The following is a 72,089-nucleotide window of genomic DNA, read 5'->3' on the forward strand; positions in this document are numbered from 1 at the left end:
GAAGAAGAGTATGCCGAGGGGGATAAGGACATATTTATAGCCAAAAGTTACTGTTGGCGCGAGAGTTTCGGACCAAACAGCCCCTTCCTCTACGTCTCCGCAGGACACGTGTAGCTCCCGTACGATGCGGTGGAGATAGTGGAGATCATGGTTATCCGATCGTGGGAAGTGGGGTTCAGTTACTGTGTCTTAAAGAAACAATTTTTGAAGATTTGAGGATTTTCGTTACAAAATCATCAGCTGACAAGGACGCAGTGAGGTTTTTGAACAAAGTTTCAAGTAGAACGCATATAAAGAATTGAATAGACTGGATGAGTATAGCATAGAGGGAAAGTAGGGTCCGATCACATTCACTTAGCAGAAATATCAACTTGAAGAAATAACAATAAGTGAATGATGTTGAGGACTTGAAATCACAATCTATCTAGTCAAACGAAAGTCATCAAGTGTTTTTGAAGATTTTGTGATAAATCATCACAATGAAGAACAGCTGTTTTGAAGAAAAACACATTTTGAGGAAATAGAACATTTGAAGAAAATCAACTTGAGGAATTTCACTTTGGGCGGTGGCGTGACCCACCATATAAGAATGTTGATTACACACGCCGCATACAATTGTCGTAGGGCCCTGAGAATCAATTTCTTCGTTAATTTCTTCACATTCAGAGTGACATTCTTCGTTAGTTGAAGAAAATCGATTCATCATGTGTTGCACATCTAAGTCATCAACTTTGCATAAGTGTTAGGATGTGTGCATGTTTTTACAAAACAATTGAAGACTCTAAGATATTTAGCTCACACCGCAACTTGCAAAACCTTTTCTCATCCAAGGGCTTAGTGAAGATATCTGCCAGTTGATCATCAGTCTTCACATGGTCGATGAGGATATTGCCCTTGAGGACATGGTGCCGAAGAAAATGATGACGAATCTGGATGTGCTTGGTCTTCGAGTGTTGTACTGGGTTGTATGCAATCTTGATAGCACTCTCATTGTCACAGTAGAGAGGCACATTCTTCATGTTGATGCTATAGTCCTTGAGGGTTTGCTTCATCCATAGCAATTGAGCACAGCAAGAACCAGCAGCAATGTACTCAGCTTCGGCAGTGGAGAGTGATACGCAGTTCTGCTTCTTTGAGGACCAACAAACTAGTGATCTTCCGAGGAAGTGGCATGTGCCAGAAGTTGACTTGCTATCCACACGGTCACCAACATAGTCTGAATCAGAATACCCTACCAGATGAAGATTGGAGCCCTTGGGATACCATAATCCTAGTGTTGGTGTGTGAGCTAAGTATCGAAGAATATGTTTCACAGCCTTATGGTGTGATTCCTTCGGTTTTGCTTGAAAACGTGCACACATGCAAACACTAAGCATTATATCTAGCCTAGATGCACATAGATACAATAAAGAGCCAATCATAGAACGATATACCTGTTGATCGAAGTCTTTACCATTTTCATCAGTGCCGAGGTGGCCGTTGGTAGGCATTCGAGTCTTGGCACCTTTGCATTCATGCATGTCGAATTTCCTCAGAACATCCTTGAGGTATTTCTCCTGTGATATGAAGATTCCATTGCTTTGTTGACGAATTTGAAGACCTAAGAAGAATTTCAGCTCCCCCATCATAGACATATGATATTCTTCACTCATCATGTAGGCAAATTCATCACTGTATTGTTTGTCAATACAGCCAAATATGATATCATCGACATATATTTGACATACAAATAGCTCATTATCATAGGATTTTGTGAAAAGAGTTGGATGGAGTGAACCAGGTTTGAAGCCTTTCTTCATGAGGAATTACTTCAATGTATCGTACCATGCCCGAGGGGCTTGCTTGAGACCATAAAGAGCCTTTTTGAGTCTGAAGACTTTGTTTGGATTCTTTGGATCCTCAAAACCTGGGGGCTGAGCAACATATACTTCTTCCTCAAGATTACCATTGAGGAATGCACTTTTCACATCCATTTGATATAAGATGATGTTATGATGATTAGCATAAGCAAGTAATATTCGAATGGCTTCAAGTCTAGCAACAGGTGCAAACGTTTCATCAAAATCTATTCCTTCAACCTAGGTGTAGCCTTGGGCTACAAGTCGTGCCTTGTTCCTCACCACTTGACCATCCTCATCTTGCTTGTTTCGGAAAATCCACTTGGTGCCGATGATGTTGTGCTTGCGAGGATCTGGTCGTTTGACGAGTTCCCATACGTCATTCAGCTTGAATTGAAGAAGTTTGTCTTGCATAGCTTGGATCCACTCCGGTTCCAGAAAAGCCTCAGCAACCTTTGAGGGTTCTGCAATGGATACAATGGAAAAAATGCCCACAAAAGTTAACTAAGTGTGAAGCTTTTGAGCGAGTGAGAGGACCTCGCGCATTGATGTCGTTGAGGATTTTGTCAAGTTCTACTTTGTTTGCAATCCTTGGATGAGCTGGTTGAGGATTTTGTCTAGGCTGAGGAAGTGGTGCTGGTGCAATTTCCTCAGGAGCATCTTCTTGATTTTTATCAGTGATGGGGATCGTTTCTTCACCAATTTCCTCAGTGGGGACAATGTCTTTAGTAGGCTTGAGCTTTATTGCTTCCTCAGGAGACAGCTTATCTGGATCAGAAGGCAATTGCTCTCTTTGCGAGCCATTAGTTTCATCGAACCGCACATCTACAGTCTCAACAAGTTTGTTGTGATAGTTGATGAAGACTCTGTAAGTGTGCGAGTCCTTTCCATAATCGAGCATAAAACCTTCATGTGCCTTAGGTGCAAATTTTGAGCTATGGTGAGGATCTCTAATCCAGCATTTTGCACCGAAGACTTTGAAATAACTTACACTGGGTTTCTTGTCAGTGAGGAGTTCATATGAGGTTTTCTTGAGGAATTTGTGAAGATATACCCTGTTGATGATATGGCATGCAGTGTTCATTGCTTCAGGCCAAAAGCGACGAGGAGTCTGATATTCTTCAAGCATAGTTCTTGCCATTTCAACCAGAGTCCTGTTCTTCCTTTCGACGACACCATTCTGCTGAGGAGTATAAGGAGCAGATAATTCATGAGTAATACCAAGTTCATCAAGATAATCATCAGGACCAGTGTTTTTGAACTCAGTTCCATTATCACTCCTGATATGTTTGATCTTGATGCCAAAGTTCGTCGAGGCCCTTGAAGAAAATCGTTTGAAGATTTCCTGCACTTCAGTTTTATACACTATGATATGCACCCAAGTATATCTGGAATAATCATCAACTATTACGAAGCCATATAATGATGCTGCATTGGTTAGTGTGGCATAGTGAGTAGGTCCAAATAAATCCATGTGAAGCAATTCGAATGGACGTGTAGTGGTCATGATCGTTTTTGAGGGATGCTTGGATCTGGTCATTTTCCCAGATTCACAAGCACCGCAGAGATGATCCTTGACGAATTTGACCGATTCGATGCCGATGACATGCTTCTTCTTCGCGAGCGTGTGCAAATTTCTCATGCCTGCATGACCTAGTCTTCGGTGCCACAGCCATCCTTCTGAGGTTTTTCCTAGTAAGCAAGTGGCTGGTTGAGAACCTGTAGAGAAATCAACAATGTACAAATCCCCTCTTCTTACACCTTCGAATACTTTGGATCTGTCAGATTCCATGATGACTACACATCTATATCTACCAAAGATAACAATCATATCAAGATCACAATGCATCGAGACTGACATAAGGTTAAAACCAAGGGATTCAACAAGCATCACTTTGTCCATATGCCTATCCTTGGAAATAGCCACTTTGCCAAGTCCCAATACCTTGCTTTTACCTTTGTTAGCATATGTGATTTGCTTCAGAGGTGATGGAGTTAGTGGCATATTCATCAGTAAGCTTTTATCACCAGTCATGTGATGTGTGCAGCCACTATCGAGAACCCACTCAGTATTCTTGGGTTTGTCATCCTGCAGATGAATTAGTACAGCTTACCATCTCATATGCTTCAGATTTCAAGAATATGATACTAATTTCATCAGATCGGTAATTTCATCATAACAGAAATGTAAGGACGTGTGAAATATTTCTATTTCATCAATCATTAGCTTGCGTCCTATCAAGCATTTTCCTCAGGTCTCCAGCAAATTCTTCAGATGATGATTTTCATCTGGAGACCTGACCTGCAGAAGTGATTAGTTCGATTTCTTCACCACCCACATCTGAAGGGGTGGAAAAGCATTCATCATCCTACGAGCACCATATGAGGAAGGTGGCATTGAAGCCAATGCACTTCTCTTAACAGTAGGGGGGTTAAAGTACTCATATGAATATGCAGAGAACTGGTTAGAGGATTTATGAACATAATGATTTGAGGAGTAGCGCTCATATTCATATTCCTTGTAGTTTCCCTGCATGTTAGACGCGTTAGCATGGGTACGAGCATAGTTTTGACCAGTTGAGGATTTTGATCCTCTTGAAGACTTTGGTCCTCCTGAGGGATTTGATCTGGGGTTCAGATTCTTCGGTGGTGGTGTCATGAGGACATTCACCTGAAGATTTTCAAGACAGCTTTTGGGAACCCAGATTTTCCTCAAGGGAGGGCCATTCCTGCAGTTAGTTCCAACATATCGAGCAAATACTTCACCAGATTGGTTTTTGAACAGTTTATAGTTGGAGTCAAATGACTCATCTGAGGAATAGGATAATTCACATGAAAAGCCAGTTAGATTAGATGGATCAAAAGGAGGCCCAGTAGCACCAACCCATGATGTTTTGGGATACTGCTCAGGTTTCCAATAAGATCCATCAGCATTTAATTTTCTCTCAAAGGCAATTCCTTCTTTCCTTGGGTTCTTGTTCAAGATCTGCTTTTTGAGTACATCACATAGGGTTTGATGTCCTTTGAGACTTTTGTATATGCCTTTCACGTACAATTCCTTCAACCCTGCATTTTCATCACTAACATTTGTGTTTTCCTCAAGTGAGGAAATAGACACAACAGGTGCAGCTGAAGAATTTGTAGCAATAGTAGCATTTGATGATTCTGGTGAGGAATTAGCAGTTTCGCGTTCAATGCATTTAAGACATGGAGGAATAAATTCAACTTGACCAGCGTTGATCTGTTGAGCTAGTAATGAATCATTTTCCATACGAAGATCATCATGAGACATCCTCAGCTTCTCAAGATCAAGCTTCCTTTGAAGAAATTCATAGGAAAGCTTCTCATGATCAGTGAGGAGTGTATCATAACGATCCTGAAGATTATCAAATCTAGACTGAAGACTTTTCACATCATCAGTAAGGATTTGGGTAAGGTTCATTTCATCATTCAACAGATCATCACTTTTATCTAGCAGTTTCTGAAGCTTTTCCAAAGCAGTTTGTTGTTTAGTGGCAATGATAGCAAGTTCACTGTAACTGGGTTTCTTATAATCATTAGGTTCACAGTCACTTGAATCAGAGGAGGAGGCATTATTTGGTACCTTTGGACCTTTTGCCATGAAGCAATAGGTTGGAGCAAAGTCATCAGCATAGTCATCAGTATGGATGGTGCAATCATTTTCCTCAAGATTGAAGATTGACTTGCTGACGAAAGTGGTTGCCAGTGCAAGACTAGCCTGTCCGGATTATGAGTCTTCATCAGAACCCTCTTCTTCATCACATTCCTCTGATTCTGCCTCGGAGTCCATTTCCTTGTTAATAAGTGCCCGAGCCTTTCTGAAACTAGTCTTCTTGTGTGATGAGGGCTTTGAAGATGAGGATTTTGAAGATTTCTTCTTCTTCTTCGAGTCATCAGAACTGTCATCCTTGCATTTCTTCTTCTTTGATTCCCTTCCCCAACGGGGACAATCAGCAATGTAATGACCTGATTTCTTGCACTTGTGACAGGTTCGTTTCTTGTAGTCCTCAGATGAAGATTCTGATTTCCTCATGTCTCTTCTTGAAGATTTACCGAACTGGCCACGTCGTGTAAATCTCTGGAATTTCCTCACGAGCATTGCAAGCTCCTGTCCAAATTCTTCAGGGTCACAAATGCTGTCATCTGTGTCTTCTTCTTCAGATGAGGAAATTGCCCTAGCCTTCAGTGCACGTGGTCTGGAATAGCTTGGTCCATATAGATCTCTCTTTTCTTCTAGCTAGAATTCATGAGTATTTAGCCTTTCAAGTATATCAGCTGGATCAAGCATCTTGTAGTCTGGTCTTTCTTGAATCATCAGAACTAAAGTATCAAATGAAGAATCCAAAGATCTCAGCAGTTTCTTCACAACTTCGTGATAAGTGATGTCTCGAGCTCCTAGTGCTTGCAGTTCATTTGATATGTCAGTGAGGCGATCAAAGGTGTCTTGGCAGCTTTCATTATCATGTATCTTGAAGCGATTGAAAAGATTGCGAAGAATATCAACACGAGAGTCACGCTGGGTTGATACTCCTTCATTTACCTTGCACAGTCTCTCCCAGATCAGTGTTGCAGAGCCCAAGGCACTTACTCTTCCAAACTGGCCTGGGCTCAGATGGCCACAGATGATGTTCTTCGCTTGAGAATCGAGTTGCTTGAATTTCTTCACATCAGCCGCAGTGACACTGGCAGAGATGATGGGGACGCCATTTTCCACAATATACCAGAGATCATTATCAATAGCTTGTAGATGCATTTGCATTTTGTTCTTCCAGAAGGGAAAGTTCTTTCCTTCATAGGTAGGACATGCTGCAGTCACCTTAAACATGTCTGCAGTCGACATAACTAAAACTCCAGGTGGTTAAACCAAAATCACACACAACAAGGGGGTACCTTGCTCTGATACCAATTGAAAGTGCGTTATATCGACTAGAGGGGGTGAATAGGAGATTTTTAGAATTTCATCACTGAGGAAATTCCTTTTGAGGAAATTCCTCACTGATGACTAACTTACAACGGAAACAGTAAAGGATCAGAAGTGCAAAGTTTCACAACAACAGTTTTTCAGAGTGAAGAATGTGAAAACAGATTGCACTGTGAGCAGGCACGCAGAATACAGATGAGGATTAACTGACGTGAAGAATTTGGGGTTGAGGAAATTCAGAGAAAGTCTTCAACAAATTCTTCAAACAGTCGCAGTGAAAGTCATCAACACATAATACGAGGAAAGTAAGGAGTTGAGGAATTAGAACTCGTTTCTCAGTGAAGACAGTCGTCGATGACCCAGTTCCAACTGTTGTGACAGTCGTACATCTCGTTTGGAACGGCTTGGTATTGAAACCAAAAGACACACAGTCCTGGGACACACAGTCCCTACCGTATTCTCCTTGAGCTAAGGACACACAGTCCTCGCCCAACACTCGTGGTAAGTCTTCAGGCAGACTTCCAAACCCTCACAAACTTGGTCACCCGGCGATCCACAATTGACTGCTGGAAAGCTCTAGACCATGACGCCTAACCGTCTGGAGGATGCACAGTCCTCAAAGGTAAAAGGCTTCAGTCCCACACAGGAACAACTTCTTCAGTGATGCTCAATCACTAGGTTTGGTTTGTGGTTTCGGTGTATGGTGTATTTCCTCAATGATTAATTACTCTCGAAGGCTTTGAGGAATTGGGTTGCTCTTATGACAAGTGTCAGTTTCTAACGGAGCAGCCAACCAGCTAGTGGTTGTGGGGGTGGCTATTTATAGCCTGGGAGCATCCCGACATGATTTGACACTAATGCCCTTAAGTAATATGATCGTTGGAGTGGATAAGACCAGTGACTTGGCGTGGCTATCGAAACGGTCGGAACCCTCAACTGTGAGAGTCCTCATGTCACTCATATTCCTCACTTTGAGGCTTTTGGTAGGATTAGGCTTGGGTTGAGCATCATGAGGAAATTCATTCCATAGTGTAACCTTGACCCCCTTTAACAGTACGGTGTTCCTATTACTCGAATGCGGAGAAGGTAAAACAGAAAGTGTATATCTTCATGCTTCAAATTCTTCAGAGTGATTTTCTTCATGAACCACCGAACTTCTCAATATCAGTATCTTCATGAGGAATACCAATTTCATCATAGATTCCTCGCGATCCATTTCTTCAGCTGAAGACATATATTTTTAGGGGTCGATATTCTTCAAATATCTCAAACTCCTCAATGACTTATAGATCCTGTGTACACTCACAAACACATTAGATACTTAACCTATAAGTCTTCAAACCACCAAAATCACTAAGGGGCACTAGATGCACTTACAGAAGTTTTTTCGATAGCATTGATGCAATGTACTCGATATTGTTTCTTCGGAAAGTGCATCGTATGCTCATTACCGTTGACATGGAAAGTGACATTGCCTTTGTTGCAATCTATAACAGCCCCTGCGGTGTTTAAAAAGGGTCTTCCGAGGATGACCGCCATGGCATCGTCCTCGGGAATATCCAGAATAACAAAGTCTGTTAAGATAGTGACGTTTGCAACCACAACAGTCACATCCTCGCAAATGACGATAGGGAAAGCAGTTGATTTGCCGGCCATTTGCAGAGAGATTTCAGTGGGTGTCAACTTATCCAGTTCAAGTCTACGATAAAGAGAGAGAGGCATGATGTCAGTTGTGCTTCCCCGGCAACGGCACCAGAAATAGTCGTGTCGACGGCACCAAGAATCCTTCTGTTGTGGCTACGCCTTAAGGGACTTCCTAGGCAAATATGCAAAGGATTTCCCCCGTGGCCTTGGAGCCTTGCGTTGGTGTTCCATCGAAGCGGAAAGGGTGATGTAGCACAGCGGTGGTAAGTATTTCCCTCAGTTTGAGAACCAAGGTATCAATCCAGCGGAGGAGTATCACAAGATCCTGCACAAACACAAAGAACCTGCTCCCAGCGCTATGAAGGGGTTGTCAATCCCTTATAGATTGTTTGCCAAGTGAGAACTGAAGGCAACAAAGTAACAAAGCAAAGTAAAAGCGGAGATGTAAACGATGGATGTTCATAGACTCGGGGGCATAGTGTTTACTAGTGGCTTCTCTCATGAAAGCAAGTAGACGGTGGGTGAACAAATTACTGTCGAGCAATTGATAGAATCGCGCAAAGTCGTGACGATATCTATGGCAATGATTATATCTATAGGCATCACGTCCAAAACAAGTAGACCGATACTTTCTGCATCTACTACTATTACTCCACACGTCGACCGCTATCCAGCATGCATCTAGTGTATTAAGTCCAAAAGAACAGAGTAACGCCTTAAGAAAGATGACATGATGTAGATGGACAATCTCATATCAACGACAGAGCCCATCTTGTTACCCTTGATGGCAACTACTTAATGTGTGCCTTGCTGCCCCTACTGTCACTGGGAAAGGTCACCACATGGTAGAACCCAAAAACAAGCACTTCTCCCATTGCAAGAATCATAGATCTAGTTGTCCAAACAAAACCCAAGACTCGGAGAGACTTACAAGGATATCAAATCATGCATATAAGAAATCAGCAAAGACTCAAATATATATCATAGATAATCTGATCACAAATCCACAATTCATCGGATCTCGACAAACACACCACCAAAGAATATTGCATCGCATAGATCTCCATGAAGATCATGGAGAACTTTGTATGGAAGATCCAAGAGAGAGAAAAAGGCATCTAGCTACTAACTATGGACCCGTAGGTCTGAAGTGAACTACTCACGAGTCATTGGAGGAGCGATGATGATGATGAAGAAGCCCTCCAACTCCAAAGTCCCCTCTCGCACGGTGTCGGGAATGGTCTCCAGATGAGATCTCGCGGAAACGGAAGCTTGCGGCGACGGAAAAGTATTTTCGAGGCTCCCCTGATTTTTTGCTGTATTTTAGGGAATATATAGGCCAAAGGTCTAGGTCAGGGGCGGCCAGGGAGGCCACAAGCCCTGCCACCGCCGCCTCCCCCCTGGTGGCGGAGTGGGGGCTTGTGGGCTCCCAGGAGCTGTCCTGGCTTGGCCCACAGGCCCCCTGATCTTCTTCCGTTCGGGAAAAAATTATTTCGTGGATTTTATTCCGTTTGGACTCCGTTCCAAAATCAGATCTGAAAAGAGCCAAAAACACAGAAAAAACAGGAACTGGCACTTGGCACTGAATTAATAAGTTAGTCCCAAAAAAGATATAAAAGGCACATAAAACATCCAAAGATGACAAGATAACAGCGTGAAACCATCAAAAATTATAGATACGTTTGAGACGTATCAAGGCATAACACTAACGCCGGCTCCAAGGTCGCATAACGCAGTTCTAACGTAGTTGCCATTAATGGAGCAAGGTATAGTGGGCACACCGGGATCACCTAGTTTCTTAGGAGTTCCACCCTTGAAGGTATAATTAGCCAGCATGGTGGAAATCTCAACCTCGGCTATCCTCTTACTAGTCACAATATCCTTCATGTACTTAGCATACGGAGACATTTTGAGCATATGTGTCAAACGCATTTGCAGAAAGACAGGTCTGATCATTTCAACAAATCGCTCAAAATCCTCATCATCCTTTTTCTTGGATGGTTTGGGAGGAAAGGGCATGGGTTTATGAACCCATGGCTCCCTTTCTTTACCATGCTTCCTAGCAGCGAAGTCATTCTTATCGTATCTCTGATTCTTAGGTTGTGGGTTATCAAGATCAACAGGTTCAATCTCCACATCCTTATCATTGCTAGGTTGAGCATCATCATGAACATCACTATTGATATTATCATTAGGCTCATGTTCATCACCAGATTGTGTTTCAGCATCAGAGACACAGACATCGTTTGGACTCTCAGGGGTAGCAGCAACAGGGTTGCTAGCGTGCAGGTTCCTATCATCTTTCTTCTTTCTAGGATGACTAGGTGCATCAGTGCTAACTCTTGAGAATCTTGTTCAATCCTCTTCGGATGACCCTTAGGATACAAAGGTTCCCGAGTTATTCTACCGCCTCTAGTAACGACTCTGACAGAATTGTCATTCAACTCATTGAGCAAGTCATTTTGAGCTTTAAGTACTTGTTCTACCTGAGTGGTAACCATAGAGGCATGTTTACTCAGAAGCTTAAGATCATTGACGTTTCTGTCCACACAAGCACTTAAATGACTAAGCGTACATTGTCTGCTAACATAATCATTGAAACTCTGTTGTTTGGCAACAAAGTTATCAAATTCATCCAGGCATAAGCTAGGAGGTTTATCAAAAGGAATGTCACTCTCATCAAACCTACGCAGAGAATTTACTTCTGCTACCTGTATCAGGTTATCGAGACCATGGATCTCTTCGATAGGTGGTAGATTTTTGACATCTTCAGATTTAATGCCTTTCTCTCGCATAGATTTCTTGGCTTCTTGCATATCTTCAGGACTGAGGAATAGAATACCTCTTTTCTTTGGAGTTGGCTTAGGAGGTGGTTCGGGAATAGTCCAAGCATTCTCATTGCATAAGATGTTATTCAGTAGAATCTCAGCTTGTTCTACGGTTCGTTCCCGAAAAACACAACCGGCACAACTATCTAGGTGGTCTTTGGAAGCATCGGTAAGTCCATTATAGTAGATATCAAGTATTTCATTCTTCTCAAGAGGGTGATCAGGCAAAGCATTCGGTAGCTGGATGAGCCTCCCCCAAGCTTGTGGGAGACTCTCTTCTTCAGCTTGAGCAAAGTTGTATATTTCCTGCAAGGCAGCTTGCTTCTTATGGGCAGGGATATATATTTCAGAGAAGTAGTAGACCACATCCTGGGGGCTACGCACACAACCAGGAGCAAGAGAAGTGAACCAGGTCTTAGCATCATCCTTTAGCGAGAAAGTAAACAGCTTGAGGATATAGTAGTGGTGGATCTTTTCCTCACTAGTGAATAGGGTGGCTATATCGTGCAGTTTGGTAAGATGGGCTACAACCGTTTCAAACTCATAACCGTGAAAAGGATCAGATTCGACTAGAGTGATTAACTCAGGGTCGACAGAGAATTCATAATCCTTATCGGTCACAAAGATAGGCGAAGTGGCAAACTTCGGGTCGTATTTCATCCTAGCTTTCAGAGATTTTTCTTTCCACTTGAGCAGTAGTTTCTCAACATCATAGCTATCCTTACACGCAAGAAAGTCCTTAGCTATCTCTCCCTCCATAACATAGCGTTCAGGCATAACATGCAATTCACGCATAGTAGCAGGTTCTACTTCAATAGTATCAGCAGTTTCAGAGGTATCATCACATCTAGCAGCAATTCTAGCAATTTGTGCATCAAGGAATGCACCTCGTGGCAAAGCAGTATCAAGCATAGCATTATCAGGCATAGTATCATGCATAGCATCATCAGGCATAGCAGTAGTAGCATCATAAGGCAAAGCAGTATCAAGCATAGCATCATAAGGCATAGTATCAAGCATAGCATCATCAGGCATAGTATCAAGCATAGCATCATGGGCAGCAGAAGTAGCATCATCAAGCACACGCGACATATCAAGATTTCTAGCAGGAGTTGATGTCGCAAACTTACTCATAACTGAAGGCGAATCAAGTGCAGAGCTAGATGGCAGATCCTTACCTATACTCGTACTGGAAGGCAAGACTTTAGTTCTTGGATCTATCGGATTCCTCATAGTGATCAGCAGACGAAAATCCTAAGTGACTCAGAGATTATAGTTGTGCCTCCCCGGCAACGGCGCTAGAAAATAGTCTTGATAACCCACAAGTGTAGGGGATCGCAACAGTTTTCTAGGGTAGAGTATTCAACCCAAATTTATTGATTCGACACAAGGGGAAGCGAAAGAATATTCTCAAGTATTAGTAGCTGAGTTTGTCAATTTCAACCACACTTGAAAGATTAGTGTCTGCAAGCAACGTATCAGTAGCAAAGTGGTATGATAGCAACTATTCCTAACTTGTTGTATCAATGGCGCCAGTAAATGGCACGTTGACGGCGGACTATTCTTGCCTGGCAACAGCTCCAGAAAAGTCTTGCAACAAGTAACAACAAAGTAGCAAGTAACAGCAGTAGTGACAGGAGGAGCAAGTAACAGCAGTAGTGACCGGAGGAGCAAGTAACAGCAGTAGTGACAGCAGTAGCAAGGAACAACAGTAGTGCCAGCAGCAGCAGAGTAACAGCAGTAGCAAAAGTAGTAGCGACAAAGTAACGTAGCAAGGACCAGTAGTAAAAGACTTGTAGGCAGTGGATCGGTGATGGATGAGTATGCCGGATGTGATTCATCATGTAACAGCTATAACACGGAGAGATATGTAACTAGCTCCCGTTCATCAATCTAATGTAGGCATGTATTCCGTATGTAGTCAGACGTGCTTAGGGAAAAGAACTTGCATGAAATCTATTGTCCATCCCTCCCGTGGCAGCGGGGTCTTAATGGAAACTACGGGATATTAAGGTTCTCCTTTTAATAAAGAACTGGACCAACGCATTAACACTTGGTGAATACATGAACTCCTCATACTATGGTCATCTCCGCGAGTGGTTCCGGCTATTGTCACTCCGGGGTTGCCGGGTCATAACACATAGTAGGTGACTACAACTTGCAAGATAGGATCTAAAACACACATATATTGGTGACAACATAATAGGTTCAAATTTGAAATCATGGCACTCAGGCCCTCGTGACAAGCATTAAGCATCGCAAAGTAGTAGCAACATCAATCTCAGAACATAGTGGATACTAGCGATCAATCCCCGTCAAAACTAACTCGATTACATGATAGATCCCATCCAACTCATCACCGTCCAGCAAACCTATGATGAGATTACTCACGAACGACGAAGAGCATCATGGAATTGGCGATGGAGGAAGGTTAATGATGACGATGGCGACGATTTCCCCTCTCCGGAGCCCAAAACGGACTCCAGATCTACCCTTCAGATGAAGAACAGGAGGTGGCGGCGCCTCCGTATCGTAAAACGCGATGAATCCTTCTCTCTAATTTTTTTTCCGGGCGAGACGGAATAAATAGAGCTGAGTTTGGAGGCGGTGGAGCCTCGTGGGCCCCACAAGCCCTCACGGCGCAGCCAGGGGTGGTGGCCGCGGCCCCTGGGCTTGTGGCCCACTAGCACACCCCCTCCGGTGGATCTTTGCGTAGGTATTTTTCATTAATTCCAGAAAAATTCTCCGTAAATTTTCAGGACATTCCAAGAACTTTTATTTCTGCACAAAAACAACACCATGGCAATTCTGCTGAAAACAGCGTTAGTCCGGGTTAGTTACATTCAAATCATGCAAATTAGAGTCTAAAACAAGGGCAAAAGAGCTTGGAAAAGTAGATACGACGGAGACGTATCAACGCGACTCCTATCGGGTTCGTCGACATGTCGGGCGGTCTTGCTGGACTTGTCTTACCTTAACAATATATCTTGTGCATTGGGATTCCGGTGAGACTTTGGGTCTTCTCAAAGTTGAGGTTTTTGACTAAGGAATCCGACAAGAAAGCGAGTTTCGTGATCGAGGATTTCTATGCGTCATGTGGTAATTTGTGATGATTAGTTCGAGCACACCAGCAGGATTAAATCTTTCGGAAAGCCATGCCTGCGGTTATGTGGCAAACATGGAAAATTTGTTAACATCCGGTTCTAGATGACTTGAAATAACTTAATTAAAAACCTACCAACTCTGTGTGTAACCGTGACTGTCTCCTTCAGTGTTCCTTCTGTGATCGAGAACATGGTGGGGTTATGACTAACGTAAGTAGGTGTTCAGGATCACTTAGTGATTATTCTTAGTTAACGAACGTCATGCGTAGACCACCATATCTTTAATTCTTGTTCAACATAAGTTAGCCACCATAAATTCTTAAGTTGCTGCAACCTCAAACACATACCCCATCCTTACCAAATGACTTAGTTAGATTTGATACCAAGGTCATGAGGTTGTTGAGTCCTCGTGGCTCACAGATTACTACAACCACCCACAGGTAGAGGTACCCTAGATATAGATGCATCCGAGGATACGCAGCTGAAGTGGGAGTATGACGAGGATAGTGGCAGGATGTACGTGACATACCCCTAGGACTAGAGGCACTTGGTCGTGATTGTGGGCCTAGCAAGGCAGGATAGCATTAGCTTTTGTTGTTTATCTTGTCTGTAGTCGGACCCTGTTTTCTATTGAATAATGAATGACTGTGTGGATCTATAATTTAGCTTGTGGCGAGTGTAAGCCAAATCTTATTACTCTTCCATCTATTATGTATTGCAATGTTTATCCTGCTTGCGAAATGCTTAGATGCGACTCTTTCCCCTTTTGAGGCCTCGCCCCCAAATAAGGAAAGTGTCGCATCTTAGACGTTACAATTACCACAAAGGCACACTAACACCACCAAGGCTCACCCTATTCTCCTTGAGAATCAGAAAAAATGTGATTCTCAACCACAACTGATAGACTTCGAGGTGGCCCCAAACCTTCACAAACTCCTTGAGGATAAATAACAACAATCAATCCCTCGCCGAAGAACCCCTACCGCCTAGGTGTCTCCAACCTCCAAGAGTAACAATCAAGTGCCAAGGATCCAAATCAAGCCCAAACACTAGTGACTGGTCAAAGCGTGGGGGATGAGTGGATCTTGATTTTGATTGGTTTCCCTTTGAATCTCTCCGAGAATCAAAGGAAATAGGGCTTGGGAGAGTAGGAGAAGAAAGTGTGGCAACTATGGACGGAATATGCTCACATGGTAGCCCCGAAACTAAGTGAGTTGGGGTATATACAGTGGAGCTACAAATCGTATTGTTACAACCCAAGAAAGCACTACTAGACAGTCTGCCAAATCTGGATGAGACACTCCAGTAGTAAAACTAAATATAGGGTCTGGATGGAACAAGGGAGAAGAACTTGACCCCTCGGACAATCTTGACGAGGGGACTAAATAATCTAGTCTATCCAGGAGAGAACATAGTTCTGTAAGCTAGCAGCCGGATAGTCCATTCAATGGACCGAACAGTATGCTACCCCACTAGTCAGTTCTGTCCGGAGCACCGACAGTTTGGTCGACCCAGAGGCAACCAACGAATGTTGGCATGGCTGATTTGAACTACCGGACAGTTCGGTGGTGCAACTTTTTCAGGCTTGGCTATTTTGATCTTACATGTGGCTTATTTGGTGGCTATCATACATGTGTGATCATGGGAGTGAAGGTTTGACCTGTGAATGAGCTTAACTGGTCACGTCGGTACCATCCCCCCTTAGGCCATGTTTGGTTAAATCCCCTCACCACGGGAATTGAAGGGGATTGGGGAGGTTTGAGGGGAATTTTGACTTGCAAGGGATTTAATCCCCTTCAATCCCTGTCAAACCTCTTCAAACCTTGCCTACCCAAACAAGCCCTAATAATGTGGGGTTCCTACCAAAGAAAAATAAATAGGCCCAAAGACTACCCTAAGCCTTTGACGATCATCCATCAACCGTGGACCTAATACGTCAGATATACTCCCTCCGTTTCTAAATATTGGTCATTTTAGAGATTTCACTACACACTACATACGAATGTATATAGACATATTTTAAAATGGAGATTCGTTGTTTTTGCTTTGTATGTAGTCCGTAGTGAAATCTTTAAAAAGACTTATATTTAAAAAAATGGAGTACTTGCAAACTCTATTAGTCCAACATGTGTGTCATCAACACCCGAATTATCTAAAGTGCTTGATCACACTTTATGTAAGTATGTGCCGCTTCGGTCCCGCAAAATTGGCTAACATAACTTGCCTAAAGCACCTTGCATATGAACGATGCTTCTATTTTTTCATTCAAAACGAAGACAAAAGCCTCATCGATTAATTAAGAAGAAGAAAATTGTCCAATTAATTAATGAAAACTGAGCTAAAACCGGGAACAGTGCTTTTGTTGCTCCCACGAAGAAGTCACACTAGCGTAAACCAGCTCCATGATGCTTGAGTCCGTGTGACCAAGTCTTAACTCCACAACCCCCTAAGAGAAAATACAACATCAAGCAAAGCTGCTCTCATAGTCATGGTCCAATCCGAGCAGTTGGGTCTAGGGTTTTCTCTACAACACATTGGGAAAGGGTGAAAGGAATGCAAAGAGAACGGTGTCCGTAGTTACCGCTATCAACAACTTTGGCAGCACATTGGAAAAGGGTGGAAGGACAAGGCACCGGTATCAACAACTTCGGCCACAACTGAAGTACGACTTCCGCAAGCAGCCTAGCCAGCCAGCCCCATCAACACAACTGTTGGAAATATGAGCGGTTTACCAAGTGATTTTATTAGCAGAAATAACAAATAAATCATGTCTACCATAGCAATTATAAGACAAGCCATGCGATTATACAGAGTATGCAAGTACCATCTGAAGTGATGAGCAGGAACGAAACATATCTAGAAAAGAAACTATAACAAGAAGTTGCAACGAGAACTCAAACAAGAAGAACACGAGCATGTACTGAGTTACAGCAGCAGCAGCAGCAGTGGGATTGGCGTTGACGTCGTCATTGGCCATGTTTCCAAAGAGGTTGTCGTCGTCGGGGAAGAAGTCGTCGCCGTCCGTGGCGTCCGTGATGGAAAATCCAGTAGTCACGCTGAGCGCTCCCCAAAAACCTTATCGCCATTCTCCCGTACAGGACTCAAAGAGACGGGGTTACGGAGGCCAACTGTCCCGACCTGCGGTGCACGCCGCAAGCCGGGATAGGGAAGAACCTAGCAGTAGCTCAGAGATTGGAACTCGTTGGTGTGAGGAAGATGGTGTTCTCGTGTGTCTCTCTCGAGAGGAGCAACCCCTCTTTTATAGGCCCAGGAGAAGGAGGCAAGAAGGCAGCGTCGGGAGGCGAATCAAAAGAGGCAGAAGAAATGAACAAGCAGTCGCTGAAGAGGTGCAGTGTTCGTATTCAATCTCCACTATAGCAAAACATTTCAGCTCCCGAGCAACCTTTCGTGTACCAATCGTGCGTGGGAAAATTTAGTCATCGGCTCGGCTCATTCCCCCAACCCGCGACGCGTCATGGCGAGGCGAGGCGGGCGGCGGAGGAGGAGGAGCGCGTGTGTTTGTCTCTCTTATTCTCATGTTCATACATGTGTGCAAACATCCTCCCTTATAAGGAGGTCCAACTCCTACCAAACTAGCAATGTGGGACTAAACTTTAGTTCCACCTCTTGCCTTGCACGAATGGGCTAAGTGGGCCTCTAGGATTTATTAGGAATTCTGAAAATGGTCATTGGGATGGCCAAAAAATAATAAATTCTAGCAATCCCCCATCAGATCCCACAGGCACACAAAATTTGTCTTTGGTTCCAAAACACTTTTTATATACTCGTACTGCAGTGGAGACTGTTAAGTTGAACTTTGACCTAGAACTCTATGTTACACTAGTAAGCAACTTGAACAGTGGACTATGCCTTGAACTGTAAGTTTTCTGCGAATCTAGCTTCACATAGAGCCTTGACCGATACTAGGCTACCGTGGGACTTCCCCGTGGGTGGATCTTATGCGTAATACTCCGAGGCCTTTCATGAGTTTACTAGAGAGCAGCCTACTCTCATAGTTTGCGACATTAACAATCAGACTCATATAGGTGTGTTCTTCAAAAGATGTTATGCACGACAACATCTCTGCTTCAACAAGCCATTTAGAACATATTAAGATATATATGAACCTGCATGTAGATTAGGAAAGTATTGCATCTTCATGGAGTGGTATTATCAATGGTAAGGATACTTTCCTCTCAGTTGACCAACAGCTTGTCTTCCACATCTAATTCACGGGATCCCCGATCACATAGAATAGGTTACCACTGTGAACAACTCATATTGTAGGTCTCATACCCATCTCCTTCGATGCATTATCTATCACATTACGCGATAGACCCTTAGTAAAAGGATCTACTAGATTTTTAGATGTTCGAATAGTCGAGCCACAGGTGAGTAAGTATCAAAGAAGTCTCCACCTTCCTTTTGGGTATAACTCTTGGCCATGAGTCGTGCCTTGTACTTCTCAATAGTACCATCAGGCCTAAGCTTCTTCTTGAATACCCATTTGCAGCCTATAGGTCTGCACCCATAGGGACAATCAGTTTCTCCCAGGTTTCATTTGCCACGATGGAATACATCTCATTATGGACCGATTCCTTCCAGTAGTCAGCATCTTCAGATGCATAAGCCTCTGAAATAGAACTAGGAGTAGCATCTATGAGATATACAAGAAAATCATCACCAAAGGACTTTGTAGTCCTCTATCTCTTGCTCCTTTTAGGAGTCTCATTCTTGTTCTACACAGGATCTTCAAGATGTTGTGTTGCAATAGTCGGTTCAGAAGTGCAACTACATCTTGACTCGATAAACTAGGCATTTCCTGATTTGATGAGCTACCCATATCCTTCATGAGAAATATATCTTCGAAGAAGGTCGCATCATTCGACTCCATGGTTGTACCAACATGCATGTCAGATACCTCAGATTTTATAATCAAGAATCTATAACCAATGCTATGAAAAGCATACCCTGGGAAAACACAATCCACAGTTTTTGGCCCAAGCTTTCACTTCTTTGGAATTGGTATACTGACTTTTGCCAAGCATCCCCAAGTTCGTACGTAAGAGAGTTTTAATTTTTTTTCTCCCATTCCTCAAATGGAGTTATCTCTTTGTTCTTTGTGGGAACTCGGTTTAGGACATGACATGCAGTCTAAATCGCCTCCCCCACCATGCCTTGGAGAGACCCGATGTGTGTAACATGGCGTTAATCAAATCAGTTAGAGTATGGTTCTTTCTTTCAGCTACACCATTTGAATGAGGTGAATAGGGAGGCGTCCTCTCATGGATTATACCATGTTCAGCGTAAAAAGAATCAAATTCATTGAAAAAAAATACTCTCCACCGCGATCAGACCTAAGCCTCTTGATTTCCCAATCAAGTTGGTTTTCCACTTCAGCTTTATAGGTCTTGAAGAAATTCAAAGCCTCATCTTTCGATTTTAAAAGATACACATGGCAGTATCTAGTGGAGTCACCGATTAATGTCATAAAATATTTCTTTCCACCTTTCGTCAAAACACCATTCATTTCACAAAGATCTGGATGTATGAGTTATAGTGGCGCAAGATTTCTTGTTCCTGCAGTTGTATGAGACTTACGAGGTTGCTTAGCTTGCACACAAACTTGACACTTAGATCCCTTGATAGAAGTGAAGTTGGGGATTAAGTTCAACTTGGCTAGCCGCGTCATACAACCAAAATTAACATGACAAAGACGTGAATGCCACACATTTTATTCACTATTATTGCAAGCGTGATTAACAACTTTATTACAAACATCTAATAAAGATAGTCTGAATAAGCCTCCCGGCTCATAACCTTTACCAACAAAAGTTCCATAATTGGATATTACAAATTTATTGGATTCAAAGACAAGCTTGTAGCCATCTCTACATAGAAGAGATCCACTAACAAGATGTTTATTCACGGTGGGGACAATGCACGTTCTTCAACCGCATGGTTTTTCCCCAAGTAAACTTCAGATCGACAGTGCCAACACTGCGAGCAGAAGCACTTGAACTGTTTCCCATGAGGATGGAAGTAGTCCCTGCGTCCAAATATGAAGAAAACATGGAAATATCACCACATACATGCACATTATGTAACGCCCAAGATGCGGTCATATCCTTATTTTGGCGCGAGGGCCTCGACAGGGATAGAAACGCATCTCGTTGTTTCACAAAATGGGATATTGCTACAAGTACATGTACTGAAAAGATGAGTATAAAGAGTTGGCTTACACTCGCCACAAGCTACATCAGAGTCACATCAGTACAATACATACATTAATCATGAAGAAGAGCAGGGTCCGTCTACGGACGAAGACAAACGATAAAATAACGACGTCCATCCTTGCTATCTCAGGCTGCCAGCCTAGAACCCATCCTAGATCGATGAAGAAGAAGAAGAAACTCCAAATGAACAATCAGCGCGCTCGCATCAAGTATCTCTTTACATGTACGTGTAACTGGTGTTGTAGTAATCTGTGAGCCACAAAGGGACTCAGCAATCTCATTTCCAAAGGTATCAAGACTAGCAAAGCTTAATGGGTGAGGTAAGGTTAAGTGGCGAGGCTGCAGCAAGCAACTAAGCATTTATTTGGGGTGGCTAACTTACGAGTACAAGATAAAAGAGGGGGTGATCTACGCATAGCGGGCGTGAACTACTGACGATCAAATGAATGATCCTGAACACCTACTTACGTCAGACATAACCCCACCGTGTCCTCAATCGGAGAGGAGCTCGCGAAAGGGACAGTCACGGTTACGCACTCAGTTGGCAAGTTTTAATTAAGATTACTTCAAGTTATCTAGAACCGGATGTTAAACAAAGTTTACACGTTGCCATATAACCGCGAGCATGGCCTACCGAAAGATTTAACCCTGCAGGGGTGCTCCAACTAGTCCATCACAAACTACCACACGCTGCGACGGAATGACCTCGATTAGGGAAACCCGTGATCTCCTCGGGTTCCTATTGGAAAACCTCAACCTCGAGATTACCCAAAGCATCCTCGGAATCCCTCGCACAAGACGCTCGAGAAAGGTAAAACAAGTCCAGCAAGGCCGCCCGGCGTGTCGACGATCCCGATAGGAGCCGCGTATCTCGTTCTCAGGACACGGCGGATGAGCGATGGTTACCACGCCAAACGCCGAGTTGCCCCGGGTAGCGTTAATAACCTGCTCTGTTTTGGACCAGCACCATCAGCACTGGCCCTCCCTGTATTATGTAGAATTACTCATCGGGTTCATGACGCCCTATGTTTTTCAGTATTAACAAAGTTATTATGTCGGGCAAATATAATACCAATGTTGGGCCTTGCCAGACGAGCTTTATCCTAAAACGAGAATCTAGGGGGTCCCCATAACAACCCCAAGCATGTTAGGAGCGCTCATTTATGGAACATAACACCGTAGCCGAAACTAAGGGGGCAAAGGTGGAACAAAACACCAGGCTAGAAAGGTCGAGCCTTCCACCTTTTACCAAGTATATAGGTGCATTAAATTAAATAGCAATTAATAGGGTGATATAACAAGGAACCCATGTTATCACATGGAAGCAACTACACCTGCAACTAGCAACGCTAACACATGGTTAAGCAAGTGGTAACATAGCCAATCAGTGGTTTGCTAGGTTGTGAACAGGTTGATAGTTTTCATGGCAATGTTGAGAGGCTGACATTTAACACGTGGTAGGCAATGATACATAATGATAGAAACGAAACAACTAGCATGGCAATGATAGTAATGGTATCTAGGGAAATGGTCATCTTGCCTGAGATCCCGCTTGGAAGAAGAACGACTCTGTGAAGCAGACGAACCGATGTAGTCGAACGGGTCCTCACATTCCGACACGTTTGCGGAACTCTATCAACACATGATTTTCACTACACCATGCACAACACATATGATGCATGAATGTGTCAATTATGCACAGTGTGACATGGCAATTCACACAATCAAACTCTACACATTAAGTGAATTTCAATATGCAACGAGTTGCATACTGACAAAACTCCCCATACAAATTATTTAGTTATATCCCGATTAGGTACACGATAATATTAAATGTTGGTTAAACATGGCAAGAGATGAAGCGTAATTAAACTACCTATCTAGGCATTTTAAATGAGGTCGGAAACAACATATAGCATCTCCGAGATGACCCACACGTTAGATGAGAATTATGTCCAGATCTGAACTAACATGTTTTAATATTTGTTAAACAGAAAAATAAATATGTTCACGTGATTCTACATGTCGTTACAATCAATTTACACATAGAGAACATCTCCAACGGAGCTACGGTTCAAAAGATACGAACACCGCAAGATATGATGGCATGAATGCAATATGTATGCGAATGCCAGCCACAAGCATTCCAAACCAGAAGGCAGCAAGATAATATGAAACTACACGAGATTCTAAGCAAGTTTCATATAGGGCACGATCAAAACGGAGCAACGGTTCAACAACTACAAGCTAAACAAGGAATAGCTACAATCTGCCCAAAACAGCAACATGGCATTTTCTGCACCCAAAACAACAAGCTACATAAATCTAAAATGCTCAAACAAGACATGAGGCAGTAGTGGTAAAGATGCACAACAACACCCTACTAAATACAACTAGCATGGAAGCATGTATCACTAGAAAAAGAACTCACAAAATGGCATCTCACACACAGTTTCACACTTGGTGAAAATATCAGTTTTTGGCAGTGCAGTTTTCGATCTGAAGGCATATTGACAGCAGCAAAACTATATGCTACAGGACACCGAATGGCATGAAAATCTACAGCATGCTAGAGAATCTTAAGGACCACAAATAACTCCATTACACCAACCTCAAAGGAGTTGTAGATCACTAGCAAAACTCATGGCAAGACAGCAACAAAATACAAAAGATTTCAGACTTGGAAATATTTCAGCATCTCCAAATCAGCACTATTTTCTAGCATGTTGACAACAAGCAAACAACACCTAAACATGGATTTCTATTGCAACCAAAATTACCAGGGGCTAGCATACGTATCCAAGGGTATATCTCTAGTTCACAACTCATGCATATCACGCACGGAATAAATCCCATAAAATAGACAAGAGAGCAACATGGCAAAATATCATGCGCACTAACTTACTCGAAAGGCAAAACTAAATGCACGGTTAAATTCTACGGATTTTTCTATCCCGAAAACATATATTATATGTGGGGTTTGAAAAATAAAACTAACGCCACACATATATGCGAGAATATGTCCTAAACATGACATAGCAAACAAGCGACGGAACCTACATGCAAAAATGCAAACAACTACTCTAAAATACATGGCAAAGGGTCCCAAACAACATGAACATTTTATCTATGAAATTTGAACAATCCGGGCACGCACAAAAATAACTACGGGATATCTAACATATTAGAACAGCACGCAAATCTAGGCAAACGACGGGTCAAACTACTCCAAACATGCATACAAGATGCAAAATATTATTCTACGCGAAAAACTACACGAGTTACATATATAATACATCGCGATCTGACGCACGGTTAATTATCTACGGGCGTTTGAAAAATCAGCTATTTTTAAAAAATAAATAAATTCGAAAACCTAAAATAAATAAACTACCGGCCTAATCTTCTAACGGGCCGAATCAGGCAGCGGCGCAAAATAGAATATTGCGCCTACGGCGCTAGATAGGGCAGCAGGGGGAGGCTCACCTTGGGCTCGAAGGAGGCCGGCCTGGGCGGGCGAGGAGGCCGAGCTGGGCCTCAAGGCGACGAAGATGGGCCGGAGTTGAGGCGGGGCGGCGGACTGGGACGGCAGCGCGCTGGGGAGGCCGACTGGGCGGACGGGCCGAGAGGCGCTCGGCCCATGGGAGCCGGCTCGTCAACGGCAAGCGAGGCGGTGCTGGATCTCGATCCAGATCGAGCAAGGCCACGGCGGCGCGGTTCGACGGGGACCGGCGGCGCGCGACAACTGCGGCGGGGCGGCGAGATCGGCGCATAGGGGAGCTCGAGCGGCGGCGCGGGCCCTGAGGTAGAGGGCGGTGACGCAGATCGGGGCCGGCGGCTGCTCCAGAGGCTGCGGTGAGGACCTGGTAGCAACGGCCTCCAGTGACCCTGCAACGAGGGTGGGGGCGAGCTCCGGCGTCCGACGTGGGAAGGCGCGACGGCGGCCAGAGAGCAGCGCGGGCGACGCGCAGGACGGAGCGGCACAGGGGCTCGGTCCCCTCGGGCGCCATGAGAGGATCTCTCGCTTGGAGCTGCAGCGACGAACGGGATCCGGGCTCAGGCGGGCCCGTGATGGGCTCGGGCGGGGCCTCGCGGCTGGGGCTGAGGAGAGAGGAGGTGGAAGGAGAGAGAGCGGCTAAGGTTTGGTGGGGCGTGGAGAATGAGGCACGGCTAGGGTATGGTCATTTTAGGAAGGGCTAGCCTTCCTTTTATAGCCGGGGTAGCTAGGGTTTGGGTTTTCTCGCGCTGATTTCGACTGTAGGATCGGAATCAGACGATTCTGGTCGCGGGTAGGGGCTAGGTGGTTGTGTAGAGTAGCTAGGTGAGGATGAAAGAGAAATAGTACGCCCGTGACACGCGTTTAAAACAACGGCAAACTTCCTACGACAACCGAAGACGGTGCCGCTGCGGTCGACCATTCGAGTATCAAACGGACTCTGATTGCGACGAAAATTGGCAGGCGGCCTACCTACAACTAAATAAGACCGCATGCCAAGTTTCATCCCAATCCAAGAATGTTTTATACACACTTAAAAAACAAGGTTTGACGATGCCGCGGGCGCGTGCGTAAGTGGTCGGGTTCAAAACGGGCAACGACGAGAACAGAGAGAACCGACAACTAATAACGGATGCAAGTTTTGAAAACTGGCGGCAACGAGTACCGATGCAATGCAGATGATGTGAATGATGCGATGATGCATGCAGCAAACAAATAATAACACGGCGACAACAAAAAAGAGGGGAATCTTCTAGAGCGTCGGTCTCGGGTTGTCACACATTAACACCCGTATTAATCAACCAATCAGGAGAACGACATACTGAGAGAATAGTGGGAAGTATATCATACCCAACATCCTGCATCTCAGCGTCACCAATGATAACATTAGCAATCTTGTCGCCTTTCCCGTGTTGACGCTTGTCATAACGGTTAGGGCAACTAGGTGTCCAATGATCAGGATCTCCGCAGACATGACAAACACCTTTCTTTTTGTCAGTCTTCTTCTTGAAGTTGGTGTGCTGCGAAGCCTTCTTCTTCCCATCAAACTTTCCCTTACCATCAAACTTGCCCTTGTTATTGAACTTGTGGGGCTGAAAGTTTTTCTTGTGCACTAGAATGGCACTAGAACCTCCTTCCATGCATCGAGCACGTATGTCTTTTGCTCTTTCCTTTTCTTCCACATCAAGAGTACCAATGAGATTCAAAATGAAAAACTCCTGCCTCTTATGCTTTAGAGAGGTAGCAAAGTTCCTCCATGAAGGAGGAAGCTTAGTAATAATACCTGCGGCAACAAACTTCTCCGATAACATACAATTGAAGTGCTCAGGTTTTCTAGCAAATGACTCTATCTCGTGAGCTTGTTCAACCACAGAATGCTCACCAGTCATCCCGTAATCATAGAATTGTTCCGTGACTCCAAACTTAGCCTTGAGCGCGCTCTACATATCTTTTCCATTGTCAATTGACGCATAAGCATCAACGATGTTCTCACAAAGAATACTCAAGAGAGCAGCCTTAAACAAGGTATCAATTTTCTGAAAAGCGACTTCCTGTTGTGGATCAAGAATTCCTTTAGGTTTGCCAAAAGTAACGTCATAGTAGCTCATGGTTTGAAACCATAGAACAGCCCTCACACGCCATCTCTTATAGTGCACACCCTCGAACATAAGAGGCCTCATGAAAGCAGCAAAACCACTCAGAGTAAATTGCCTAAAATAAGGTTTTTGGATTGTTGAAAATATGAACGATTTACCAAGTGATTTTACTAGCAAAAATAAAGATAAATCATGACCACCATAGTAATTATAAGACGAGACATGCGATTATACTATGCAAGTAGCATCTAAAATGATGAGCAGGAACGAAACATAACTAGAAAAAAAACTATAACAAGAAGTTGCGGCAGAAACTCAAACAAGAACACGAGATTGGCGTTGACGTCGTCGTTGGCCATATTGTCGAAGAAGTTGTCGACGTCAGGAAAGAAGTAGCCGTCGTCGTCCATGGCATTTGTGATGGAAAAGCCAGTAGTCCCACAGAGCGTTCCCCAAAAACATTATCGCCCTTCTTCCGTATAGGACTCAAAAAGACGGAGTTTCGAAGGCCTACTATCCCGACCTGCGTGCCTACGTTGCACGCCGCAAGCCAAGACAGGAAAGAACAAAAAGACAGAGTTTCAGAGCCACAAGCCGAGACAGAAAAGAATAAAAAGACGGAGTTTCAGAGGCCTACTATCCCGACCCGACCTACGGTGCACACCGCAAGCCGAGACAGGAAAGAACCTAGCAGCTCAGAGATTGGAACTCGTTGGCGTGAGCAAGAAGGTATTCTCGTGTTGGGCAGATAAGCTCCACCAGTCGCCCGGGTGCTGGGCAGATAAGCTCCACCCGTCTTGCCTAAACATTTGTTCCATAACTTTTTCTTGAAACATATTTAGGTGGGGAGTCTTACCCCGTGACAGTTTCAAAAATAAATATCAGAAGAATGTAGTTTCATCATTTCTCATATTCAAATTATCTCCACAAGACTGAAACTATACTTAGTTTGTGCCAAAAACAATTGAACAACCACCTTTTAAGTTCCAAAAACGATTTTAAAGAAAGTTATTGGGTCAAAATAATTACTTGGTTCTCATTCTACAACGCAAGAGAAAAATAGTGCAAGTGTAGAACAATCATCACTCATCAGCATCTCCTAGGTTGAATCAAATCAATGCCAAGAACACACGCTGTGCTGAAACTCATAAGGCTACTTTCTGCTGCAGTTACTGCCTAGTGCCTACCTTCTCAATGGATACCAAAAACTGGAACCAGGCACAAAGGCATTGTACAGTCTATCCCATTGTTCCAATGCCCCAATAACAGGAGCAGCAAATAAAGCAATCAGTCTCAGCTATAACCATGTATACATGCCCCTACCAAAATATTTTTCTTATGTACCAGCTTTGCTCTACACAAACAAAGCAACATCTATCCTAGTGGGGTCTATCACACTCAGGACAATGAAATCAGCATGCTTGCTTCGTTGTCAGGGAGCAGGCAAGACGGAAAGCCTCAAAGAATATATCCTTCTGCCAACCACAGGACTGACTGTCAACAAGTAGCAACTAGTATAGACCTTGGCACACAAATGACCATATATTTGACAGCATTTCCCTTCTGTTGAGGTCACTTGGCCTCTTTAGCACACTTTCTCAGATGAGGCCTTTGTCTGGGCAGGGGCATGCAGCCCAGATGGAAGGTTTCTCAATTGTAAATCTTCACAGGCTTCTCATATGTGTGTCGATTCTGCAGTCCAAACCACCAAGCAAAGGACAGTTAAAGGACGGGACAAGTCGGCATAATAGTTCATGTGAATTTATAGCATAGTAGGTCACCCTAGCTTCTAACACACAAATTAGTCATGTAAACTCTACGCATGGACAAAATCACCCCCAGCATGCTCCCTTGAATATGGACGTTACATCATTTCTTTTTTGAAATACAGAAGTTATTTCTACAAATAAATCTGAAGCGTGTGCTTCAGCTCATGTAATATGCATGCACTAGGATAGTCTTATGCAATCAGAAACTTTTCCGTCAATTAAGGTCTCATGCAAAAGTAAATAATAAAAGCAGCTTCAAGAAAACTATTTGCCCTTCAGGATAACTATGGGTGAGAGCCAGATGTTTGCTGGAGTAAGAAGTCAAGACTATAAAAACTTTCTAAGGCCTGAAGGTACATGTTTAGAATATCACACAACGGATGGGAACTGGCCATTTATATGCGACCCCCTACCCAAGACTTGTACTGTGGCAACCCACCAGCCCGAACTGATAAAGGAATATACTAGACCAGAAGGAGGTGCTTTCATAACCTTGACGGGGTTTTTTTTTACATAATTGCAACCTTGACGTTAATGCTTGTGTAACACGAAATACAACAATACTTGGGAGAAAATAGCAAAATGGAATAGACTAAAAAATACCATTTATTGCCATAGCACAAGAACCATTTACTCACGTATGCATGTTTTTTAAATACCATTTACTTTGGAAAAAATAGCAAAATGGGATGGAGGGAGTATAAGCCTAGATCTTTACTAAATCCGATTTTGTTTAAATATGCATGTTTCACCGACAAAATTCAAAAACATATCAAAACTCATTTTCTTAAGTATTGCATAATAAGCCAGCACTGCCTACCTGATTAGCTGTGTATGACCTTTTGGGTGTTGTGTCAGTATGCTCCAAGCCAAGGTATTGTTCCCAAGCTCCATAAACATCTCTCCTCTGTAAGATCAGAAGAAAACACTCATCACGTGAACATATTTAGACTACATGCTAAAAACAACTACTTGCCTGAAAACGTGCAGACACAGCATCAATATCCTGGAGGTATTCTGGACGATTCATGGATATGAATGCAGCCTTCCACTGATCAAGTAAGTATCATCGGGGTCAGAAATGCATGTTGGCAGAGGAAAATATTATATTTACTAGAACCATGCACAATCACGAGAGGAGGATGCGGGCATGTATAACCCTGGCAGGAATGACTGCTCCGACTTAGAAACTTAACCCATGGACCAAGTTCGTAATTTTTTTGTTCAAAAGCTCATCATCCAGTTGTTATCTCAAAAACACTGATACGTGACTGGAGCATCGCACCCGTATCAGATACATATCTGAAACCGATACGTCACCTATACATGTTGAATACGTATCGGCTGAGTATCCCCTGATATAGCATTAAAACATTTTTTAATTCTCAATACTTGCATGATACATTGTGGATACCTCTGACACATCATCAGCCCACTAAGGGCAGCATAACCCTAGCCATCCAGACTAATGCCCCCTGATCGAATCTTACTCCCAGGTCCCAACCTAGACTGCTTGGCCATGGCAGCGTCACCAGATGCAGCAGCCGGCGGTGACACGGCGGTTGGCTCAGGGATCCTGCAGCAGATTGCCGAGAGCAAGACAGCTCGGCTCTCGCCTCTTTCTCCCTCTCCCTCTCTGTTAGTGGCAACTACCTCCTAGCGCCGGTGCACAGGAGCAGGCACCAGACAGACCCATTGTTTAACATTATTTTTGAAATAGTCAAACATATCCCCGTGTTGGTACTTTCCAGAAATACCGTATTCCCGCATCTGAATTGGCCCTATATTCATAGGCTAACTGAATACGGTATTCCCATATCTGAATATGGTATTCCAGAAATACCGTATTCCCATAGCACAGACACGGCAGGAATTGCCGATTGGCCGTCCTGATACGGCGGGATACGGCGATACGGTGGGATACAGCGGGATACTTGTATCCCCCAGTATCCCCTGACTTTGATTAAAAAAAGGAAAAGAAATTAAGGGATACGGCAGGATACGTAAAGGACACGGTAGGGATACGGCCTGGCCCAAAAACAACCCACCCTATTTTTGCAGGGTTGCACGCAGCTCTCCACATAAGGGGCTCCCAGTCTCTTCTGGAACGAAGCCACCGCCACCTGGATTCGACGCCGCCGCCGCCGGCGACGCTTGGAATCGACCGGCGACTGCTACCCCAACACCAGGAGGCAGTAGCCTCTTCTCCCGACGGCAGGTAACCCTCCCCAATCCCCGAACCCAGCAGCTTCTCCTCGACTTCTTGATCTCTTTTATTCAGATCTGATTTCCATTAAGCTGCTGGATGCTATGCTTGGCTGCTTGCTAGCTGCTGCTCGTTGAATGTCTGTAGATTGTAGTAGACTAGTAGTAGTGTACTAGTGCAGTACTGCTTGTGTGCTTCAGATTCAATGCTTCCTTTTGCTAGCTGAATGTCATGCTGCTCTGGAATGCTTGTGTTGCTGCTGTTGCTTGCTACTCATGTCACTAGTTCAATGCTTGTGCTGCTGTTGATCATGAATAATGAATGATTGCTGTTTGTACTGCTTGCAGTTAGGTTAGGTAGAGCATGGCATCTGGGAGTGGAACAGCTGGTAGCCAATCGTCCGTGGGTGAGAGTGAAGGGCAGTCTGGTCCTGGTGCTGGTGCTGTAGATCCCAAGGTTCCTCTATTCTTATCTCTCTCTTTAATTTTCTGTATTAACTCTATATTACATGGCATATTTTTATTTAAATTCTATATATACCGTACCCCCGAATGGCTGTTTTTGGAAAATGCCGTGTCCCGTATCCCCGTATGCGTATCCCCGTCTTTCCGTCTCTGTGTCCATGCTTTTTAGTTGATAGGTGTATCCATATCGGTGCAATTAGGTGGTTGTATTTATGAGTATTTTATTCTCCTTCCCCGTTCATGGTCTATATGTTCAAATGTCCCTCTCCAAGTGCTCAAGCCCAGAATTAGAGATAAGTATGACTAAATAATCCGCAAAATGTGCAAAGGAAACGGTTGAATAGTCATGGCCCGCATTTAGTCGGTTCGGCTGACTAGTTCAGCTAATTGGTGAGATAATAACATAATAGTAGGAAAGAAGTGGTAGTCTGTTTACCAGTACATAGCTGGCCCTGTAAATAAAGGACCTCCTATGTAACTTCACATCGACCAATAAATAAACCAAAAAATTGCCCCAATAGTTCAGTGCCTCTTTGGGCACGAATGAGCCCTGACGTACGTCCGAGGGGGACCTCGTTACACTCTATGTTCCGACCACCAACCCCATCTCCATCTATACCCTCTGCTTCCATACACACAAATCAACAAAAGATAACCACCTGAGAACATAGTAGGGATAGAAATGGGTCGCACATGGTTAAGTGGAGAAAGGCGTATTCCTACTTTTGTACAAGACACATAGAAGATTATTGTCTGGATAAGAGATGTACACAAACATTTTCTGACAAGTAACTTATTTCAATTCAAATACCATTAAGGTGTTAAGCTTCATGCACTAGCCAACGCAACCAAAGTCCGAACTAATAGAAATGGCTAGTGCAATCCACATATACGGTAACACCCCCTCTCACGTGTGATGGGGAAAACAAGTCAACACGTCGGCGCGCGAAACTCACGTATGACTCAAGAGGCCCCTATGTGGACACAAAGGGGGGCTACCGGCATTTTTTAATAAATTACGAAAGCCAGGACTTGAACTCAAGACCTTAGCTCCGATACCATGTTAAGCTTCATGCACTAGCCAACACAACCAAAAGTCCGAACTGATAGAAAGGGCTAGTGCAATCCACATATAACATAAGGATCTTGATTGGGGGTGTAGGTAAGTATTTAGACACTTTAACTCCACGCTCATATCCTCAACAGACATGGGTTGGAAATACCAGAAACGTCTGGAAATTTTGGGTATGCAGAACTGGAGCAACAGACATACTAAATCCAACAAACCTCCTCTATCTATAGTTCAATACCAACGCAATACATGCAGGCAGAACAGTTCATTCCAAACAGATTATTAGGATATGTAAATATAGATTACCTTGGCGAATTCTTCATTGGGAACTCGGAGTTTTTTCTGCACACGGTCCATTACCTCTGCAGCGGTCTCGCCTTCACGGATAACCAGCAAAAAGGGATCTCCAAAATTCTGAATCTGCTGTTGGTCATGATAACAATCTCAGCTTATATTGGTCCAGCATATCGGTGCTACTCCATGCAACTCACCATAGAGTATCTTTCGAGGTAGAAATATGGTAAGTGTGGTACCTGATTCTGATTAGGATCTTTCATGAAATGATAGACGTGAATCAACCGATCCTGTGCAGTGAGATTCTTCTCCTCCTCTGGAATCTGTTTCAGTAGAGACGTAGTGCAAGACAAATGACATAAAAAAAGGTGTGCAACATAACTAGTATGTCAACAGGTCAACATCATCAAACAAAACAGAGGTAATGCCACAAACCTCCTCAGCACGTAGTGTCCAGTACTGATCATTTATGTTCTCTATCTTCTCATGAGGTGGAAATATCTGCAGATACAGGTAAAATTATTTTATTCAGTGATGCCAAAAGAACGTCGAAAGAGTATGCCCGGATGTACAGAAGCACTGTGTATAAAGTGCGCCATCTCCATTTGCAAATAAACATGCACGTACCTTATAAATCTTGTGGTAGAAAACTTCAAGCAAGCGGAGCTCAGCATCAGGATTGGATAGTTCAACCTGGTGAGCATACAACCACAAGATAAAGGGTTAGAGTAGCTACTCAACAGATACCAGCCATGGGTTAGATTTGCATCCAGCCAGTCTACCTAATTCTAGCTTCAGCTCCAAATAGAAGAAAAAAAGGACTGAATAATCTGAAATGGTAGATGAGTGCTAACCTTGGTCTTCAAGTCAGTGATCACATCACTGATGGTGCTATTTTTTGAAAGCCTGATGCTGTGAATTACAACCTGGCAGATCATTTGCATTAATGACACACTTCGGCAACTGAAGATGGAGATAAGAACATGTACCAAGCACTCAGGCAGCCAAACAAACCTCATCTTTCGTTGCATGGTGAAAAGCAACTTTAAGTGTTTTTAAACACTGCAATTCTGGCAGTGGAATGTCCAAGACTTCATAATACAGTATGTCAGAAGTCTGAAAGGAAGGTAGGCAGAAAATTAGTATGAAATCGAGTCGTGTTACATCTTTTAAATAATAAACTGGCCTTCCTGAATAAACAAAAAAGAGCAAGCTAAACCTGATTATAATGGACAAGCATATCCAATAGATGCTCTACTCCACGATATCTGATGGGCTGTGGTTTAGGTTGCTGAGAATAGCAATTGTGAGACGTAAGCCGAATTTTTGATGGATCATCCAATCCAAGTTGGCGTGCAACTCTCTCAACAACATCATCATAAGTATGAAGCTTCGACCTAAGTGAAGAAAACTATTATATCTTTTCAAGTTGACTAAAAAGAAATATGTAAGTACAAAATTGAGAGTGATTTGTGACCCCTCACAATTCCAAACAAAATTCTTCCTCCTTTGGTTTCTCCAGACACCGGAAGTGCACAACCTATTGGTACCCAAAAAAAAATTTATCTCAGTAACAGTAAAGACCCTGGGAAAAAAGAAGAAGAATAAACAAGTTTAGCTGCAAACAGAAAAAAGAAGTTATGTATTGCACATCTGTGATCTCACTAACATAAGGTATCAACTAAACCTGGGCATTCTTTGGGCCGGGTCAGGTTTCGGGCCAGGCTTGCAGAAGTTGACCCTCGACAACCAAGTCTGGGCCTGGCCCAAAGCCCGGATATTGTACTTACAAGCCCAAGCCCGCCCAAGCAAAAGCCTGAAACCCAAGGCCTGGTCCAAAAGCCCAAGAGCTCTACTTGGACAGTAGAATAAATTCCAGGTGGTACAAACTATGAACAAAACCTCTGTGAAATTGGCAAACAAATGAACATCAAACAACGACACGGATACAAGTTGTACAGATCAATTTGAGCTCCAAACATATAAGCACCATGCACCATACATCCATACACATCCAGCAATACACCGTGGTGGCCTAGTACAATCGGCAATCTCTTCTGGATCAACTTGACTAGTATAGCAGCCAGCAGACCATCGGCCAGCAGGACGAACCACCGCGCAGGGGAGCAGCAGCCAATGTGAGGACACCGCAGCAAGGGAGAAGGGGCTGTTAGAATTATTGGGCTTTTAGCTCATTTTACTATTTCAAATAATTCCTAGGAAATCCCACAAGCCCACATGGCCCATTCATGCATGACGGTGTGGAAAGTTTAGTCCCACCCCGGTTATGGAGGATGTGTTGGACCAACATATAAGGTTGAGAAGAGGGCAAAATCGCGCTCTCCTCTGCCACCCGCCTCGCCTCGCACACACGTCGCGTTTCGTGATTGAGCTAAGCCACACTATGCCACATGTATGTGCTGCCTTATTTTTGTCACATAGGAAATAAGTTGAAATGTTTTTTTACTAGTGGAAATCCAACATAACATGGACTGTTCCTCTCCCTGTAGTGGATCAGTTTTGGTTTTCTTTGTCTCCCTAGTGGAGCCATTTCACTTTGGCCTACAAGAGATCGCTCCTCTAATGTAGATGCAGCCATTCGACACCACACCTATTGCCTCCTAGTTCCAAAGCCTTGCGCCTACGACTTTCCCACTCCGCTTCATGGTGTGCACCGTGAAGTGGGACACCAGGCCTCTGAAACCCCAACTCTTGTGATCCTGCACGGGAGAGAGGCGATCAAGTTCTCGAGGAGCGCTCTTGCGCGACTGCTGGATTCTTCAACATGGCTGCACCCGACTTCTTCCCCGACATAGACGCGACATAGCTACCGATGCGAACGACTCTTCTTCCGCTTCACTGTATATGTTCTTATCCCTTCTGTTAGGGATTATATTTGGACTATTGGCACTACAATTGATCTGGACATATTACTTTTATCAAATGTCTACCATGTGTAGTACTTTTGTTCGTTCGATCATCATGTTTAATATATTCATCATTATTCAACGAGATTTTGATCATGTTTAATATGTTCATCATTGTTCGATGAGATTTTGCACATATTACAAGCAAATAAGAAGTTCGATGAGACTTTGCACATATTACATGCAAATAAGAATAAATAAAGTGCATACAAGTATGCATGCATGGCACACCATGGCCAGATAAATATAGATATGTATGTGAAGTAGTACTAGTATATACATACATTATACCAAATGGCCAAGTGGTACAGAGGCAAATGACCACATATCCGTGCATGCCCCGATTGATCAGGGGTTCTGGTGCACCACGTGCTTAGTTGCGTACATGCACTTCACAACTTAATGACCAGCCGGATAAGCATGGAGGACATAACAATGACCCTCACAGGTACGTAGTTAACTTAATTGCTCCAAGAAAATCGCCTATAAAGACTAGAGCAGATCAATTAGCGGAGGAGGATAAGAGATACACGGAGGGGGGAGGGGGAGGAGCCTGCGGAAAAGGCCCTAGCACTCGATGCACTCGCACCCAATGCGGTCGCGGGGCAGCAGATGACATCATACAGCGACGAGCGACGGACATGCACCATGAAATAGGCCAACTGTGCCTTTTTCCATCGGTGAGCACGCGACGTACAGAGGCAGCTAAGGAACACAACAGCGCCGGACGACACGCTGACATCGGCATGGCACACGTGCCCGAACCAAAGTAACCAGTGGTTGTATGGCACCACCGGGACAACATGAAGAGGAGGCTACGGCATGGCACACATGGCCAACGAACAGATGTTCACAAAAGAAGCCCCTATGCCATCTTCATGGCATCGATGAGACGCTCAGTGGTAGCCATTGTTTTTAAGGCGTCCCCGAGGCGTCGCCTAGGCGTCAGAGCGCCCAGAGACGGCGAGGCGTCGAGCTCGCCTTAGGCCATGGACTAAGGCGTCCAGATTCCCTTCCCGAGGCGTCCAAGGCGTCGCCTAGGCGGGCGAGGCGTCGCTTTGGTCCAATTTGGACGCCTTGGGCGGGATTGGGCAGGGTTGGGCGGGATTGGATAGAAATTTGGGGCCAATCTGAGAGATGGAAGAGAGTGGGGAACACACCGGTGCAAAAAAATCAATCTGAGAGAGAGAGAGAGAAGAGCTCTCTCCTCTCAGGAGGCCAGCCCCTCCTCCGCCAGATCATGTCCGCCGGCCAAGCTTCCTCCCTCGTCCAGCCTTGATGGGCAGGTGGTGGCTCAGAAGGACACCTTTCGATATTTGGGGTCAATGTTGCAGAAGGATGGGATATCGATGAAGATGTGAACCATCGAATTAAAGCCGGATGGATGAAGTGGCGCCAAGCTTCTGGCATTCTCTGTGACAAGAGGGTGCCACAAAAGCTAAAAGGCAAGTTCTATAGGACGACGGTTCGACCGCATGTTGTATGGCGCTGAGTGTTGGCCGACTAAAAGGCGACATGTGCAACAGCAGGTGTGGCGGAGATGCGCATGTTGAGATGGATGTGTGGCCACACAAGGAAAGACCGAATCCGGAATGATGATATACGAGATAGAGTTGGGGTAGCGCAAATTGAAGAGAAGCTTGTCCAACATCGTCTAAGATGGTTTGGGCATATTCAGCGCAGGCTTCCAGAAGCCCTAGTGCATAGCGGACGGCTAAAGCATGCTGATATTGTCAAGAGAGGTCGGGGTAGACCGAACTTGACATGGGAAGCGTCTGTAAAGAGAGATCTAAAGGATTGGAGCATCACCAAAGAACTAGACATGGACAGGGATGCATAGAAGCTTGCTATCCATATGCCAGAACCATGAGTTGGTCGTGAGGTCTTATGGGTTTCACCTCTAGCCTACCTAAAGGCTTTGTTGTTGTTGTATTCGTAAGGTGGCCTTAGAGGAGTTTGGAGTGTCCAGGGGAAGTAGAAGCGAAGCTAAAGATACCTGGTGGTGGAACGATGATGTCCAGAAGGCTATTAAGGAGAAGAAAGAGTGTTTCAAACGCCTATACCTGGATAAGAGTGCGGACAACATAGAGAAGTACAAGATAGCGAAGAAGGCCGCAAAGCGAGCTACGAGTGAAGCAAGTGGTCGGGCGTACGAGGACCTCTACCTAGGTACGAAGGAAGGCGAAAGAAACATCTATAAGATGGCCAAGATCCGAAAGAGGAAGACAAGGGATGTTGACCAAGTTAAATGCATCAAGGACGGAGCAGACCAGCTCCTGGTGAAGGACGAGGAGATTAAGCATAGATGGCGGGAGTACTTCGACAAGTTGTTCAATGGGGAGAATGAGAGCTCTACCATTGAACTAGACGACTCCTTTGATGATACTAGCAGGCGTTCTGTGCGGCGAATCCAGGAGTCAGAGGTCAAGGAGGCCTTAAAAAGGATGAAAGGAAGCAAGGCGATGGGCCCTGATTTATCCCCATTGAGGTGTGGAGAGGCCTCGGGGACATAGCGATAGCATGGCTAAGCAAGCTTTTCCACCTCAATTTTCGGGCAAACAAGATGCCGAAAGAATGGAGACAGAGTATATTAGTACCAATCTTTAAGAACAAGGGGGGAGTTCAAAGTTGTACTAATGACTGTGGAATTAAGCTGATGAGCCATACAATGAAGCTATGGAAGAGAGTCATTGAACACCGCTTAAGAAGAATGACAAGCCTGACCAAAAATGAGTTTGGTTTCATGCCTAGGAGATCGACCATGGAAGTCATTTTCTTGGTACGACAACTTATGAAGAGATACAAGGAGCAAAAGAAAGACCAGCATATGGTGTTCATTGACTTGGAGAAGGCCTATGATAAGATACCATGAAATGTCATGTGGTGGGCCTTGGAGAAATACATCCCGACAAAGTACATTACTCTCATCAAGGACATGTATGATAATGTTGTGAGAAGTGTCCGAACAAGTGATGGTGACACTGATGACTTCCCAATTAAAATAGGACCGCACCAGGGGTCAGCTTTGAGGTGCGGTTTTAGACTTAGTACAACTAAACCGAGTACATGAGGTGCGGTTTTAGTACTACTACACACGAGGAGGAGGAGGAGGTTAGCCTTGATGGACAAGTGGTGCCTCAGAAGGACAACTTTCGATACTTGGGGTCAATGCTGCTGAAAGATGGGGATATCAAAGACGGATGGATGTAGTGGAGTCAAGCTTCTGACGTTCTCTATGACAAGAGAGTGCCACAAAAGCTAAAAGGCAAGTTCTATAGGACGACGGTTCAACCTGCAATGTTCTATGGCGCTGAGTGTTGGCCAACTAAAAGGCGACATGTGCAACGGTTAGGTGAGGCGGAGATGCGCTTGTTGAGATGGATGTGTGGTCACACAAGGAAGGACCGAGTCCGGAATGATGATATACGAGATGGAGTTGGCGTACACCGATTGAAGAGAAGCTTGTCCAACATCGTCTGAGATGGTTTAGGCATATTCAGCGCAGGCCTCCAGAAGCTCTCGTGCATAGCGGACGGCTAAAGTGTGCTGATGATGTCAAAAGAGGTCGGGGTAGACCGAACCCGACCATGAACACTAACTCTTGCACAACTAAGTAAATGACTACATAGAGAAGAACATCATACCAGATGTACAAGAAGATTATAAGTACTTTAGGTAATGTTAGAATAGAGTGGCGCAAAACAAATGAGTCAAGTTGAATATACGACACTTGGTGTGGTAAAGTAGAGTGGCGCAAAGCAAACGCGTCGGGTTCAAAGTACTACACTTGTATCTGGTATACCTGCCTATTATGAACATACTCCAAGAAAGAAGGAACATCTTTATAGCGCACTTGAGTATCGCCACCTGGTATAGATGGCTTTTGGAAACTGATTATGTCCCCATCTTCAAGCTAACACAAGAAAGAACAAGTGGAGGAATCAATGTATATCTTTTATAACTACAGACCTGAAAGAAGTTTGCATCTGAAAGTGGGTATTTTTTTTCCCAGACCTGACTAGATCGGAAACTAAGTTTCTTGTCAATATGTTCACACATCACATTAGGCTCAAACTTAATTTCCTGCAGCATAACAATGACAAAAGGCTCAGAATATTCATATAGGGAAGATAATTACTATAGATATATGCATGTATGCCACAAGACCATTAACTTCCATACAAGGTACAATTGAACAATTAACCACAACGACATGAGTACAAGAATGCATACATACAAGTTACAAAGCTCTAGGTGAGCAAGAGAAATAAAAACATAGTTGTACATAACTAATATTGCACTCACCTCATAAAGTTCGATTTCTTCATTTGGGGAAAATCCAGCCATTTCATTAAGTTTTGTCAGGATATCAGATGGCTTTCCCAAAGCCTTAACAAAAAGCCTACCAACAAAACTGTACAACAAGATGATGTCAGTGTCTGAGTCTTTTGTATCAAAAAAAAGTTGATCCTTGAGAGGAGATATACCGAAGCTCTTCCTTTTCAGGATTGTAAAGCTTGAAGAAAAGTAAAATATCTTCCTTGCTCTTCTCGGGAGGACGAATTGGGCGCAAATCCTACACAGGTAACAATAAGACATGGTCAGGCTTCTCTAGTTTAATGATAAAATAGGCAAAATACACAAAAGAAACAATAAACTGAAACTGATTTATACTATACCAATCCTAGCTCTACTTCAAGAAATAGCTTCAGCTCAGCATTGTGTGCCTTGTTTGACACCTCCCTAAGTTGCCCCACCTATGCAGCACATGACAAGTAATGAGATACTATATTGTAATTGCAACACAAATAAAATAGAACGGAAAGTAAAAAAGGCGAAGGCATTATCCACCATCTTCAACCTAAACAGACCTGAAGGCTATACAGACTGCTCTAGCATAGGTATGAATTGTGATCGAAAGAACATACAAAGAGCAACAAACATCAGAGCAATAAATCATACCTCAAAAAACATAGTGATTTACTGCACTGACACCTCATTTTAGCAATTCAACCGAATTGGTGGATTATGAGATCAAATAAACCAATGCAACACAATATACGTACTTGAGAGATGACCACAAACAGCCTTTACAGTAAAAAGTGTACAACTTTCCATTTCAGTTACCATCCAATTGCATCTTATGTGTGCTCAAAACTAAAAGAACTATCAGATTAACCAATTTTGCATTGACATGACGGCAGGAGACCAGAAATAATGAAAAAGGAAAGATCAAGCAAATAATACCAAACAAATAGTTCTCCACTCATCAAAATACTTGAAATGTTACAAGTTCAATCTTTCAAAACAGTTTGACTCACTGATTGTGCTTCTTCATGAGGGGACAGTGGACGATTGGGCCGGTATGTATGATTTTGCCTCTTAGCCCACAACCAGAAGCGCTGAGACTGTACCGGAATCCCGTATTCCTTTGCAACTTCCTCCTATCAAACAGCACATTTGGCAAACACACATAAGATCCAAATGAACCAAAAACGTAATCGATTAAATTAATGTAGATTATGTTAGGGAAATAGCAACTTGTATTTCCATTGGGCCATAAGGCAGTATATATATAGATGTACATGAAATATGCAGAAAGCACTAATACAACAGGGGCAATACGGCGCTATATTATAACTCTACCATCTCCCCACCCCAAAAAAAAAACGGTGGATCAACAGCACTAAGTTTGGATAAAAAAGGTGTGTTGTGCTCTAGTCTGTGCCTTCGTCAAGAAATGAGCCAACTATAACTCGGAAGGCACGTGCTGAAGAGCATTCACCTGATCATGCGCACAAAGGAAGCATCAACACCAGTATGCTTGGTGCGCTCATGCTTCACAGGGTCACGCACAATACTGATAGCACATGTACTGTCGAACAAGAGAGTAGGTGTAGTGACAGAAACACCAAAATCCTCAAGCAACCACCGTAGCCAAGTCACCTCTGCTAGTCTGCTGTCAGAAGGGTCATAGCACGCAACTCAGCCTCTGCACTTGAACAGGCTCCAGTATGTTCAGGCAGTGAGAGAACCTCCAAGAGAAACACAGTGAGTAAAAAGAGACGGCAAGAGAGTCCGACAAAGATATCCTAGAACATGAAGGAGGTGACTGTAGTGGACTGAAGTGGGAGTAGAGGCGAACTGACGCATAATGTGAATGGGGTAGGAAATATAGGGACGAGTCACAGCTAGATAGACAAGACTCCCAACAAGATGATGGTAGCGCGTCGGTTCGGATATAGGCTCACCGTCAGAAGTGCGGAGGTGGACGTTGATCTCCATCGGAGTCTCAACTATGTGCACATCAATAAGAGCAGCACGAGCAAGAAGATCATGGATATACTTCTCTTCGGAGATAAAAGAGCCATCGGAGATAGAAGAAACCTCAATCCCAAGAAAGCAGCGAAGAGGATCAAGATCAGACATAAGAAATTGCTTACTAAGACGAGCCTTCACAAAGGCAATGTACTCAAGAGTCATCTCTAGTGATGATCATGTAGTCAACAATAGAAGAAGTAGCGTTCGATTACAAGATGGAAGGTGGACAACAAGCGCGGAATCATGAGTACTCGCCGAAAGATTGTTTGCAATGGCTTGAGCTTATGTTAAAAATAGTTATGAAAATCTTAGCGATGAAACCTTGTGGTAGACCATATGACTGTTGTAAGACATTTTCTTTCAATGTAATGCATATACATGCAATGGTTTGCATTTTCTCAAAAACAAAAACTGTGGTAGAAAATGGAGCTATGCTTTAGAAATACTAGATGATATTTCAATCTGATTCGCTGTATGAAATATTAATATTTGACGTAATAATATAAAAACTAAAACTGAAAATACATATAATTTATTATGTTTGATTACTATATAGTTGTAAAATATTTATTAAATATGAGTAGCGTAATAAAATGAAAATTCTTATGTGTGTTTGCATGTTGAGATGAGTCTTTTTTTTCATGCATGTTTAACGTTGAAGTGGCATGCTTGCATGTTGAGAGACATACGATAGTGGCGGTGAGTCTTTTCTCATGCATGTTGTGGGGTGATGTGGCATGCTTGCATGTTGAGAGAAATAGTTAGTGGGGGCTAGCTATCTAGATATAAAAGATTACCTTAAATGAATTGAAGGGTAATTGTTTCTGTATACGAAAATTACGGACTTTTTCATGGTCCACCAGATCAAAATATATATTCTTCCCAATCTGCTCCTTCAAATCTTCATCTCGAGCAACCTAAGGATAATTTATTCCAAACAGAGATGTGTTAAAAGGAGTGCACCAGTAGAGCTAACTGGTATGACTGGCACTAGAAATTAACAAGACCTTTATGATGGTGTAGAGGTGAGCTTCAGCTTTTTCCTTTTTCTTGTGTTCTTTCTCTTCTTGTTCTTTCTTCAACCTTATCTGCAAAAGAATAATTGAACTGACTCACTGTCTACAAAAGGAGTACACCATACTAACTAGAAAGAGAGGAGAATATAATGACTCACCCTCAAATGCTCAGCAATGTCCTTCTCATCAACATTACACATTATTTTCTCCTTGTCGCTCTCACGAATATATACAAGCATGTAGGCATTTGAATACTTTGTGAACTTAAATGGGGTGTTATTGAAACCAGGGTTAACTTGAGGTAACTGTTCCCTCCAAAAGAAGACAAAAGAGAGACGAAGGTGTCATACACATACACTGTTCCCTAGAACCAACAGGTCATATACTGGAGATGAACTGTTGATAAAAAACCTACCTCTTCCTCGCCCCCGTACTGCTCTTCAAGCGCCTTTTTAGTATCTTCTTTTGTTACTCGCTCGTCATCAAATTTATACCTAAAAAAACAGAAATAAAAAATTAACACGCAACATTTGCTGAATTGCTTTCAGGTGTACAGTAATCAGAGGAAACATTATGGTACGCAAAGGAACACAAAGTGGTTTTGTATCACAGCTCATTGAACACGTTACGGTGCAAGCAAGCTATTTAGCAGACTGTAATCAAGTAAATCTGTCAGAAGAAGGATGCACTAAATACAAGATGCCGACGCAGCCAAAATACGAAATGTGAGCAGAAGCTAATTTGTATACTCAGCCAAAATAGGAAGTGTGCACAGAAGCTAATTCAAACACTGTATACCCATCTCAAACCCATGGAGAAGAAAGAAATGACGAGTAGGATCAGGGAGCTGCCAAGCAAGTCCTATCCATCAGTGATAAGGGTGATTACACCGTACTGATAAACTGAGTGACATGTACTTAAGTTGTTCCTAGAGCAAATGAAATGGACTGAATCTCTCCTGTGTCTGTCATTTCTTTTTCTTCCTCGAGTTGGTGAAATTGGTAAAGAGGGGGAGAGCAGTAGCACATTAACTCATTTGGGTCCTGTGACACAAGCCTCGACCTACACTGGTGATGTGCAGGTTGGTGCGCCGACTCAAATTGGTAGAGCGCCTGCCAGTGTGCCGAGGTGGACAGCAGAGCAAGAGGAGCAGCTAGATCAACCACTGACAGAACAGCAGGATAGTACTGATGTAATTTTCATCTCCTCTGATTGGGATCAGGCTGAAGGTCAGGAGCTACAGAAGGGTCAACTGATGGGCAAATTGCTTTGAGGAGAACTAATCGAGCAACAGCAGAGATACCACAGAAAAGGTATGGGTTTGATGTCAATGATGTTGGAAACTATATTTCTATGAAGCATTATCTCCTGCCTATAAAGCATTTGTTGCTTCTGTTCAGTCTGTCAATTTCTATTGAGTAGAATGCTGAACCTTAAGTAATGTTTTCTAGAGTGTTGTAGGCTTCTAGCTATAAGTAGAAGTTAAGATGTGAAGGCTTCCCAAAGCCTGATAGAAAGAGAGGTCTTCACCTCTAGTTTCTAACTAGGCTATGTACCCCCACTACCTATAACAGAACTTGGTGTTCTTATCTAAAATCTTGGACTAGATCTTGGTGCTCTAGGAGTTTTGGATTGAACTCCTGCTGCCACATTGGCCTATTTCCGCCTCGAGAGCAATATCTAGTGCAGCTTGTTGAAGTAGTTCCTTCCACACTTGTCATGTACACTTTGTAGCTGCAAGGTGGAGTTGCTCCTCCACAACCTTGTGCTGCTTCACACTATTTGGTGATGCATAACAGCAGGAACAAAAATAAACAGTACCCAAAAGAGAAAAATTCACTGTAGGTCCTTATACTTGTCTTGATGGTCACTTTAGTCCACGTAGTTGTAAATACCCGAAACACGGTCCTAGGGATTCACATACGGTCCAAAATACAATTTGCTCTACGTATTGACTTACGTGGCGCTGGTCAAGTGGTAGTACGTGGCTTTGACCGGACACGTCATGGAAATAGCCTGAATACATACAAACTGGAGGGGGTTTCTAAACAGTCACCATAGATTGGAATAATCGCTGCCGCGTAGTCTCCTGCCAGGAGCTGGCGCCGCCAGGGGACGCGCCATGAAGGCTAGGCTCCGATCAATCGACCTGCCGCCACGGTCCAGGCCAGCGCTCGAGACGATCCAGTCGTTCGCGACGCGCGACGGGGCCAGGAACGAGGAGGAAGATGATGAGGACGACGAGGAGGAGCAGCAAGAGACGAGCTTCGGGGCGTTCGGCCTCGGCAGCACGTACGCATAGGAGCACCCGTTGTTCCTGGCCAGGGGCCTCGGGATCGACCGGCTGGGCTCGGCCCTGCTGAGCGCCGACTGCAGGGCCGGCGGCATCGACGACGACGCTGGGGGGCGGCTACCTATACCTGGTGGCCTCCGGCGGCGGGGGAGGGGACCGTTCCGGCATCAAGGCCCACTACAAGAGGCTCATTGATGAGGATCCCTGCAACAGCCTCTTCCTCAGGAAGTACGCACCTCTACCAGGTAGGCACCCTCGCTGCTCCACTCTCGTCATTGCCGCGACCATTGTAGCTCAGATTTGGAGATACATGTGCAGCCATGCTAATAATGACGCCAACGAAATGTCGCAGGTGAAGGGGGGTCGGCGGAGGGCAGGGGAGTACTACTCCCGCGCGATCCTGGCGGGCCCCAACGACGGCGAGCTGCTATCGGAGTACGCCAAGCTGGTGTGGGAGGTGCACGGGGACGAGGAGCGCACCTCTAGCTATTTCGACCGGGCGGCCAAAGCCGACCCACACAACAACCAGGTCCTCGCCGCGCAGGCCACCTTCCTATGGGACACCGACAACAGCGTCGGGCCCCAAGACGACGACGATGCCACGAGCTACACCGGGTTCCCGGCAGCTCACCCATCCATGACCTCCGCGACAAGCTGAGCTGAGCCTCGCCACCGTGTCTCTGAAGTTGAAGCCGATCGACGCTGATTGGAGCTCGTGTAGCTGCTTCAGTACCAGACTACCAGTAGATCTCTCCCAATAATTCTTAGTCGTCCAGCTTGCTTGTACTGCTTCCTATAGTGAACAAGTAGATTCCGATCCTTCCGAGAGATGCATTTCTTCAGTCAGCTCAGTACGATGCATTCATTCATTCAAAGACTAAACTGTAGATTCAAAAGAGTGATCTGTTAGGAAGTATTAGTATTAGTCTAGGAGTCCTTATTAGTCTATTAGTATTAGTCTATGTTTACTTTCCTTGCACCTCAAGTCATGTGTAATATATATATGCCCCTTGGACCTTCAATATAGATAAGTTGCTTTCCTAACATGGTATTAGAGCTTAGGTTATTTTTTTTCAGGCGCTGCAACTCGCCCTCCCGATCCAATCTCGCGCGTCGCCGCTGCTTTTCTTGCCTGGTCACCGCTGCTTTCTCAGGGTGCAGTCATCTGGTCAACCGCTGCAGCCCTCGTGCGGATCCGCTTGCAGGATGACACGTCGTGCTCCCTCACCCTGGCCGCGTCGGCTCCTCCCTGCCTCGCCGTCTCGCGCTGCCTCGTCTCCCGTCGTTGGTCCAAGACCCGCCGCCGCAGGTCACGCCGGTCTCCTGCCTCGGATCCGGCTGCCGCCGGCCCCTCATCAGATCCGGCCGTGCCGCCTCACGCCTTGGATCATGTCGCCGCCCCAGTCCGCCCAGATCAAGGCGGCCCCAGACGCGGACGCAGATCCGGTGCTGCTCCAGATCGAGGCGGCCCCTCATCAGGTCCGGTGCTGCTCCAGATCGACGCTCTGTATTCGGTCCGTCCTCTGTTTCCCAGGCCCTGATCCACGCTCGCAAGGCCGTGGTCCAGATCCCTGCACGCATGATGCCCCGATCGTGGCCATTGCAGGCGCCCCTTCCAGATCGAGGCTGCCTTCCGCCAAGACGCGGACGATGCGCGGCTGCCTCCCGCCAAGACGCGGACGATGCGCGGCTGCCTTCCGCCAACACGCGGACGATGCGCGGCTGCCTCCCGCCAACACGCACAGGACGCGACTGCTGCCTTCAGCCAACTGGGGCATAACACGCAACTGCCAGCCTGCTCGCTGGGACGTGGCTCCAGCCGTCTGGTCAAACCTGTGTTGACGCCTCTTCATGCAGCTACAACGCATGGTTACATGCAGCAACTAGCTGCTTACTGTTGCTACGTGATGCTGCTTCCTGCAGCTATGTGATGCTCCTGTCACTTGCCGTTCCATAGTCTACTATGTGCTTTCTAGTTTTTCAAGTTTCTTTTCCGCTGCGTCCACCAAATCCGTTGATATTTTGTGTTTTCTATGCCATGCGAGTTCACCATACCTTAGTCCGTCAGCCTTTATCCGGTCCTGATCCTTTCTATGCAACTTTTGTGGCCTACTTGCCCTTGTTGTTTTCTATAGGATTGTCTGGACTTCTTTTGCATTGTCGATCTACGTCCATCGTGCCTTATCCGCCGAGCTTCTTTCGCCGACGGTTGTCGTGGACTATGATTTTCTGCACAATGCTTTATTCTCTTGATGTGCCATCTTCTTTTGACAACCCATCCTCTCTTGATACTTATGTTGTATCTTCAAGTGATGTGGTGTCTTCCTCTGATGTGCCATCTTCTTTTGACAACCCATCTTCTCTTGATACTTATCTTGTATCTTCAAGCGATGCGGTGTCTACCTCTGATGTGCCATCTCTTCGTTCTCTCCTTCGGCGACTCGACAAGTTTGGAGACTCTTCATGCTACGACGACACTCTCAAGACGCGGATTTGGATTATCATTGTTTTTTAGTATTACACTTCTTCAAATGCAATAATGCTACTGCATACGCTTTGCATTTCAGGGGGGTGTTAGGAAGTATTAGTATTAGTCTAGGAGTCCTTATTAGTCTATTAGTATTAGTCTAGGAGTCCTTATTAGTCTATGTTTACTTTCCTTGCACCTCAAGTCATGTGTAATATATATATGCCCCTTGAGCCTTCAATATAGATAAGTTGCTTTCCTAACATGATCAAACACAAAAACTTCGCACGAAAGTAATCCAGATTCAGTTAAGAAACTTCACTTGATGATCCGAGGAAACACGGGAAAAAACTTCCCACAGGCCGCCCCGTGAGCGCTCGTGGCCCGAGGAGCCGCCACCGCCGGCGGGTGGTACACGGCTGTGGGCGAGGACTCGGCGAAGTGGACGGTCGGCGAGTGGCCGCCGCCGCCCCCGCAGGTGGCATGCAGCGCGCCAAACACCTGCGTGGACACGCTCCTGACCAGCATGGCTGCTCTCCGCCACCGGCAAGGGCACGGGCAGCTGGGTACAGACTACGGCACCAGTGTGGTGCGAATTCAATTGAGGGTGACGCAGGCACCGTTGGAGAGTTCTTTTAACTCACTGCGATTTTGCAAAAAAAAAAAAAAAACTGGTCTAGATGCGTATTGCAGCTCAGCGACGGCCTGGAGCTGACTTGTCAGTCAACGCCCACGTGGACAGGCCAGTCAACCGCCAAATCAGCGTGTACGTAGACAAAACCGCATAATGGACGGTATGTGAACCCCTAGGACAAGTATGAGGACTGTATTTCAAGTATTTGCAACTACGTGGACTAAAGTGACCACCAAGACAAGTATGAGGACCTGTGATGAATTTTTCTCTACCCAAAATACAGTCTTTTCCTAAGGTACAACGTACAAGTACTGAGATGTAAGGACAGATAACTCCAACGATAAAACGCACCACTGGTCTGAGAGTGTAGGTCGTATGAAAGCGTAGTAGTGACCACCATGTACTCCTCCACTATGAACAAGAACACTGAATAAAAGCATGTGACTGACATTAGCACCAACAAAATACAGATCACATCTATCTGAGACTCATTGCAATAACATTTGTTCTCGTATGGAACTGTGACTACGAAAGTAAACTACAAAAGTAACAGGTAAGTTTCCAAAGTACCATTCCAAACTGTTCTGTACAAAATAGCGATGTGTTTATTGGAATTAATAGTTTCTACATACATCAATGATTATTGTTCACGGATGTTCTCTTTAATATAATAAATCATTCACAGAAATGACTGAACAAAACAACGTGTACCAAAATGTCAGACAAAACCTATTACCTGTGGAGAGTGTAAAGGTTCCTAATACTTCTATCTGCATCTGGAGTAAGATATTTTCCATCATCCTTATCAAGATCGAGTTGTAGCGGGAACTCATAACGGTCATTAATCTACAGAAGTAGGTGTTAGTTCTATTAGCAATTCATAAGCAACCTTCCAAACATTCTTACAAACAGAAATGAGAAAACAGTATGATGTTAATTGGACAAGCAAAACACAAACAGAAACCAAATGAACAAAAACAAAAAAAAATGTTAATCAGAGAGAACTCCTAATCAAAGGGTACAAAGTGGGAAGTAACTTGTCACCAATTTCATACAGAATGAAAGATAGGATGGCATGGATCTCACATTAAATGGTTTCAAATGTGATTAACTCTCTGGGCTGTACTCAAGGGTGTGTTTGGTTTGAGAACGAAGTGGAAAGGAATGTCATCGTCCCTTTCCACCGGAATGGATTGGTTCCATTCCTATGTTTGTTTGGGGATAAAATGTGCAATGGAATGGTTATATTTCAACATTTGGTTGGAGAGTTAGAATGGAATGGATTTTGAGATTACGTGTCTCACATGCTTACGTACAATATGAGCAACTAGAACTTTTTTTATGTTTAACAACAAATTATAGAAAATACATTTCAAATTCACAATGATTTATCATCCACATATAATCTGATGAGTATGTAAAATTTATCAAAACAACAAATATTCTAAGAATAGACAAGAAATATTAATTAAGCACAAAATCTAGATCACACAAGTACTAATGACAGCAAAATAAAAAAAAGAATAGTGTTCTTTTTCCTGCCAGGCAGAGTGCTTCTTCTAACCTTATGTATGTTCTCTCCCTCTCTCCGTTTTGAAAAAATTTTCCTGCTATCGCTGGTTTTTTTCACCAATTTTCCTTGAAAACCGTCTTAATTGTCCCACCTTTTATTGACTTACCAAATAAAAATATGTTTTCTTTGGTGAAAGCCAATAAACACTTACCAAATAAGTGATTCTTATTTAGGTAGGTAAATCGTGGGCAGGATTTTATGAACATTTATTTACACAATTACATTTATATGGGCAGGTAAATCACGGCTAAGGTACTAGAATATTTATATCCCCTTGCAACGCAGTCAATTATCTAGTGACAGCAAAAAAAAACAGCAATCTCAACATACAGCACATAGATCTAGCACTAATCAATCAATGCCCAAAAAAAAGGCAGCCCGGTGCACATAGCTCCCGCTTGCGCAGGGTCCGGGGAAGGGTCGGACCACTTTGGGTCTGTCACTAGATAATTGCCGGTGCATTGCAAAGGCAATGCCAAGCTAGAAAAAAACAATCACTTCACTCGGTCCAGCTTTGCTGCTTGCCGCTGTTCATGCTTGCCACCGCCGCTGCTTGCTCTCTGCTACTTGCGCTGCTTGTCACCCCAGCCGCTCCATGCCCAATGCTGCTGCTGCTCAGGTGTGGCCACCACCGGCCAACTGGCTACTGTCCCTTTCGCCGCCACTGGAAGACAGATAGGGAGACAAACCGACCGCCGCGTGATCTGATGCTGCTGCCGCTTGGCGCCATTGCCTGCCCGCCACCCAAAGGACACATAGGTGAATGCCTATTTCCTGCTCGCCATCTCATCGTACCGCACAGCACCTTGGATGAGCAATTCCTGGCTGCCGCCGGCCCGCCCCTGGTGAAGGAGAGACAAGTCCGTGCCCTCCCGGTCACCACCGTTGGATATGTTGCCTTCAGGAGAAGTAGGGGCTGCTGCTAGGTGCTAGCCCACTACAGGGTCCTCCTGTACCCGCCACCGCCTATGCTCCGTGGTGTGGCGCTGCTAGAGAAATGTGTGTGTGAGAGAGAGAGGCGTAGTCGAGAGGGATAGGCTAGACACGGGTGAGAGCGACACTAATCCACCAAGAACCATGTCATTCCGCGATTTGGAGGAACCACCGCATTCCGCATCTGAGGGGTGTATTCCCTTCTGAGGAATCGTTGTTCTCTTGCCCAACCAAATGCGGGAATAGGTGCCAATAGTAGAACAAACCAGTTATATTCCACTTGATGCCACCAACCAAACACACCCCAAGATAACAATTACATATTTGGATCTCCTCATATCATGTATATTTTGACATTTGTGTTAACATGACCTCATTGGCATGAGAAAAAAGAATCTATAGCAAAACAAGTACTCCTTCGAATATATAGAAAGTAAGCATGGAACTCCAAGCTGGATGTATTAGTGTGTTACGGCATCTATGCCAAGCTAGGATCCTACTACCAATCAGTGGGTCCGGTTTCTACAGTCATATTCAACTGTCCAAATTAGAAATGGCTAATACACAAGACAAGAGGACGAGGTGTGAACGGTAATGACTACTTTGAGCCAGAAAGATATCCAAGTATCCTTGAAATGCTTATTGAAGCAGCATGGTACCAGGCTACCAGCGTCAACCTAAGTAAACCATCAGAATCATCTGTGTACCAAAATTCTATAAAGTAAACACCGGCTGTAAGCCTGTAACGATGTGTTTAACACTTGCCTACTTTCCTGAGAAACCACCTGATCATGCCGCGCGCGCGCGTGGGGGAGGGGGGGGAGTGCTCATATGATGATTGTAGCAAAGCTGGCACGTTAAGCTTGTTTTAATGCAATTACAAAATACATGATCAGTCGTATTCATGCACAAATAGGTTTAGAATACACAAAAATACTTCAGATCATATCAAAATGCACAACATGATGATGTTATGATAACCATTATTTTGTACAGAATCTACTTCAAAAAGGTCAATCGTAGAAAAGATGTCAATTGAAGGTGATAGGGTAACCACAGTACCAACCTTAACCATTGTATCTCGCATGTAATCATATTCGAAACGCTTCAGTTGAAGTTGCAAAACAGGGGGGAAATCAAGAAAGAGTACGCCCTTTCTTGCATCCTGCCAAAAAGATTGACTGCAATTCAGGTGCCAAGGAAACAGAAACAGAAAAGCAGAGAAAATTTCCTTGATTAAACAGAAAAGAACGGTTCCATCAATGCAGCTTTTCTGAATGGGTACCAATGCTTGCCCTGCCAAATATTTTGCCAGCCAAATTTTTAGGTGACCTTTCGTTTGCCCTTATGTTGCCCACCTAGCAAGAAAAATGAACTAGTCATGCCAGAAAGTTTCGTAGGGTAAGTTTTGGCCACCGTCCAAGCATATCCTAACTGTTGTGGCATCTTAGAGCCCAGTTGCCTATCAAGCTTAGTCTAGTGCGCGTGCGCGTTTGCGTGTGTGTGTGTGCGTGTCCTGGTAGAAGAATCTGTTTATGGGAAGAGTCCAGTTATCTCGTAGAATAACCCAGCCTAGTCTAGAAATATCCAGGGTGTATGTGTCCTGGTAGAAGAGTCTGTTTGTGGGTAGAGTCCAGTTGTCTCTTAGATGGACCCAACGTAGTCTAGAAGTATCCAGGGTGTGTTGAAGTACCTAAAGGGTCAATATAAGGATGTTTCCCCTTTGTAAGGAGGCAGGCAATGAAATACCAAGTTCCTACCTATGCTTCTCTTCTACCCCTCTAATTCTCCAATCTTTTCCCACTACCCTTCTACTGTACCACGGCGCCTACACGTTGACGACCCTCACGTCCTCCGAGTATCCCACCCTACAACCTACGTAGACAACGTCGGCTACAACACTGACACGTCTTTTATCCAAAATTACTATCAAGTAAACCATTTCTGTGTATTGACTAACGCAAGCAAAAAAAGGCCAGCCCAGTCCTCGTAGCTCCCGCTTGCGCAGGGTCCGGGGAAGGGTCTGACCACTTTGGTCTTTTGTACGCAGCCTTTCCCTACATTTCTGCAAGAGGCTGTTTCCAGGACACGAACCCGTGACCTCATGGTCACAAGGTCACAAGGCAACATTAGAAAGTAATCATTAATAGAGCAAGCAAAGGTACCCTGTCATTCATAAGTACAATGTACGAACCAATAAATATTCCAAAATACTTAACAACAAAGATAAATGCAACTAAAGAATCAGGTTCAAAGACATGACTAGAACATGATTTGTAGGAACCTGTAAGCCATGTTGTTCAGCCTGGTATTTGTTATCACCCTCTAGACGCTCCACTTCGACATATTTATCAAATGATGCATAAACATCACGACAACCTTTGACATCAAGTTGTAGATCTGCAAGGCCAGCATAAGTAACCATTAAATAATAGATGGATATAGCACATTAAATGCAAATACAAATCAAATTACAGGTCTTACCATAAAAGGACTCTTTTCTGTTAGATTTATAGTCAACATTAATGCACTCGATGTAATTAATGTGGTGGCCTTCAAATAGTTGTTCAATTGTTCCTTCCACAACAGTTCCCTGGGGAGAAAGCAAAGTTAATGACAAGTAATTGGCATATAGGTGATTGTTAATATAACATCCACCTTCATTTTGTCTTCAAGTTTCTCGCATAGAACTCTGTTGAGCTCTTGCACATCATGCTGCATGAAAGAATCATAAGTGTCCCACCCGAAAGATTTAGTCAACTCTTTTGTAGCTACACTATTGTCGCTATACTGGAGCTTGTAGAAAAGGCTCTGCAGGGCTAAAGGAATACTCCCAGATGGCATGTCATTCTCAGTAGTTGGCATATGATATACAGCCTAAGAAAAAGAAAAAAAATGAATAAATTAATTCAAAATCCAAACTCATAGCAAAGCATGTGCGGTAGGACAAAGCAAGGTCTCCAACCTTCCGAAAGTAAGGCATATGATACAGGGTTTGCAGAAGAGAGTTCATATAACAGGTAGCACCCTGATTCTTGAGACCAACATAACCTGTTTCCTTTTTCGAGTCATAAGTCCAATAGTCAACCATTTTGCGAACAGCAACCTCAGCTTCAACAACAACAGTATCATTCACGAGATAGCCCCTACTTGGGTCATACAGCTCACTCAGAGGCATAAAAGATGTGAAACCCCAGTCACTCTCACGTGCATTAAACTGATGTTGAGTATCTGCCAAACATGGGACGAACATACAGCCTTAACCAGAGAAATTTTGCAGAAATATTTACACTCACAATATGACCGGAGCACCGCTACTACTACCGAACTTCATTAGCTACCACATAAAATAACAAGCCCAAAGAATCTTTGAAAGCATGAGGGCACAATCGAGTGCACGACATGGAACAAAACTAACAATCAGTACACCATTACTAAATGCATAATAAAAAATAATTGAAGGTTCAGACTTCAAGCAACAATAACTGACCAGAGTACTAAAATAATATAAATGGAAATATAAGGATTTTTTCCTCATGACAGAACATGACCTAATGTGCATTATAAAAATTATCAACTAAGTTTCTCGAAAGAAAGAAAACGATCAACTGCAGATGTTGTGATTATGATTTACAGATAACCTAAAAGGAGTTTCATGAAATTAATTCCCAAAGATGTCTCCTTTGCATGCTATACATCAGTATGAATATTGTATATCTTGATCTACAAGAATGTGCTCCATCTCACCAAAAGAAAGAAAAAAGGGAGTTGCGTGTTATCGAGCATCATTATTCCATCAGTGCGGCACTTTTGATCCACTATGTATTGCCTGATAACCTAAGCATGTACCATGCACACCTTCAGTTGCTCAGCCAAACGGAAAACATGTGGCAGTACATGCACAGAATCTTAACTGATCAATGGGTTCATCCTGTTCCACGTCAGTTCAAGACTTCAAGGTTATATTCCCTTGAAACTTCCATGACGAATGGCATTCTTGAAAAAATATGATTACAGCATTAATACAAGAAAAGCAATACCTTTGCGTGCTGTATACTTCTGATGGATCTGGTTTACAATGGCTAGGCTGAACTGAGCATACCGGCTCCATCCGTAAGGGAGGTTCCCCGAGTCTGCAACATCCAAGTACATCGAGAGATGGTCCACATTATTTCCCTTGGGAAAAATTAGCACACGCCTACGCCCAAAACAAGCACATCCATCAGTACCTTCAACGTCCAGCAACTCCCACATTAGACACATTTTCATGGCTAATCAAAATGGCAAGTTGTACAAAACTCACCATTTAAATCCGCCAACGACGAACATATCCGAGTAGTGCTTCTTCCCACTGAGCCTGGTGAAGTTCTCGATCGTCCAGGTGAACCGGGACGTCTGCGGGTCCTCAGGTGCTTGGCTCTCCGCCGTATTCGCAGGCTCCGTCTGCACCACCACTAGCAGCGCCAACAAGAGCACCACCGAGACCAACACGCGTGAAAGATCAAGATCACCAAAAGGTCAGAAAACAACCCCCCCCCCTAATCACATCACCATGACAGACGGACAAGCACGCGGGGGGGGGGGGGGGGGGGGGGCTAAATCGCGAGGCTCTCAGTCTCACCTTCCATTGGCTGCGCGGAGTCTGCGGCGGAGAGCTCCTGGTGTGCCACCAGCATCTCTTCGTCCTCCTCCTGCTGCTGAGAGGGGCACGGATGGGGAGGGTTCAGATCCGGGAGGTCCGCGTAAACCCGTGGAGAAAGAGGAGACCTCCGATCGGAACGGAGCAGTGGGGCGAGACGAGCCGGGGAGATCAGGCGAGTGAGGAGATAGGGCACGTACCTCGAGGGGGGAAGGGGTCATCATAGTCATGGAGCCGTCGTCGCTGGCGGCGGTGGCCGATGATGGGTTAGAGATCTGTGAGGCGGGCTGCCGCGCGCGGCCAGGCAGCGGCAGCGGCAGCGGGAGGCGTAAGGCGATAGGCGGCGGACAGGGAGGAGCTTGGGGAAATGGAGACAGGATGTTCGAGGGGATTTCCCGGGTCCAGAGTCACAGCATGAGGAGATGACAAATTCTAAATTTTCACGTCATGCTCCCTCGGGTTGTCAGCAAGGCGAAGCTCTATTGGTAAGCCGAACGTTTGGATCTCACCAGAGGTAGCCTTGTCGCGTCCCGGACACATCGTATTATTATTTTTAACTAGCAAAAGGGTCCATGCGTTGCAACGGGAGAAAGAAATATCACACGACACACGTTCTTAATTTATAAAAAATGTCTATAATTTGAGAATTTATAGTTACGATACAAATAAAGATGGTCTTATCCTATAAAAATGCAGTTCAAAATTTCACAGGTCTTCTATTTTAACACGGCTTGCATGTAGATTTAATACGTACAAAGAATCAGTCAAGTGACCTTCAGTTTCATCTCTAATCCTGATTTTGTTGACGTGTTCATTCTCAACCCGGATGAGTACCGTATGAAAGAAAGACGAATAATTACTTATTTATTAAGATTGCACCCTAGATAGTATTTTTATTAAACGTTTAACAGATAAAATAATATCATATTTAAATTCTACATATTTTTCTAATCAAATTCCATGTATAATATGTTAAATTTGGAGTTACGGTTTAAAAGATATGAGTATTTTAAAAAATATTTAATATATATTACGAGTTTAATGTCATAAACAGTAAGGGTTTTTTTGTAAAATCACCTCGGTGGGTTTTCCGACGGAAGCGATAGCCTCTTTATTATTAGGTAAAGATAAGGGCATGCTTGGTTAGTCGTTTTGGACCCGAATACATTTGTAAAAAATATACCATGTAAGAAAAATACAGATGGGCTGCTTGGTTGGTTATTTTTGAACCGTAATTTTTACACTGGTTTTCGATTTTACACTTAGAGCATCTCCAACAGGCGCGCTTCGCGCCGCGCCTAAAAAACTAGTTTGTCGCGCGCTGGTCGCCTGGTTTGGCGCGTCGCGCAGCGCTGGCTCCAGCAGTGGCTGTAAAATGCAGCGTGCGCGCCGCTGTAGCAGCGCCCAAATATATGGCATTTGGACAAAAAATAGTTTGAAACATTCATCAAAATGCAATGAATATGTGAAATTTAACACAAACAAGTTGATGAATAAAAGTCATGCCCACAAGTTCATCCAACCAAGTTCAAAATACAAGTTCATCCAACAAAGTTGAAGACATATAACACATCAATCATCTTCCTCGTCGTCTTCCTCTTCTTCCGAAGACGATTCTTCCGCCTTCGAAGATGAATCTTCCTCCCTAACCTCATCACGCACCGCATCACGTGAAGCTCCGACGGTCTTGGCAAGATCTTCAACGGCATTTTCATGGGTATGTGTGTGAGGCACATCGAAAGACATTCCACCCATGGCCGGAGGTGCACCCATGCCTCCCATGAGAGAAGCAAAACTCATGCCACCCATGCCACCCATAGCGTTGGAGGGTGCTCCAAAGCCACCCATGCCTCCCATAGCGTTGGAGGGGGCTCCAAAGCCACCCATGCCTTCCATGGCGGCCGGAGGTGCACCCATACCTCCCATGGCTCCGAAGCCACCCATGCCTCCCATGGCGTCGAGGCCCATGCCTCCCATGCCGCCAAGGCCAGCGCCACCCATGCCGCCAAGGCCACCGCCACCCATTGTGGGATCATGGCTCTTTTTTGAATCAACACTTCTTCACGGGCAAGGTTGACATATTCCTTTTGCGCATCATTGAACAAAGATGTGTCCAAGAAGAACAAGTGATTTTCCCATTCCAACAACTTAACTCGCTCCTCCATGCCCACCTTCCTCTCCTCCAATGCCACTTTCCTCTCCTCGGCGGCCACCCTCCTCTCCTCGGTTGCCAACCTCCTCTCCTTTGATCATCAAAGTGTTGGAGCGGTCAATTCCACTCACGTTCTGAGCATCAAAGTGTTCTTTCATTCGCCCCCAATAAGCATCTCTACTTTGATCACCTCCAACAGATGGATCCCTCGACACTTGCAACCACGTATTGCATAGTAATTTGTCATCGTTGGTGGTGTAATTGCCCGCTCTTCCTTTCGGCGCCTCGACAATGCCCTCACCCTCCTCGTCCACCTCAAACTCATGCTCGTCCAAATGGATGTCATTGGTTTGAGACCAATGCGAATTGTTGGACCCAACACCCATAATTGACATGTATGCATCATCGTTGAGACTACAAAGTTTTGTGAACAATGCAAATATAAGGTATCTATATGATGATGCATTGAAAAAATAACAAGAAAATAAAAGTTGGAATTTATTTCACCTTGGGGGCATTTCGTCGAACACGTGGTGCGCGTCCGCCGCCGGCTCAACGAGTGAGCTTGACGGCGCTTCGGTAGACGCCGCGCCCGGCCGCCGCACTGCAACCTTCTTCTTCGGCCTCGAGCTGCCGGAGCCGTCCGTCGTCTTCTTCTTCGCGGATGTTTTTCCTTTCTTCCGCTCCAACGGTGCGGCGGCGGCACGGGATGGCGCCGGCGCGACGCCACCCGTCGGCGTGGTCATCCGCGGCGGCAAGAAGAGGTTGCGCGCGAGGCCGACGTTCGGCGGAGCTCCGGCGGCGGCGCCGGCGCCAACACCCGCCGCGCCAGGGTTTTCGGCGGAGGCGGCGGCGGCGGCGGCTGCGGCGGCGGCGGGAGGGTCGCGGCTGTACAGCGGGGTCAGCGGGGCGCCGGTGTGTGCGTCCATGGTGGTAGGGGCGCTGGCGCCGGCGCGCGCGGGAGCAAAGGAGGAAGAAAAGGGAGAGTTCGCGCGCGCGCTCGAGTCTGCCGCGCGCGAAAGTGGACGCCCGAAATACACAGCGCGGGATGGGGCTATGGCCAGCGCGCCCAAATCGTTTTAGCGCGCGCGGTTTTAGCGCGCCCGCTGGAGCTGTCCGCCGCGTTGCGCGCGCGCTATATTTGCCTTTTTTGCGGCGCGGCGCTAGTATAGCGCGGCTGTTGGAGATGCTCTTATAACAGGCATGTATCTGATACAGACCACATCCCATCGATTTTCCCCCACTGCCCATCGTTTCTCCCCTCCTCTCGCTGTTGGAAACCAGATCGGATCGAGGGCTGCGTCGCCGGGGGCTCCACCGGATCGAGGGTTGCGCCGCCGGGGGCTCCACCGGATCGAGGGCTGCGCCATCGGGGGGCTTCACCGGATCGAGGGCGCCACCGGACGAAGCAACGGCGGAGGCTCGCTCCTGACCTCGACGGCTCCCTCCTCCAACCGCGACGGCGACTCCCTCCGCCTCCTCCACGGCTCGCTGCTAACCTCGACGAAGGCTCCCTCTTCCAACCGCGACGGCGACTCCCTCCTCCTCCACGGCCTCCTCTGCTCTATCACGACCCCATTTCCGCCGACGATCTGGTGTGCTTCTCTCTCTCCCCCCTCCTCCTTCTCCACCTCCTCCTCGTTAATGTTGTCAGTATGTAGCTGTGAATTTAGTTGTGTATCCGCCGTTGCTTCGTCCAGTTTAGGACTTTGTAGTATGCAGGAAAGTATGCAGATGTGAATTTAGCTGTGAATAACCGGATCAAGCATTTAGCTGTGAATTTAGTTGGTTAATAGTATGCAGGAAAGTATGCAGATGTGAAAGTATGGAGGAATATCTTTTCGTTCAACTCCTCGATGTTGTTAAAGAAGAAAAATGTATGCAGGAAGCATATGCAGATGAGAAAGTATGCAGGAATATATTTTAGTTCAATTCCTCGATATACTAAACTGCATAGTTGCCTCGTTGATCTCGCTAGAAAGTATGCAGGAACGACATTTAGCTATGAACAAGCATTCCAACTGTTCTGCTAGCCAGGGTTTTTTTTTTTAAAAGCATGTTCTTCCTCATCTTATAGAGACCAGGAAAATTAAAAGATATTTATACAAAATATAGTGGCCAGTGACCAGGAAAGCATGTTCTTCCTCGTTTTTTGAAAGCATGTTCTTCCTCATCTTATAGTGGCCAGGAAAGCATGTTCTTCCTTGTTTTTAGAAAGCATGTTCTTCCTCATCTTATAGCGGCCAGTGTTGTTGGAGTAATACCACATTGATAAGTTACAAATTCATAACTAGATAACACTCGAGGGAGGAGAAAGTGCTAGATGGTTCAGAAAATATCATAGATTATATTTCCATTGTCATAACATAGATTATATACACTGTTGTATTTACTTTGAAGGAGAGTTGAGGTATTTATTTTGTAATCTCTTCTCGCTAGATAATGGATACGAGTAACCATGATGATGGATACGAGTAACCATGTGAATTTCAAGACAGAGCAAGCTACTAAGAAGGAGAGAGTGTCACAACAAGGAAAACAACCCTCAATTACAGAATGCTTGGAAATATTGAATGATATGAAAGATGTGCCTGACGAGGTGAAAATCTTTGCCTCTGATGTTTTCAAAGATGCAGCAAACCGTGAGATTTTCCTGGGTTGCAACTCAAGACTGTGGGGTATGTGGTTAAAGAAGGAAGTCGACAAGATCAGTCCTCAGCCTCCTCCTTGTAAGTCCCATAAAACTGATGGGTAACGTAGCATAAATTCAAAATTTTCCTATGCATATTCAGATCTTCCTATGGAGAGACCAGCAATGAGAGAGGGGTAAGAGCATCTTCATACCTTTGAAGATCGCTAAGCGAAAGCGTTGCTAGAACGCGGTTGATGGAGTCGTACTCGCAGCGATTCCGATCTAGTGCCGAACTACGGCACCTCCGCGTTCAACACATGTGCAGCCCGGTGACGTCTCCCGCACCTTGATCCAGCAAGGAGAAGGGAGAGGTTGGGGAAGAACTCCAACAACACGACTGCGTGGTGTCGATGGAGAGACGATGTCTCCCGGCAGGGCTTCGCCAAGCACCGGCAAAGAGGAGGAGGAAGAAGGGCAGGGCTGCGCCGAGAGAGAGGCAAAAGTATGATCTCCAATGGCCAAAAGTGCCCACTATATACAGGGGGAGGGAGGGGCTGCGCCCCCTTGAGGATTTCCCTCTCCTGGGGGGGCGGCAGCCCTAGATGGGGGCTGGTGCGGCGGCCAAGGGGGGAGGAGGGGTGTGGCGCACCCCTCGTGGGCCTTAGGCCCACCTGGCTTAGGGTTTGGGCTGAGTGGGGAGGCGCACCAGCCCACCTAGGGGCTGGTTCCCTTCCCCACTTGGCCCATCTTACCTCCCGGGGTCGTTGCCCCCCCTTCGGTGGACCCCCGGGGCCACCTCCAGTGGTCCCGGTACGTTGCCGGTGATGCCCGAAACACTTCCGGTATCCGAAACCATCCGTCCTATATATCAATGTTTACCTCCGGACCATTCCGGAGCTCCTCGTGATGTCCGGGATCTCATCCGGGACTCCGAACAACTTTCGGTAACCTCGTATAACAATTCCCTATAACCCTAGCGTCATCGAATCTTAAGTGTGTAGACCCTACGGGTTCGGGAGACACGCAGACATGACCGAGACGCCTCTCCGGCCAATAACCATCAGCGGGGTCTGGATACCCATGGTGGCTCCCACTTGCTCCACGATGATCTCATCGGATGAACCACGATGTCAAGGATTCAATCAATCTCGTATACGATTCCCTTTGTCTGTCGGCATAGAACTTGTCCGAGATTCGATCGTCGGTATACCTATACCTTGTTCAATCTCGTTACCGGTAAGTCTCTTTACTCGTTCCGTAGCACGTCATCGTGTGACTAACTCGTTCCGTAGCTCATGATGATGTTCTACCGAGTGGGCCCAGAGATACCTCTCCGTCACACGGAGTGACAAATCCCGATCTCGATTCGTACCAACACAACACACACTTTCGGAGGTACCCGTAGTGCACCTTTATAGTCGCTCAGTTACGTTGTGACGTTTGATACACCCAAAGCACTCCTACGGTATCCGGGAGTTGCACAATCTCACGGTCGAAGGAAAAGATACTTGACATTATAAAAGCTTTAGCATACGAACAATACGATCTAGTGCTATACTTAGGATTGGGTCTTGTCCATCACATCATTCTCCCAATGATGTGATCCCGTTATCAATGACATCTAATGCCCATGATCAGGAAACCATGATCATGTTGGGGAACGTCGCATGGGAAACAAAAATTTTCCTACGCGCACGAAGACCTATCATGGTGATGTCCATCTACGAGAGGGGATGTGTGATCTACGTACCCTTGTAGACCGTACAACAGAAGCGTTAGTGAACACGGTTGATGTAGTGGAACGTCCTCACGTCCCTCGATCCGCCCCGTGAACCGTCCCACGATCAGTCCCACGATCTAGTGCCGAACGGACGGCACCTCCGCGTTCAGCACACGTACAGCTCGACGATGATCTCGGCCTTCTTGATCCAGCAAGAGAGACGGAGAGGTAGAAGATTTCTCTGGCAGCTTGACGGCGCTCCGGAGGTTGGTGATGATCTTGTCTCAGGAGGGCTCCGCCCGAGCTCCGCAGAAACGCGATCTAGAGGTGAAACCGTGGAGATATGTGGTCGGGCTGCCGTGGCAAAGTTTTCTCAAATCAGCCCTAAAACCCCACTATATATAGGAGAGGGATGGGAAGCCTTGCCTTGGGGTCCAAGAACCCCCAAGGGGTCGGCCGAGTCAAGGGGGGAAGGATTCCCCTCCCAAACCGAGTCCTACTTGGTTTGGAAGGTGGAGTCCCTCTTCCCTTTCCCACCTCCTCCTTTTTTCTTTTCTTTTCCTCTTTGATTTTCTTCCCAATGCGCATAGGCCTCTCTTGGGCTGTCCCACCAGCCCACTAAGGGCTGGTGCGGCACCCCAAACACCTATGGGCTTCCCCGGGGTGGGTGGGCCCCCCGGTGAACTCCCGGAACCCATTCGTCATTCCCGGTACATTCCCGGTAACTCCGAAAACCTTCCGGTAATCAAATGAGGTCACCCTATATATCAATCTTCGTTTCCGGACCATTCCGGAAACCCTCGTGACGTCCGTGATCTCATCCGGGACTCCGAACAACATTCGGTTACCAACCATATAACTCAAATACGCATAAAACAACGTCGAACCTTAAGTGTGCAGACCCTGCGGGTTCGAGAACTATGTAGACATGACCCGAGAGACTCCTCGGTCAATATCCAATAGCGGGACCTGGATGCCCATATTGGATCCTACATATTCTACGAAGAACTTATCGTTTGAACCTCAGTGTCAAGGATTCATATAATCCCGTATGTCATTCCCTTTGTCCTTCGGTATGTTACTTGCCCGAGATTCGATCGTCAGTATCCGCATACCTATTTCAATCTCGTTTACCGGCAAGTCTCTTTACTCGTTCCGTAATACAAGATCCCGCAACTTACACTAAGTCACATTGCTTGCAAGGCTTGTGTGTGATGTTGTATTACCGAGTGGGCCCCGAGATACCTCTCCGTCACACGGAGTGATAAATCCCAGTCTTGATACATACTAACTCAACGAACACCTTCGGAGATACCTGTAGAGCATCTTTATAGTCACCCAGTTACGTTGCGACGTTTGATACACACAAAGCATTCCTCCGGTGTTAGTGAGTTATATGATCTCATGGTCATAGGAACAAATACTTGACACGCAGAAAACAGTAGCAACAAAATGACACGATCAACATGCTACGTCTATTAGTTTGGGTCTAGTCCATCACGTGATTCTCCTAATGACATGATCCAGTTATCAAGCAACAACACCTTGTTCATAATCAGAAGACACTGACTATCTTTGATCAACTGGCTAGCCAACTAGAGGCTTGCTAGGGACAGTGTTTTTTCTATGTATCCACACATGTAAATGAGTCTTCATTCAATACAATTATAGCATGGATAATAAACGATTATCTTGATACAGGAATTATAATAATAACTATATTTATTATTTCCTCTAGGGCATAATTCCAACAGTCTCCCACTTGCACTAGAGTCAATAATCTAGCCCTCACATCATCATGCGAATTACATTGTAATAAATCTAACACCCATACAGTTCTGGTGTTGATCATGCTTTGGCCATGGAAGAGGTTTAGTCAGCGGGTCTGCTATATTCAGATCCGTGTGCACTTTGCATATATTCACGTCCTCCCCTTCGACGTAGTCGCGGATGAGGTTGAAGCGTCATTTGATGTGTCTGGACTTCTTGTGAAAACGTGGTTCCTTTGCTAAGGCAATGGCACCCGTGTTGTCACAGAACAAGGTTATTGGATTCAGTGCGCTTGGCACCACTCCAAGATCCGTCATGAATTGCTTCATCCAGACACCCTCCTTAGCCGCCTCCGAGGCAGCCATGTACTCCGCTTCACATGTAGAATTTGCTATGACGCTTTGCTTGGAACTGCACCAGCTTACCGCACCCCCATTACGAATAAATACGTATCCGGTTTGCGACTTAGAGTCATCCGGATCTGTGTCAAAGCTTGCATCGACGTAACCTTTTACGGCGAGCTCTTCGTCACCTGCATATACGAGAAACATCTCCTTAGTCCTTTTCAGGTACTTCAGGATATTCTTGACCGTCGTCCAGTGATCCACTCCTGGATTACTCTGGAATCTACCTGCCATACTTATGGCCAGGCTAACATCCGGTCTAGTGCACAACATTGCATACATGATAGAACCTATGGCTGAAGCATAGGGGACGGAGCGCATATGCTCTCTATCTTCATCAGTTGCTAGGCACTGAGTCTTACTCAATCTCGTACCTTGTAAAACTGGCAAGAACCCTTTCTTGGACTGTTCCATTTTGAACCTCTTCAAAACTTTATCAAGGTATGTGCTTTGTGAAAGTCCTATCAGGCGTTTTGATCTATCCCTGTAGATCTTAATGCCTAGAATGTAAGCAGCTTCTCCTAGGTCCTTCATAGAGAAACTTTTATTCAAGTAACCCTTTATGCTCTCCAAAAACTCTACGTTGTTTCCAATCAGCAATATGTCATCCACATATAATATTAGAAACGCCACAGAGCTCCCACTCACTTTCTTGTAAATACAAGATTCTCCAACCACTTGTATAAACCCAAATGCTTTGATCACCTCGTCAAAGCGTTTGTTCCAACTCCGAGATGCTTGCACCAGTCCATAAATGGATCGCTGGAGCTTGCACACCTTGTTAGCATTCTTAGGATCGACAAAACCTTCGGGTTGCATCATATACAACTCTCACTTAAGGAAACCGTTAAGGAACGCCGTTTTGACATCCATCTGCCATATTTCATAATCGAAAAATGCAGCTATTGCTAACATGATTCTGACGGACTTAAGCATCGCTACAGGTGAGAATGTCTCATCGTAGTCAACTCCTTGAACTTGTGAAAAACCCTTTGCCACAAGTCGAGCTTTATAAACGGTCACATTGCCGTCAGCGTCCGTCTTCCTCTTAAAGATCCATTTGTTCTGAATAGCCTTGCGGCCCTTAGGCAGTACTTCCAAAGTCCACACTTTGTTCTCATACATGGATCCTATCTCGTACTTCATGGCTTCTAGCCATTTGTTGGAATCTGGGCCCACCATTGCTTCTTCATAATTTGCAGGTTCATTGTTGTCTAACAACATGATCGATAAGACGGGATTGCCGTACCATTCTGGAGCAGCACGTGGTCTCGTCGACCCGCGTGGTTCGACAGAAACTTGAACCGGAGTTTCATGATCATTATCATTAACTTCCTCCTCAACCGGCGTCGCAACGACAGAGGTTTCCCCTTGCCCTGCGCCACCATCCAGAGGGATGAGAGGTTCGACAACCTCGTCAAGTTCTATCTTCCTCCCACTCAATTCTCTCGAGAGAAACTCCTTCTCGAGAAAAGCTCTGTTTTTAGCAACAAACACTTTGCCCTCGGATTTGAGATAGAAGGTGTACCCAACTGTCTCTTTTGGGTAACCTATGAAGATGCACTTTTCCGCTTTGGTTCCAGCTTTTCAGGCTGAAGCTTTTTGACATAAGCATCACATCCCCAAACTTTAAGAAACGACAACTTTGGCCTTTTGCCATACCATAGTTTGTATGGTGTCGTCTCAACGGGTTTTGATGGTGCCCTATTTAAAGTGAATGCAGCTGTTTCTAATGCATAACCCCAAAATGATAATGGCAAATCGGTAAGAGACATCATAGATCGCACCATCTCTAATAAAGTACGATTACGATGTTCGTACACACCATTACGCTGTGGTGTTCCAGGCGCTGTCAACTGTGAAACAATTCCACATTGTCTTAAGTGAGCACCAAACTCGAAACTCAGATATTCACCCCCATGATCAGACCGTAGGAACTTGATCTTCTTGTTACGATGGTTTTCAACTTCACTCTGAAATTGCTTGAACTTTTCAAATGTTTCAGACTTGTGCTTCATTAAGTAGACATAACCATATCTACTCAAATCGTCAGTGAAGGTGAGAAAATAACAATATCCGCCGCGTGCCTCTATGCTCATCGGACCACACACATCGGTATGTATAATTTCCAACAAGTCACTTGCACGCTCCATTGTTCCGGAGAACGGAGTTTTAGTCATCTTGCCCATGAGGCATGGTTCGCACGTGTCAAGTGAATCAAAGTCAAGTGACTCCAAAAGTCCATCGGCATGGAGTTTCTTCATGCGCTTTACACCAATATGACCTAAGCGGCAGTGCCACAAAAATATGGCGCTATCATTGTTAACTCTAACTCTTTTGGTCTCAATGTTATGTATGTGTGTATCACTATCAAGATTCAATATGAACAATCCTCTCACACTGGGTGCATGACCATAAAAGATGTTACTCATAGAAATAGACCAACCATTATTCTTTGACTTAAAAGAGTAACCGTCTCGCAATAAACAAGATCCAGATATAATGTTCATGCTCAACGCAGGCACTAAATAACAATGATTTAAGTCCATAACTAATCCTGATGGTAACTGAAGTGAGACTGTGCCGACGGCGATTGCATCAACCTTGGAACCATTTCCCACGCGCATCGTCACTTCATCTTTCGCCAGCCTTCGTCTATTCCATAGTTCCTGTTTCGAGTTGCAAATATGAGCAACAGAACCGATATCGTATACCCAGGCACTACTACGAGAGCCGGTTAAGTACACATCAATAACATGTATATCAAATATACCTGATTTTTCTTCGGCCGCCTTCTTATCAGCCAGATACTTGGGGCAATTGCGCTTCCAGTGACCCATACCCTTGCAATAGTAACACTCTGTTTCAGGCTTAGGTCCAGCTTTGGGTTTCTTCGTCAGATTGGCAACAGGCTTGCCGCTCTTCTTCAAATTACCCTTCTTGCCTTTGTCGTTTCTCTTGAAACTAGTGGTCTTATTCACCATCAACACTTGATGCTCTTTACGGAGTTCAGACTTTGCGACTTTCAGCATCGCAAACAACTCGCCGGGAGACTTGTTCACCCCTTGCATGTTGTAGTTCAACACAAAGCCTTTATAGCTTGGCGGCAGTGATTGAAGGATTCTGTCAGTGATAGCTTCTTGCGGGAGTTCAATCCCTAGCTCAGCTAGACGGTTTGAGTACCCAGACATTTTGAGCACATGTTCACTGACAGACGAGTTTTCCTCCATCTTGCAAGCATAGAATTTATCAGAGGTCTCATACCTCTCGATCCGGGCGTTCTTCTGAAAGATAAACTTCAACTCCTGGAACATCTCAAATGCTCCATGACGCTCAAAGCGACGTTGAAGTCCCGGTTCTAAGCCATACAAGACTGCACATTGAACTACTGAGTAGTCCTCCTTACGTGTTAACCAAGCGTTCTTAGCATCCTGATCAGCCGTAGCGGGTGGTTCATCTCCTAGCGCAGCATTAAGGACATAATCCTTCTTCCCAGCTTGTAAGATTAGCTTAAGATTACGAGCCCAGTCTACAAAGTTGCTTCCATCATCTTTCAACTTAGCTTTCTCTAGGAACGTATTAAAATTCAGGATGACTGTCGCGTGAGCCAAGATCTACAACACAAATATATTCAAAGTGGACTTAGACTATGTTCCAGATAATTAGAGTTTAACTTAATCAAATTATTCGCTAAACTCCCACTCAAAAAGTACATCTCTCTAGTCATTTGAGTGGTTCATGATCCACTTACACTAGCTCAAGTCCGATCATCACGTGAGTTGAGTATAGTTTCAGTGGTAAGCATCCCTATGCTAATCATATCATCTATATGATTCATGATCGACCTTTCGGTCTCATGTGTTCCGAGGCCATGTCTGCACATGCTAGGCTCGTCAAGCTTAACCCGAGTGTTCCACGTGCGCAACTGTTTTGCACCCGTTGTATGTGAACGTTGAGTCTATCACACCCGATCATCACGTGGTGTCTCCAAACGACGAACTGTAGCAACGGTGCACAGTCGGGGAGAACACAATTTCGTCTTGAAATTTTAGTGAGAGATCACCTCATAATGCTACCGTCGTTCTAAGCAAAATAAGGTGCATAAAAGGATTAACATCACATGCAATTCATAAGTGACATGATAAGGCCATCATCATGTGCTCCTTGATCTCCATCACCAAAGCATCGGCACGATATTCTTGTCACCGGCGCCACACCATGATCTCCATCAACGTGTTGCCATCGGGGTTGTCGTGCTACTCATGCTATTACTACTAAAGCTACATCCTAGCAAAATAGTAAACGCATCTGCAAGCACAAACGTTAGTATAAAGACAACCCTATGGCTCCTGTCGGTTGCCGTACCATCGACGTGCAAGTCGATATTATCTATTACAACATGATCATCTCATACATCCAATATATCACATCACATCGTTGGCCATATCACATCACAAGCATACCCCTGCAAAAACAAGTTAGACGTCCTCTAATTTTGTTGTTGCATGTTTTACCTGGTGACCATGGGTATCTAGTAGGATCGCTTCTTACTTACGCAAACACCACAACGGAGATATATGAGTTGCTATTTAACCTCATCCAAGGACCTCCTCGGTCAAATCCGATTCAACTAAAGTTGGAGAAACTGACACCCGCCAGTCATCTTTGAGCAACGGAGTTACTCATAGCGATGAAACCAGTCTCTCGTAAGCGTACGAGTAATGTCGGTCCGAGCCGCTTCGATCCAACAATACCGCGGAATCAAGAAAAGACTAAGGAGGGCAGCAAAACGCACATCTCCGCCCACAAAAACTTTTGTGTTCTACTCGAGAAGACATCTACGCATGAACCTAGCTCATGATGCCACTGTTGGGGAACGTCGCATGGGAAACAAAAAATTTCCTACGCGCACGAAGGCCTATCATGGTGATGTCCATCTACGAGAGGGGATGTGTGATCTACGTACCCTTGTAGACCGTACAGCAGAAGCGTTAGTGAACGCGGTTGATGTAGTGGAACGTCCTCACGTCCCTCGATCCGCCCCGCGAACCGTCCCGCGATCAGTCCCACGATCTAGTGCCGAACGGACGGCACCTCCGCGTTCAGCACACGTACAGCTCAACGATGATCTCGGCCTTCTTGATCCAGCAAGAGACACGGAGAGGTAGAAGAGTTCTCCGGCAGCGTGACGGCGCTTCGGAGGTTGGTGATGATCTTGTCTCAGCAGGGCTCCGCCCGAGCTCCGCAGAAACGCAATCTAGAGGTGAAACCGTGGAGATATGTGGTCGGGCTGCCGTGGCAAAGTTGTCGAAAATCAGCCCTAAAACCCCACTATATATAGGAGAGGGAGGGGGAGCCTTACCTTGGGGTCCAAGAACCCCCAAGGGGTCGCCCGAGTCAAGGGGGGAAGGATTCCCCTCCCAAACCGAGTCCTACTTGGTTTGGAAGGTGCAGTCCTTCTTCCCTTTCCCACCTCCTCCTTTTTTTTCCTCTTTGATTTTCTTCCCAATGCGCATAGGCCTCTCTTGGGCTGTCCCACCATCCCACTAAGGGCTGGTTCGGCACCCCAAACACCTATGGGCTTCCCCGGGGTGGGTGGGCCCCCCGGTGAACTCCCGGAACCCATTCGTCATTCCCGGTACATTCCCGGTAACTCCGAAAACCTTCCGGTAATCAAATGAGGTCACCCTATATATCAATCTTCGTTTCCGGACCATTCCGGAAACCCTCATGACGTCCGTGATCTCATCCGGGACTCCGAACAACATTCGGTAACCAACCATATAACTCAAATACGCATAAAACAACGTCGAACCTTAAGTGTGCAGACCCTGCGGGTTCGAGAACTATGTAGACATGACCCGAGAGACTCCTCGGTCAATATCCAATAGCGGGACCTGGATGCCCATATTGGATCCTACATATTCTACGAAGAACTTATCGTTTGAACCTCAGTGTCAAGGATTCATATAATCCCGTATGTCATTCCCTTTGTCCTTCGGTATGTTACTTGCCCGAGATTCGATCGTCAGTATCCGCATACCTATTTCAATCTCGTTTACCGGCAAGTCTCTTTACTCGTTCCGTAATACAAGATCCCGCAACTTACACTAAGTCACATTGCTTGCAAGGCTTGTGTGTGATGTTGTATTACCGAGTGGGCCCCGAGATACCTCTCCGTCACACGGAGTGATAAATCCCAGTCTTGATACATACTAACTCAACGAACACCTTCGGAGATACCTGTAGAGCATCTTTATAGTCACCCAGTTACGTTGCGATGTTTGATACACACAAAGCATTCCTCCGGTGTTAGTGAGTTATATGATCTCATGGTCATAGGAACAAATACTTGACACGCAGAAAACAGTAGCAACAAAATGACACGATCAACATGCTACGTCTATTAGTTTGGGTCTAGTCCATCACGTGATTCTCCTAATGACGTGATCCAGTTGTCAAGCAACAACACCTTGTTCATAATCAGAAGACACTGACTATCTTTGATCAACTGGCTAGCCAACTAGAGGCTTGCTAGGGACAGTGTTTTGTCTATGTATCCACACATGTAAATGAGTCTTCATTCAATACAATTATAGCATGGATAATAAACGATTATCTTGATACAGGAATTATAATAATAACTATATTTATTATTGCCTCTAGGGCAAAATTCCAACAGATCATCTATTGACTAACGAGCTAGCCAACTAGAGGCTTGCTAGGGACACATTGTGATCTATTTATTCACACATGTATTACTGTTTCCTGTAAATACAATTATAGCATGAACAATAGACGATTATCATGAACAAGGAAATATGATAATAACCATTTTATTATTGCCTCTAGGGCATATTTCCGACAGTCTCCCACTTGCACTAGAGTCAATAATCTAGTTACATTGTGATGTATCGAACACCCATATCGTTATGGTGTTGATCATGTTTTGCTCGTGGAAGAGGTTTAGTCAACGGGTGTGCAATATTCAGATCCGTGTGTACTTTACAAATATCTATCACTCCACTCTGGACATGGTCCTGGATGGAGTTGTAGTGGCGTTTGATGTGCTTCGTCTTCCGGTGAAACCTGGGCTCCTTGGCTATGGCAATGGCCCTAGTGTTATCACAGAAGAGTGTCATTGGACCCGACGCGATTGGAACCACTCCAAGGTCGGTGATGAGCTCCTTCATCCAAATTCCTTCATGAGTTGCTTCTGAAGCAGCTATGTACTCCGCTTCACATGTAGATGTTGCCACGACTTCTTGCTTGCTGCTGCACCAGCTCACTGCCCCACCATTCAACACATATACGTATCCGGTCTGTGACTTAGAGTCATCCGGATCTGTGTCGAAGCTAGTGTCGACGTAACCCTTTACGATGAGCTCTTCGTCACCTTCATAAATGAGAAACATTTCCTTAGTCCTTTTCAGGTACTTAAGGATATTCTTGACCGCTGTCCAGTGTTCCATACCGGGATCACTTTGGTACCTCCCTACCAAGCTTATGGCAAGGTTTATATCAGGTCTGGTACACAGCATGGCATACATTAGAGAGCCCACGGCTGATGCGTAGGGGACAGAACTCATCTTCTCTCTATCCGCTGCCGTGGTCGGCGACTGAGTCTTACTCAATCTCACACCTTGCAAAACTGGCAAGAACCCTTTCTTTGAGTTTTCCATATTGAACTTCTTCAATATCTTGTCAAGGTATGTACTTTGCGAAAGACCTATGAGGTGTCTTGATCTATCTCTATAGATCTTGATGCCTAATATATATGCAGCTTCTCCAAGGTCCTTCATTGAATTTTTTTTGTTCAAATAGGTCTTTATGCTCTCCAACATCTCTATATTATTCCCCATCAATAATATGTCATCCACATACAGTATGAGGAAAGCTACAGAGCTCCCACTCACTTTCTTGTACAGACAGGCTTCTCCATAAACCTGTATGAACCCAAACGCTTTAATCACCTCATTAAAGCGAATGTTCCAACTCCGAGATGCTTGCACCAGCCCATAGATGGAGCGCTGGAGCTTGCACACTTTGTTAGCACCCTTAGGGTTGACAAAACCTTCTGGTTGCATCATATACAACTCTTCCTTAAGGTTCCCGTTAAGGAACGCTGTTTTGACGTCCATTTGACAAATTTCATAATCATAAAAGGCGGCAATTGCTAACATGATTCGGACTGATTTCAGCTTCGCTACGGGAGAGAAGTCTCTTCGTAGTCAACTCCTTGAATTTGTCGAAAACCCTTTGCGACAAGTCGAGCTTTGTAAACGGTTACATTACCGTTTGCATCAGTCTTCTTCTTGAAGATCCATTTATTTTCTATGGCTCGCCGGTCATCGGTCAAGTCCACCAAAGTCCATACTTTGTTCTCATGCATGGATCCTATCTCGGATTTCATAGCCTCAAGCCATTTGTTGGAATCCGGGCCCGCCATCGCTTCTTCATAGTTCGAAGGTTCACCGTTGTCTAACAACATGATTTCCATCACAGGGTTGCCGTACCACTCTGGTGCGGAGCGTGCCTTTGTGGACCTTCGCGGTTCAGTAGTAACTTGATCCGAAGCTTCATGATCATAATCATTAACTTCCTCTTTCAGTCGGTGTA

At 44.9% G+C, this 72,089-nt stretch overlaps 1 protein-coding gene and 1 pseudogene across 4 annotated transcripts; one reads left to right on the plus strand and one right to left on the minus strand.

The window, feature by feature from the left end:
- Positions 1-27,161: 27,161 nt before the first annotated feature.
- On the minus strand, positions 27,162-55,233 carry LOC123395413 (ubiquitin C-terminal hydrolase 12-like). 4 transcript variants are annotated; one of them, XM_045090403.1, is made up of 32 exons: positions 54,993-55,232; positions 54,775-54,847; positions 54,457-54,607; positions 54,194-54,351; positions 53,119-53,384; positions 52,812-53,030; positions 52,638-52,746; positions 52,438-52,553; positions 51,220-51,318; positions 48,384-48,493; positions 47,999-48,073; positions 42,669-42,747; positions 42,412-42,558; positions 42,245-42,325; positions 42,035-42,154; positions 40,238-40,360; positions 39,596-39,673; positions 39,404-39,492; positions 39,222-39,330; positions 38,931-38,999; positions 38,719-38,829; positions 33,474-33,529; positions 33,209-33,386; positions 33,004-33,105; positions 32,844-32,915; positions 32,617-32,682; positions 32,425-32,490; positions 32,229-32,312; positions 32,002-32,118; positions 28,930-29,004; positions 28,774-28,860; positions 27,162-27,876 (listed from the first exon to the last, which is right to left on the minus strand). In XM_045090403.1, exons 1-32 carry the CDS (start codon positions 55,020-55,022, stop codon positions 27,835-27,837), a joined length of 3,357 nt encoding a protein of 1,118 aa, XP_044946338.1. In that variant the 5' UTR covers positions 55,023-55,232; the 3' UTR covers positions 27,162-27,834. The 4 variants fall into 4 exon arrangements, with proteins under 4 accessions (XP_044946338.1, XP_044946339.1, XP_044946337.1 ...); XM_045090404.1 differs by having other exon boundaries at positions 32,002-32,115; positions 54,775-54,850; XM_045090402.1 differs by having other exon boundaries at positions 54,775-54,850.
- Positions 42,756-45,472, plus strand: LOC123395414 (annotated as a pseudogene).
- Positions 55,234-72,089: the final 16,856 nt, after the last annotated feature.

The sequence above is a fragment of the Hordeum vulgare genome, chromosome 5H (assembly GCF_904849725.1).
Source record: "Hordeum vulgare subsp. vulgare chromosome 5H, MorexV3_pseudomolecules_assembly, whole genome shotgun sequence".
Taxonomy (NCBI): domain Eukaryota; kingdom Viridiplantae; phylum Streptophyta; class Magnoliopsida; order Poales; family Poaceae; genus Hordeum; species Hordeum vulgare.

Excerpts from the sequence above, each read along its gene's own strand:
- LOC123395413 (XM_045090402.1), bottom strand. The coding sequence starts at position 55,022 with ATGACTATGATGACCCCTTCCCCCCTCGAG. Across the intron at positions 53,031-53,118 it reads ATATGCCTTACTTTCGGAAG|GCTGTATATCATATGCCAAC; the intron begins GTTGGAGACCTT and ends TCTTTTTCTTAG. Across the intron at positions 39,000-39,221 it reads AAGAAATCGAACTTTATGAG|GAAATTAAGTTTGAGCCTAA; the intron begins GTGAGTGCAATA and ends GTTATGCTGCAG.